This window comes from Cygnus olor, chromosome 8, assembly GCF_009769625.2.
Source record: "Cygnus olor isolate bCygOlo1 chromosome 8, bCygOlo1.pri.v2, whole genome shotgun sequence".
NCBI classification, from domain to species: domain Eukaryota; kingdom Metazoa; phylum Chordata; class Aves; order Anseriformes; family Anatidae; genus Cygnus; species Cygnus olor.
Window position 1 is genome coordinate 19410453 of NC_049176.1, and position 72089 is coordinate 19482541.

General features: G+C 36.5%; 1 long non-coding RNA gene across 7 annotated transcripts; it reads left to right on the forward strand.

Annotated features, from left to right (window-relative positions):
• The first annotated feature begins 20743 nt into the window (after positions 1-20743).
• On the forward strand, positions 20744-55732 carry LOC121074145. Of its 7 annotated transcripts, none has more exons than XR_005822163.1 (6): positions 20744-21944; positions 33304-33408; positions 51122-51264; positions 52175-52296; positions 53168-53379; positions 55159-55732. It is a non-coding gene; the product is annotated as an uncharacterized LOC121074145 (long non-coding RNA). The 7 variants fall into 7 exon arrangements; XR_005822162.1 differs by having other exon boundaries at positions 20744-21951; positions 52220-52296; positions 55159-55731; XR_005822160.1 differs by having other exon boundaries at positions 52220-52296; positions 53165-53379; positions 55159-55731.
• Positions 55733-72089: the final 16357 nt, after the last annotated feature.

Sequence of the window (72089 nt, forward strand, 5' to 3'; positions counted from 1 at the left end):
AGGTAGCTGATTTGTGGAAGGAAACATTTGCAAGTAGGGATGAGAAATTATACATAGTCCGGCAACCTATTATACTCACAACCTATTAGCACAGACTGAACCAAGAACTTCTGGCACGGCTTCTTTCGCTTAAACTGAGTTTATAAGAATAAACTTTAATACCCTAAACCATTTTTTTACATGTTATACAAGGTGATGTCAGCAGATACCAAGTGCTGTTTTGTGTTGGTGATGCATAAAAACTTATAAGTGCCTGGTACCTTTTGAAAATTATCCCAACCTCCATAGGTAGTGTGTTCTAGGAAGATCACCCTCCTAGAAACAGTGGGTTATATGTTACCAATGTTTCTGGAAGTATTTCAGATCTATTTGTGAGCTGGAGTTTTTTGAGTGTAATTCAACGCTTTTTTTTTTTTTTTGCAATGATAGAACTTGTAAAAAGCTCTCTGCTTCTAACAAATGAGTTAAACTCTTAATGAGCATTGCAGTAATGAATCCATAGAGAAGGACGTATCTTATTTATATTGTTACCAAATTAAGAGCATCATCAAAAAAGCAGTTAAATAAGGTATGTTAAAACTAGAATTATTATTATCAATCACTTCCATATGATGGCAAATATATAGAGCATAAAGAAACCCTCATAAGCCCTAGAGACAAACCTCACAAAGACAGGTGCTGATAATGAAAGGTATGCTAAGTTATTCTTCAAGGAAAATAAGATAGGAATTTCTGTGAGAAAATAAGTTTTATGGGGGGATTAGAAGGTGATAAAAGGTGGGTGTGGGGAGAACATGAATTGGTTCATTGTAGCTTCAAAAAGGGGTATTAAGAATGTAATAAAGAATGCAGTAACAAACAGGAATGAAGGAAGAATAAAAAAAAATGAGAAATGAAACTGAAGAGACAGTTTTATTGTATGATTTATAATGAAGTTTTGTGGGACCTCAAACAGGAAATGATCTTGAATTTGATGTTAAAAAAAATAAAAAGGAAATTGATAAAAAGATTCAAGGAGTGATTTGATATAATTGAAGAAAAATAGCTGGAGATAATTTTATCAGTGGTGTTTTAGACAGACACTCCCAGGAACAGGGAGATAGGAGAACAGAGAAAGCTGTTGGAGAAGGTTTTATTAAGTTATATCAGTCAAGATGAGAGAACACAGGATAAGAGAACCAAGTTTTTAGCAGCTGGCATTCTGAGATGAGAGTGAGGGTCACTGACACTGGGCAAGAAAAAATGCCAAAATTAGTTCAGATAGTTTATTGCAGTTTCCACAAGGTCTAAGCTTTTTTTTTTTTTTTTTCTTTTCACTATTTCATCTAGAAAGAGGGTTCATTTAATGCATTCATCAATGTATAGATAATGAAAATGGTGCGTTCCTTAGAATGGCTTTGTAGGAATGTACAAATGTGCAAAAGGAATGTGCATCAGATCACTCTTTCCCTTGAGAAAGGAGGATTTAGTGAATAGCACAGAGGCAAATCCCATGTAGGAGGCTTAATTTTCCAGGTTTACTTTCTTCCTCCCTTCCCGCTCCCCCCCCCCTCCCCCCTTTTTTTTTTTCCCTACATGAGATAGGAAAGAAAATAAATATATACTCACTTGAGTCAGGAACGTCAGGTTTTGAGCCAAGTTCCTTCTACCCTTCTTATTCATTTGAGCTACTTAGGCTCACAAGGAGGCTAGAATAATGGTCATGGATTCAATGAAGAGAGAACTTCATACCACATTATTTTATAATGCATATTTTCTTTCATAATCACAGTGAAATATAGGAAATAAAAGGGTTGAACTAGGTCTTATGAGTCATAACCACAGTGTGGAGCAGCCTACACATGTGCAGAGCTTGTAGTTTTAAAACTTATGATTTCACCTCTAAGGTTTTAGGTCACATCGATGATTTTCCTTTTTCTGTGTTGAAAACGTGCACTTGTGTAAAGCAGAGGCTTGTGAAAAGTGCCAGAATGACATTTCTGGAGGGCAAAAGTAGGTCAGTTCTGTACAGAAAGAAGAACAACTGGGGAAGCAATCTCAAAGCCTCCCCTGCCCTGCTGGTATGTTCCAGTTCGAAGAGGACCTAATGCCTTTAAGGACAACCTGCAGAGGTCACAAGGGAATTTTGCATAGCCATTCTGGCCTCCTGCTGAGGCTGTAGGGGTGGCAACATGGGGCTGGGGGGAACCGTGCACTGCAGATGCCTGTGCTGCAGCCTGCAAACGTTACCAGCTTGCTGCACTATTGTCAAAAGTCACAAAGCATCCTTACTTTTCTGAGAGCTGCAACATTTATTTCACTGGAAGCTGAAAAGAAAATGAGAGCAGGAAGAAAACAGCAAGGACATGCAAGAAACCAAAACATTTTTGTTAACTTTTTTTTTTCAGTAACTTTTTTTCATTAATGCCAAACACAATGACATTATGTTCACATCAAGCATGTGTTGTAAAATTGCACTTGTCAAGCATTTCATTTGGCAGAAATGCAGAGGAGGAGATGCTGAGCCAAGAAATGTTTCTCTTTTTCTCCCTCATAAAATGGAGAGATGAAGAACAAGTGGGAGTCTGTTCATTCTGTTATATTAGAGTGTAAGAGATGGTTTTTCCAGTACATACCTTCATTTTCAGATGGTTTTAAGTTAGCAATGGACATACAATAGGGGCTGAAATCAGGCCTTAAGAACAGACACCAAAGATATGATGATGGTGCAGCATCTAATAGCACATAGTTCTGTGTAGTGTCCTTGTGATGTCTTGACCAGTGTTAAACTGCAAGTCATGATCAAGGATGGTCTCTTCATTCTTCTCAGAGCACACAGACCAGAAAGTGGCATACTGATCCATGGTCAGAAACAAAAAGACACTACAGCAAAATGATTAGCTGAGAAGCTGTATGACAAATCACTTGCTGAGCGATGTAACAATTACATAGATCTCTCCTTTCCTCTATTACTATTTGCAAACACATGAGCAGTTATATTCCTCTGTTTGGTTGGGTGGTAGTTTCTCTGTAACAAATGGCATGTAACATGAACTCTTGTTAACCAGTGGCTGGAGAGAGCAAGAAGAGCAGTGTCCAAACCATCTGATGTTCCTGCAGTAGAAGGCACTTCAGCTGCCTCCATGGGACTCCAGAAGTATCCAGGCTTTCAGCTCGCCCTGACCCACTAGACCTCTACGTGTCATTAGGGGGCTGACACAATCTTAAGAACATCATGGCTGGACAACTCATCAAATCCTGACGATAGAAGTTTGGTTGAAATATCACTGACAATCTCAATTAAATGTAATTTCATTGGTGTCATGCCTGACAATACCGGCAAACTACAACTATGAGATAGCTATGTCCTCTTCAGAAAATGTGGGATAAAAATTTCATTGCAATTAGCTAGAACAGGATTTTTCATCAAGATGCATTTCACACATGATGAGTACCTCTGATACAAATTGCAGTATTATTTTCCTTTGGGACCAACTGTCCTTTCTACTGGTTTGTCTTACAGGCTTGACAATGCCTAAGTTTAGCCCCCTGAGTATTCCATTTAAACACATTCATAGTTTTCCAAATATTTTGCAAGGAAAATTATAGCACCTCAGTAATAAAATCGTAATAACAGTTTCTTGCTGGGTGAGAAGAATTTAAAACATATTTATCTGGAAAGAGTATGAGGAAAGCACTCATTACTGTTAAAAAGTAATAATTAAACTGCTTCCGTTCTATCTGGAAACACAGACTCATTATAAATAAAGATAAACAAGTGCAATATAAAAACCCCAAACATTTATTCTTTTTTAATGGACTTTTAAGTCAATTTCTCTAGTTGTTGATGAATGTAATAAAATTAAATTAAATTAAAAGAAATGTCAAGAAGAAAACAAATTTAAAATTAACAAAGCCCACCATAAATTTGCAATTACTTGTCCATTAAAGGTCTTGAAGAAAGTTCATTTCAGCGTGGATAGAATTGACACTATTGAAACTTTAGCAGGAACAATTATTATCATTGCAAATTACTTAAACTATTAAACTGAGAATAATTCAGAAATATCATTAGCAGTCAAATTACTTAAAAAAACTTGTTTTCTTTCTCCTTTGTTTAATTTAAACTTAATGTCTGCTTATTCTCACACAAGCAGAAAATGCTGATAAATAATTCCAGAGCATGCCTAAACATCTCCCTTCACAGCTAGCTTCTAATTTGATCTCAGGAGACCCTTCTTGGTAGCTGAATAAAATATTTTCATTTATTCTATGAGAGCCTACATCACCATACGTTTCTAATCTCATGTTGCCTGGTAATGCTGCTAGATGAGTTCCTCAGCAAATCATTAAACTTGTTCAATAACAACGTTACAAAGCACAAGAGATTTGCCCCTTAGTGAAACAAAGAAGTTTTTCAAACATGGGGAAAACAACAACAACAACAAAAAGCACAACACTTTAATAAGCTAACTTGAGTTTCTAGGGCAGTTTCAGAGAATATTTAACATTTTAAACTTCCTGATGTGCAGAGCACAAGAAGAAGGAAATTTCATTTCGATGTCAGAGTGGTTTGAAAAAGCCATACTTTCACATTACAACAGTGATATTCTGTTTCTGATAGGATCAAATGCTTTGTCTTCGCCAACTCACTGTGCCCATTAAATGTTTTCTGCATTTGAACAAAATAGGGTCTTTTGAAATTTAAGGATTTAACCTCCCAGTCTTATCTTACTAACAACTAACTATAACTCCTGATGATATGTTAATGTAAATGACTTGGCTATGGAATTCATGAATCATCAAGAAATGATTTGAAGAGAGGAAATTAAACACTTGATTCAATTAATCTTTCTTATTAGGCTAGAAAATCATGATTTGCACTCCTAATAAATATGATGTGAGATTGCATATGCATTAATCACATGAGATTAATACCCATTATTATTCTTTATATTAAATAACACTGGATTCAAGTGACCCAGACACCAGCTCCCTGATCAGGAGGGGATGGGGAGTACTGGGGAAGTAGTACATTCTCCCAGTGGAGAAAAGACTCTCATTGCTTGACAGATCATCCATCTTCTTTCTTGGCTTTATTGTATTTCTTCCATACTGATGGAATGGCTTTCTCTCTGGGAAAAGTTTGTTTGGTCAAGTGCTTAAAATCAAACCTAAGTTTGGTAGGAAATAAAAGTGCAGTGGAGTAAAGTGCAGCTAGGAGGCTGGATTAATTGAGGTATATTAAGTGTCTGACCACCTGAGCTTTTTTTTCCATGCCTTTTTTTTTTTAAATGTCTTTATTATTATTATTATTATTATTTACACTACATTTATAGAAAACATGTTATTTAAGGTTTTCATTATTGGTTGCAGATAGACAATATTCGGTCCATTTCCTCCATTTTTTCCTGAAGAAGGCAATTGTTTTATTTACAATTTATTTGATATCTATCCATCTATTCATGAATCCACCAATTCACCTATACATCCATTCCTTTGGCCACTTACTCATACATCACTTAAAATCATATATTTGATCAGTTCTTTTTCCATCTTTGAATAATGAAATAATGAATAATGAATTGTTATGCATGCAGCTAAATGATATGTACATATGCCAATGTACATATTTAAAAGCATATTTAGAGAATTGCAACAGAGTAGGTAGATAACTATATCTATACATTTATCAGTCATAATTCTTCTCCAGATTTAGAAAACATCTGGCATGTCCTGATAGTGTTAGGTGAGGCATAGTTATCAGAGATGCTACCTCTGTGGGTCACAACTAATAGAATTTACATTGTCCAGTTGTCAGGATAAGGCTGTAGAAATCCCTTGGGAAAGTCCTTGCCTTCCCCTGTAGCCATGAAAGAGCCCCAGGCCCTCATTTGCTTACCTTGTTAAAGTTGCACAGGGCTAACTTTGAGTAAGATTAGCAAAGGATATTCTTATCTGTTAAAACCCTCTGAATATTGCTATTTCTACCTTCATTATGATAAAGCATATCTGTAAGTGAAATATATAAAGCTTATGAGCCTTCAGAATTGCCTTGAAGTAAAAGTGGGTTAAAAACGACTGAAGATTTTACTATGATTTTTTTTATGAGATATTTTAAGAATTTGTTTTGGATAAAATAATTCCAGTCTAGCCCTAGCTGGTAGTTTCTTATGAAAAGGAACTGCCAAGACATTCCAATTTTTCGCTTTTGGTTGAGATATCATAGAATCATAGAATCATTAAGGTTGGAAAAGACCTCCAAGGTCATCTAGTTCAAACATGCCCATATCAGTACAAATAATATTTTTGAAATGTTAATAATTTTAAACTGATTAAAAATAATATGGAATCTTGCAAACATACCTTTTAATATTTATTGTCATTGAAACTACTGATTTTTAAAGAAATCATCAGACTATTTAAAATCTTGTTAAAATGATTTTGGGGGATGGTGAGAATTTTACTATGGTGTGAGTCTAATAAATTGAAAACAAAACAAAACAACAACAACAACAACAAACAACTGAACACTTTAATAGAAGGAAACAGAAAAAATTCAATAACTTGCAATTTGTGAAAAATACTTTTATGCAGTATTTTTGTGTATTCCATAATTATGAGCACAAACAAGAAGACACTCATCTATGAACAGCAGAATATCCTCTTTCTGTGAACAAGGTGGTGGACACTTTTTGGCCAAACCCCATTTTCCTTGATTATTCAATCTCAGTTCCTGTCTTGGAAATATTGGATATTTGATATTGGATATTTCTTGGAAATATCTCTGGGTAGGGAGATAGGGAGAAATCAACATTTTAGTATTCACATATAATGATCATTTTCACCATGACCATTTTTATTAATTTTTATTTTATTTTTTTCCTTTTCCAAAGGATAAATCTTTTTTTCCTTTTTTTTTTTTTTTTTTCCCAAAGGATGGCCAAATAGTTGTATTTGCTGGTACACATAAGTTATCTTTTGAAAAGGGAATACATGAAACATGTAGAGGAGAAATACAGAGTCTACACAGCTTTTTTAGAATACTTTATTTACCAAAAATCTGCCTGATAAAGATGTCTGTATAAGATATTGATTCGTGAAATTGTATTTTCGTTTGAACTATCTGTATGTTTGAACTTCTTGTGCTTTAACTGCCCTGCCCATAGTCTCTGCCAGATGAGTATATTCCTTAGGTCCCTTTATACTTTTTCTTTTTAGGGAAAGAAAGTAGCCGATGCTGCTGCACACAGGCAGTTACTGTCTGAGGAAGTACAGTGGAAGCTTTCCGCTTGTGTTTGTGGTTTCTGAGTTGGGAGTAGCATCTCTTTATGACTTCATGATAGCTATGACACATAAAAATGCCAATCACAGAAGAAGATACCATCGTGTAGCTACTACACAGTTGTTAAAAAAAGATAGCATATCCCTGCCCCTACAAGTAGATTATAGTTGAAGTGGAGAATAAGAAATGACCTTTGTATTACTCCTATTTTTGTCTTTTCTTTGCAATATTTTTATAGTATTTTGTAAAGTATATGTTTTCTCCAGGTAAGTGTTCAGGTCTCATCATAATTTCTCCATTGGACAAGAAAATTTTGAATATGATAGAGAGAAGGGATATGAAATGATGGAATAATAGCACATAATATCACTATATTTAGAATCTCTTGCTAATTATTGTATGTCTTGTATTTTGTTTGATATGTTATGTCAAAAGATCTGCATGAATGTTATTTCAGGGAATGTTTATTGAGCAACTAACATGCCTCTGTCTTTGCAAACTAATTAGCTTTGTTCTTTCTGGTTTGTTTTTTATGTAATGCGTAATAATCTGAAACTGTTTTACAGCAGTTCTGTCCTTTACAGAGCTATTACTTTGTGCTACTTAAAATAAAACTGGTTAGTTAAGCTTCAATTCACATGTACATGTCTCTTTCACTTTCTATTTTAATTTAAAGTGCATTCGGCAAGGTAAAAGTGATGAGGGCATCATAGATGGAGATTCCCTGTAGTCTAAACTGGCAGTTTTGCTGAGCTCTAGATACAAGTCACCTTAGAGCAATTTGGAGGGGGGTTTTGTTTTTATGTTGCCTGTAACGCTGATTGCCAAAGAGTAATTTGAGACAAGAGGGTGGGCACTTGGCAGCTTTTATCTTGGAGGTGACAATGCAGAAGCTGCTAATTACTGAAAGTTGTTTATACCAACTTGATGTAGAATTCTAGTCTTGCATGTGAAGAGTGCATAAATTTTCTTTGTGCCAAATTGGCCTCCATGTGAGGATTGGGTGGATCCAATTAATGTCAAACAGCCCTGTGTACTGCGTTTGTATAAACTAGAGTGTGATATGCTTGTATGTGGCATCCTTTCCAGATGATGTGCTCAACTATGAGTAGGGATGAGATAATGAACACAGAACACATTTCTTTCATCTGAACCAGGCAGAAGGTTGAATATGCTCTGAAGTAGATTACGAACTATAACCGTCACCTTCTTACTTCTTTATGTGCCATGAAATCTCAGCCAGCTACGGTCCACCAGTTCAGTTTGTGTCAGTCAGTTATCCATTGGATTTCTTAATATTCTTCACTTAAAAAATGAGATGCATGTGCCTCATTTCTGGAAATCAGACTTATTATTGAAAGTGTGACAAATAACTTGCTACTCAAAATCTCTGACAAGCACCCACTTTCTTGATGCTTGCCAGAGAGAAATTAGAGCTCCAACCGTTTTATTATTTGTCACAATCCTCACAGAAGAAAAGGTATTTCTGCCTTTTTGTTTGCTTGCTTTGCAATGGAGAAAAAGAGCTGGGTGAGAAGAATGTGATGCTGAGATCATCATTCAGTGTTAACCAAGACGAATATTACCAGTGGGATGTATGGCCTCAAATTCTAAGAAAAAGATGATGAAACAAGTACCCGGAATTTGAGACAGAAGCTGGACAGCAATGTAGATTAATGTGAATAAATTCAGTCACCTGTAGAGGCTGAGATTCAGGTGTAGATGGTTATTAATTGTTTAAGGAATGCCATGTATGCTGAGAGATATAAAAGTACACAAACAAGGTGCTTGCTCAGAGGTACCAAAGCCTAATTCACAGGAATTACTATAATAGGAAACCATGTAAAACAGAAGATAAGGTAATAAGAGCAACACTGGAAGACTTCACAAAAGAGGTTGGTCTTAAGGAGAGAAGGAATAATTACAGAGAAGAAATATTGAAGACAAAGACTATTTAGGGAGAGTTTTATCATTGTAATAGTAGGAGGTGAGCAACACGTAGATCAATGGGAATTCCTGCTGCATGGGTCATACCACACATGGCTCTAGACCCTAGGCTTGAGCAAACATCACGATTCTGTCTTTGTCTGGTATTCTGTTCTGTATGATTGGATTTGAATGCTTTCCTGAGAATACTCTCTTTCAGTTTTGATTGTCTTTTGCATTGGCTCAGAAGTGATGAACTACCCTTTTTAATTCCAGCATGTTTCACGTGATGTTGATTCTGAGAACATTTTTTTTTTTTTTAATGGGAGCTTTGTGCCATGTGCATTGTATTCAGCCACTCAGTGAACCATTACTCATATTTCTGAAAATAAATAAATAAAGCCAACCTTTTCTGTTCAAGTAGAACTGGGCCAGGCTTCGTGCCTCTATTTGTAAGACCAGCTACAGAACAAAGACTGAATGAAGCTGATGTTCCTAACTGCTGTTTCTGGTTCGCTATTCAGTAGGCAATACTGTGCCAATGCAACATAGAATTTCAAAACTTTACAGCTCGGCTTCCAAGTCATGCAGGACCTGTCAGCTCAGAATCTCTCAGGAGACATTAGAGCATATTGTACTACAAAGTTTAAAAAACAATTCACAGGAACATAGAAGAAGTTTGAAGTCAATTGATTTTCAAAGCTGGGTTACTATGGTAAAGTGGAAGATGCTCAGTACCTGGTCAGTACCCTAGTACAGGGTCAGGACTCTTTCCAGTGGAGCATATTTAAGCAAGAAATTATTGTTGAGTTTCTCAGTGATAGAATCAGAAAAAAACAAACAAACAAACAAACAAAAAAAAAACAAACCAAAAAACACTTCTTCAATATGTCATATACAGCAAGACCTAAACAGAAGGTAGAGTTATTTCTGAACTGCAGCTGCTTTCTCAACATTACAGTATCCTGCACTTTAGTGACTTACTAATGAAGGTTGGGGCAGGTATTTGTACTGTTTGTACTTGTTCATGCCTTTGTACTATACTTTGTTGCAGAGGACACATCCTACATCTGCCAAGAACAGTGATGGGAGTAATGCAAGCAAAATGTCTCCTGCAGATTATTATATTTCAAATAAACCAATAATTAAACAGGAGATATGATTTTTATAATTTTGCATTACTTTTGTTTTGGTTTTACCATTTATACACATATTACAAAATTCTAAAAGCTCTATTCAAATTCATAGGAAAATAATTAGCCAGGGAGACCAAGACAGTGTCTATTGATCATGATTTATCATAGAGTAAGCCCTTTGGTAGAGCTGAGGATAATCCATTACTGTTCTGAACAGTCCTAAGTGACCAAATTTTGAAAAATGAACAAGGGGAAACATGTAACTTTCATCCTGTATAAACCTTAAAACCATTATACGTGACGGTGTATAAAATGAAGGGACTTACCTTCACTGCTATGTTCACTGTTGGTTATTCTATCTTAAAAATGCATATCACAAGAAAAGAGCCAGAGAAGGACAGCTAAATGAAAAGGTTTCTTATAAGTAGAGATTACAACAATTATACCTATTTAGATGAGAAAGGAGATGGATGAGAGGAGACATCACGGAGTGATATAAAATAATGAGGTATCATAAAACTGTGCTAATATTACAAATTGACTTTTTGGCCTTTTTCTTCAATTTTGCTTTTAAAAAGCAACACTCAATGCTGTTAATGCAAAATGATAACCATTTTATCTCTACAGAAGGATCTAAATTTTAGCAGTGGGTGGATTCATCCATATATATGTATGTAGCAGGTCATACATACAAAATTTCTGGAGCTGTGTGAGAATTTATCATTTTCTTTACATACATAAAATAAAGGTCTGTCTGCAGTTTACAGGAGCAGGTGGCGTATGCAGTGCAACACCACCACAAGCCCCATAGAGTACATCTGCTGGCCACATTGATGCCTGGGAGTGACATGGGGAGTCCTGATCTGTGCTTAGCAAAAAGCTCTGCTTCTTCATCTAACTCACCACTGATGTTGGACTTCTGTTTTAGATAGTCAATATTCGTTATCACTGTTTGTGTATTTCACAGCTAATTTAGCCTTTTCTGATGAGAATGTAGAAATAAGCAGCAATACTATATATATATATATATATATATATATATTTCAGACCCAGACTGTGGAAGTTTTTCTGTCAGAGTCACAAGGAAACCTGGATGGTTAGTTTTACTCAGAAAATTGTGAATACACTGGCAATAAGAGCAAAATGCTTTTCAGATAAACCTATGACACCAGTAAAAAGTTATTTCACCAATAAATATGAATATTTTCTCTGAATGGAGATAGCTAGATTATAGATGAATATGAGAGATGACTTGCACAGAAAGCAATTGAATTGTGAAAGTTAGCGTGCTTACTCACTTGGTTCCATGCTTTTGTTTATTTTCTGTCCTTGAGGCTTTGGGAAGAAGCTATTGGGGTAGAATGAGTCTCAGCACTTGCACAGATTTGTGAACTTTGAGGCACTTAGCATCTCTGAATGTGGGCCAAAGTAATTGTTTAAAGATAATCAGCGTGTTCATTTTAGAACAAAATGCAGCATAGACATGAACAACAGTGCCAACAAGAATGAAAAAATCCCTCAAAACTATACTCATTTTGTGAAAGAAGTCATCTGCATATTCTTTTTTTTTGTTGTTGTTGTTTGTTTTAAATATGGTCAGAACATTTTTCAGAAATAATACATATTCTTCTTCATTAAGATCCATGAATGTTCACACTCTGGTAATCTATGTAGCTTTTCTTTACAAATGGAAAACCACCAAATATATTCAACAACTATTTCTCAGGAAGATTTCTATAATTTTGGGAAACCCTTTTCTTCTCTAACTTTGTTAGAAATAGTTTGGCTAGAACAGCCTCTATGTAGTAAACAAATTCAGATCAAATATATGTAGCTGAATTCAGTACCTTAATCCAACCCAAATGAATTAGAGCAAAATATTCCATGTGGTAATCTTACATCACAGATCTTTGTTTGGAGAGCATCCAGGCATGTTGCTAGTATTATCTTCAGTATGTTCTTGATAAGTGCTAATATTGATATCTATGCCTCTCGAAAGAGAGATACATAGATGTGAACAGGTTTTTCCAGTATGTCTGTCAGTTGAAGGAGAGTTAACAACCCTTTTTTTATCTGACCTTTTAAAGTAGCATAGTGGGCAATAACCATTAACTGATCAAATATGAGAAATGTCAGGTGTGGAATAAGCACTGACAAGGAAATATTTCATCTCTTTAAGCTCATGAACAATCACTGACAAACCTTGGCTCCTATTAAGGTGACTTTTTTTTCTCAAAATATTCAATAGAAGGTATGATGGGTTGCCTCATGCAGCATTACTCTACAAAGCTAAATTTGAAGCTAAAAAGAGATCCAACAGGCTCAAATATGGTATAATTCTGAGAAATTCATCATTGTTGCTTACCCAGATATTCTCATTTTCATTACACAGTGCCAGGTCTCATTTAGTAATACATTTAATAATTCTAACAACCCACTTATCTACTTTAACATGTACTGCATAATCACTCTCAGATCATCATGTGTCACTGTAGATTCGTTTCCCTTCTGTTAATCCAAATAATTCAAGCTAACAGTGATTTAAAAAAAAAAAAAAAAAAAAAGGTGCTTTGTACTTAAAGCTTTATACGCGCTACAGATCTTTGATTAGACAGACACTACATTTATTTCATAAGAGTTTGCCATTAAATAAAAGCATGGCATGGAGTGGAGACCAGAAGTCACTGTCTAGGCTGGGGGCTTGATTCCTCTTTCCTAGTGTTACTTTGTAGTGTTTTCAACTGGTAAAGTTGACTTATTTCAGTGCACTCACTCCTTCTGCTAGACTACAAAAAGTTCTGATCAGACACATCAGCCTGTTCTTTCCCCAGGGCAGTCCTGAGCAGAGCACACTCTGCACCAAAACCAATGCCTATGCCCAAAGTCTTCACAGTATGCTAGATTAAAATGAGTTCTACCACTCCTAGACACAGCTAATGCTTTGGTTATTTTATAAAATTAGAAAAAACAAACAAACAAAAAAAACCCTCTATACTAGTCTGGAATTCATGTCTGTGTGTAGCTTTTAGGATTTGACTGTGTTCTTTGTTTAAAGTCTGTCTTTAATATTTTAAAAGTTTATATTTTCTAGGAAAAGCGAATTAAAAATTAGGCCTTCTCCTTAGACCTTGGCTCCAGCTGCTCTGTTTAAAGCAGCTGGTAAACTTCCACAAATTGGCAAAGATTAACCCTGACAAACAAAGACTCTTGAGGGGAGTCATCATTCCTGCATGCGCAGTTCAGTATTAACAATTAACCTGCAAACAGAGGGAGGAATCATGTTAAATCTGTGGGTGGGTTGCTGGGACATGGGAGACCCAGACCTGAGCACTTGTGGGATCTTGCTGCCTGTGCACGTGCAGCAGCCTAGGGGCTACTGTAGATTGACCAGTGGTTATTTCAAATTTCAGTGGGCTCATATTCAAGGGAGCAACACCAGGCTGTAGACTTCTATGATCTTCTTGTTTTGGTGTGTAAAAGAAAGAGGAAGGTGAGCTGGGGGAATGTAAAGACAAGTAAAAGAGACATATATGTATTTTTTTGTTTTGTTTTGTTTTGTAACTGTTCTGCAAAAACTAAAGCTGACACCAAAGAATGGACCTTAAAAGAATAATGTCCCAGACTCCCTGTTATATTTGGTGAAGACAGCCCACCAACTTTCAGGCTCACTTTTCTTTACCTGCAAGTGCAAACTTGGCACAGATGTGGATCAGGAACACAGTGCACTTAAAACATGATAGTGTAAATCCAAATTGATTCTGCATCCTGCACGGAGGAGGGGGGGCCTTGCCAGAAGCAGTATAAACTAATGGTCTTTGGGGTACCAGTTTAGGCTCAGGTTTGGCACCAGAAAGACCAGAGAAGTGGGCAGTAAAAGTGAACGGTAACTTGAGGATATTTTAATAACAGCTGCTCTGTTTTCTTTCTTAGTGCAGTTTTATTTTATTTGCACTTTTGTAGTTTCATCTTGATGACATGGCTATTATTTTATAGCAGTTTCAAGCAGTTAATTAATGAACTGCACACATGTGACATGACACCACCTTGCCCAATTATCTCTGGCATCTATTTTTATGGTACAAAGCACTGCAGCCTTGTGAATTATTTTAGATTGTAAATTGGCTCTGGAAGCTGTTATTTTAATAGCCAAAACAATACAAGAGCAGTGCTTGATGGCTGACATGCAGCAATGACAAATTGCCATGCATGATCTCATGAAATTCACCAAAGGACTTGGAGACGTTTGATAACGCTTCTCTGTTCTTTAGATGTAAATATCTCTCTTGTTAAATCCACAACACCTTATGAAGTCCTTTAAAAACAGATTGCCATATTGCTGACAATCTGTAAATGACTGAGAAGTAGAGAATTAGGAAGAGAATATATAACACAATTTTGGACTGATTTTTCTCAGGATCATTTTACTGGAAACAGCAGACCAAAAGTTTTGTTCTGTCCCTACCGGAAATTAAACACAAATTGAAGACAAATATTTTAAGGCCAAGTTGTTTCTGGCGCTGTATTTTCATCACTGTAAAGACAAATGCACAATTCCTAGAGGTACCTTGGTCAGAGATCATGTCCCAGGTCCCCCCCTTCCACACTCCTCAAGTCAGAACTGGAAGTACAGGGGAAGAAGAGAAATCCCTGCATCTTCCTTTCTTGATTGCATCAGAAGTGAGCTATGATTGGCAGATGTGTTGAATCCTCTCTAAAAATGAGATATCTCAGTAGCTTTTTGTATAAATCATTGTGTCTTGGTGCCAGGCAGTAAGTCACAGATGACTATATTGTCCATCCAAGCTCGGATATAAAGCTGAAGCTCAATCCTTTTGTGTGCCTCAAATTTGATTTTGTTTTTTTGTTTTCACATACTTCTTCTTCCTTCAGGATTGCTCAGCCTACAGTCAAAAGTCTTCCTCAAAAAGCAAGCTGTAGCAGAAACCTTGGCCTGAAAAATCTTCCAAGGAATGTGATCATCTGGCCAAAGGAAACACACTTTCAACCCATTCCGTACTCATTTGACCAGAATGAATCCTCACTTTCAAACTGCATACAATATCACTGAAACATACCACCCTTTTCCAGTTATTTGTAGATGCCACATTGCAAATCCATTAGTTGCTTACTGTGACTATTCATAGAAAAGTGATTTTGCCTAACGATGAAAATATTTTCCAGCTATTAAATACATTTTAATTTTGTTACAAAAGTGGGAATTCTTTTCCTGCAACTTTATTCTACAAGAAGAGACATATGCTTTTAAAAATTAATATGAAATATGTGCAAAAATCACCAATTATATGTAAGAATTGAAATACCTTATAGCTGAAGAATGATTTCTTCTCTTTGCAAAAAATGTGAAGGAAATGTTCTCTGTCTCTCAGATGTCTCTTTCATGCACAGATATACACATATATTAGAATACATTCACATACAAAAGATTCTGGGATAGAAAAAAAATGGAAATAATATTTTCAGTTTAGAATGTGATCTTTTAAGAGGAATTTCTCATTGTAATATAATTTTATACTTGACTATGTTGATGCAGAATAAAAAGAAATATTATAGATGCAACCATCTATTCACTAAGGCTAGCAATGGGTAGAGAAAAATTTCCAGTGGTTTGGGACTCATTTTGGACAAGCAGCCAGGAGTTCAGGTGCATTACCTTGTCTTTACAATTTTTTTTCCATATCACAAGGGATTCTTTAATTCATATTCATTAGCCTTTCCAGACTTCTTTTCCAGGTCCGCAGCACTGCCTTTTTCCATTTCACCAGACTTTCATGATCTACTCTTATTGTTTTCTTTTTATTTTAGGCTTTTTTTTTTTTTTTAGTTCCCATTACTGTAGCGTCTGAGTAATTCATATTCTCTACTGTACTCATCCTTACAATACCCAAGTGCAACTACTTGAGAAGAAAGGGAAATACTATTATCCGCATTTTATAGCTCAATAATTGAAAAAAAAAAAGAAAAAAAAGATTCAGACATAGATCTGTAATGGTGCTTAGGTACCTAATTCCCTTTGAAATCAGTGAGTGTTAGATACCTAAATAGAACCATGACTCTGATGGAGGGACAGCTGGAACCAGATCTTCAGCTAATGAATTGCTCATTAAAACATTCTTTCTTATAACATTCATCCTTTAAATTGTGTAACTTTTGGATCCTTTTTATATTTGCCCATCAGCCATGAACAAATTATGTGATGGTGTTTCTTACCTGTCTATCTTGTATATATAAATGAAAGTCTTTTGAACTATATCTGTTTTCTTTTTTTCTTGTGTCCCTTCGAATTTGGGATGCATAAGGTGATAAACTAAAATAAAACAATGGGGAAAGTAGCTAAGGAAACTCCTTAGTCCCATCAAATACAGACTGCTACTTTTAATTATGCTTTGGAAGGAAGAGAACTTAAAAGTCTAGAAACAAGGGAGGAATGGCTCCTAAAACCACACATTAAAAAAAAAAAAAAAAAAAAAAAAAAAAAAAAAAAAAAGATGGGTCAGAAATTAGGTAGATATTTTCAAAAATGAATGGAAGAGAAATAACTATGAAAAACACCACAGTATACTTCACACTACTTCATATGGTTCCTTTCTCTAGACAATTACTTGATGATTTTATTAAGTTGTTAAATTAAGACTAGGTAAAGTTTTCTTGTAGCCAAAGGAGAAGTTAGACAAACTGGAAATAGGCATACTGACCAGAAAAAAAAAAAGTTTTTGAATAAGAGAATCTTCAAATTATTCTCTATTCCTAAACAAAGGGTTACACAGGCAATATTTCAGCACAAAGCTAATTATGGTACTCTTCAGAGAATCTTTGAGAAGATATAAACACATGCATGACTGGAATCGTTTAGGAAAGGAAAATCAAACTATTTTCATAGTTGTGTTTGTAATGCAACAGTTTTAAAATAGCAGAAGTAATACACAGTACAGATGCAACACATCTGCTCAGACATCTCTGCTTTTCAGCACATTAAAGTAATTCAGATGCTCTAAATTATGACCTACTGTTTTGCTTGGAGTCATTTGAACAGGCCCCCTGGTATCAAAAACTAAGAAATCTGTTTCAGCCTTTCAGATTTTGGTTTTAGCTCCATATCATACTTAACCTCACAACAGAGTTCATATATTTATATATATATATGTTATATATATATATATTATTTTCCCCTTTTAAGAGACTTAGAATACTTTGCTGTCATTTTCTTTACAATAATAGATAGCACCAGGGCATGCTAACATCAGAGATCACAGATGCTTGGTGGACAGTTTAAGAATGGAAAGCAGTAAGCCAAGAAAATAAACCTGGTTAGGACAGTGCTGTCTTCTTCTCTCACATAAAATTTCAAGTATCAAAGAATAATGTACAGAGGCTGGTTTAGATAAGCACTCAGACATTTCAATACTTCAGTGATGTCTATCCAACTAAGAGTTAAATGCAGCAATGATGAAAATTAATCTCCCTATACTTGCTTAAACAACCTTGCAAGACTTCAGACCAAGATAACTTCAGAGGAAAAGTTTCAGATAGGCATGAATTAAACAGGCAAAATTATGCTGTTAGTACTCTCAATAAAGATTCGGGGCAATTTCATTGTAGAAGGATCAACCCATTTTAGTTGCAAGCTGAAAATGAAGAATTAGTGATGGAGGGCTAGGAAAAATGACGCAAGCGAGTTGTTACTTATGGAAGAATTAGACAAAATTGCCAGCTAGCGCATGTGCTGTCAAAAAAGTCTTACTTTGAGCAAAGAAGGAAAAGCTAAGCATAGAGGACAGGAAAAAAAAAAAAAAAAAGAAAGAACCCTCTTTAAGTCTTTGGAAAATGTTAGAAGTCATTGATTCAAGATTATTCAAGTTCATACACAGAAGAGCTTAGATAAGATCAACCGGATAAAAACTGTGATATTTGTCATTTCTAATTCCAGTAATTAAGTGCTGTTCTACTTCTACTTGAGAAAGCCTCAGTGGGATTATAATAATGGCATAATGATGGAAACAAAGAGGAAGAAAGGATGAGAACTACTACAAAAAGAAAGGACATCAAAAAATTCATGACAGACAATGATTGTCCTTAACAGGTTAATGTCTCCTGACAGTTGCTGTGACAGGAGTGTCCAAGACATCTTGTTCTCTATGTACTTTCCAAAAAAAAAGAAAAAAAAAAAGAGATAATTGTGATACATCACAGTGATATCTCTCGTAGCTGTTACTGAAAGTATTCTTCATAATGATCATAATCTCTTTCTGAGATGGTTGATTTTTAAGACATTGGTCAAAATACCAGTTTACTGAGAATAAGCATATCAGCTTTGAAAAGCACTGGGAGAGAGAAAGAGAGAGAGGTAAAAAGATAAAAGTGAACAATTTCACAATTAACAGTTGTACCCAAGTCTGACTAACTTCAGTCGGAAACTGCTAAACCCCCAAATAAGTATCCCTGAGATTTATTTACTCAATTCATCAGTAGAAGGGTGTAATTCATGTCCTTGCTGTACGGCAAATTCTTTAAGATACACACATTGCTTCACCCCAACTGGTCTAGGTTCATCTCAGGAAGGAATGGGGAAGTTTCAAAATCTCAGAGACTTCAGCAAGCAGGAAAATCCTTTTTCCTTGCGAAGGCTGGTATAGAAAGGAATCAGGCTGGTTTTTTTGCCTCTGAGGACCTCTGGAATGGACACCCTCTTCCCACCCCCAACAGACCTTGAAAGTCATATTGCTTCCCACCATTGCATTGCTGGGAAACTATTATATGTAAATTTCCATCATTTATTCCTTTCACTCTATCCAAGTTATTTTGCCATCTCTACATTGTACAATTATTCAATGTCCCATAGAGGGTATAATGCACAGCCCTTATTAAGATACACATGTTCATGGAATAACCCAAAGCTCATTAAAAAGATAAACTTATATTAGAGTATTTGGTACTATTCTCAGAGCATTCACAAAATATGGAGCAAATATTGTACTTATAATTGCATTTTAATTGAGCTGTATCTAGTATAAAAAGATAGTTGCATATGGACTGTCAACTTGAATAATATTTTAAGGTACATCTTTTAATTTTACTGCTTTTATTGTTACTGTTACAGTTTGAGAAAATTTCCCCACAGCTGTTTTTATTTTGTGAAAATCATTCATCCCATGAGCATGACTTGAGCTGTGTGCAGTATACATAAATCCTTATGATCATTAAACACGTGTAGTTAAGGACTGTTGTGTATCCATACATGTTTCATTTTCTTGCTTTGTGTTTAATTTTTCAGTGACTCTCGTTATTTCTATATTTCAGCTATAGCACAAAAGAGAGATCTAGAATTAAGAAATTGGGGGTTTGCTTCCCCTGTTATTATTTAAAGGTGGTGGTGTTTGGTTTTTTTTTTGAAATATTTTTTTACCTAGATTTGCCAGTGATTTTGGCTCAGAACCTAGATGTGCTGCTTCTTCCCCAGCACTTTCCCCAGACATCTGTTCCCCAGTGATATAGTCCTGTCCCATTTCTACAGCCTGCGCATCACTCTCTCACACAAACTCCCTGACAGGTCTCTCATTCCTAAAGTGCAAGTTGCCTTTGCTTCTTCTACACAGTCTCTGGTACTATCACCTCTTTCTTCCCTTTGCAGAATCCCTAATATTTTTCTCTTTCCTCCTGCTGCTCCACTAACTAGTTTCTCCCAGCTCTCCTGGCTTTTGTTCCAGTTCCACTGCTCACATAAACACCTCGGGCTTCCTTCCTGCTCTGCTTCTTTCCTCCGAACAATCCCAGTTATTCATCACTCTTCCCAGGCTCTCACTTACTTGTCGCCCCTTTGTAGAATTCCTAACCATTATTTGACAATTCTCAGGCTGAAAATGATTTTGACATACAAAGAACCACATTTTCTAAGCAACAGCCAAATCAGAGAAGCTAAAGTTTACTGGGTTTCACATGAAACCCAGGTGAAACAGCAATTTTTTCCTGATTTCAGTGCAGAACTACAAAGCACTCCAAAAATTTTCCCCAAAGTGAGAGTAATAAATAGAATCAAACCTTTCTGTGAATGCAGTTTGAATTAATATCAACTTCAGGTAATTGTATGTTCTTTCAGATTTTGCAGAAAATATTTTACAGAGCTTTCCTTGATTATTTTCTTTTCACAAACATAGTCGTTCCAGCCTCAAGAACTCTCCTCCATTTGGCTTAGGCTTCACTAATTTAGCAATTAACATTTAACAACCAGACTGTTTTCCCAAGCCCAAGGGCACTAGTGCAAGAAAATATCTTCTGCTCTATAACCTCACTGCAATCTCAGAGCTCCTAAAACCTAACTTTTTTATTCTAATCATTTTTTGCTGATGCAGGAGCCAGTCGTAACTATACTGCAAGTAGCAAAAAACTACACAATACTCCCCCATCAGACAGCATTTATTGTAATGTAATTTGGTCTAAGACAATAGGGGAGATGCAAATTCTAGAGAGGCATATTAATCTGTAGGTCAAACAATAACAAAATATTGAAAAACTGTCTTAATGATTTTTTACATTGTGGTAGAAAAGCATATAATTCCATAGAGGGGTGCTGGTGATCTCATAAACCAGGAGAATAAAGCTGAGTGGTTTATTAATGCCACCGAGGCACTGAAATAGAATTTGTTTTATATCGTGTACGACTGTAGAGGTGTTTATTATTTATAACACATTCTTCTTTTTTAAAGGTCTCCATTCTAAGCCCTCTTCTGATGCTCCATATCTTGCTTTTCCCCACTGGTTTTAAACAGCAATTGTATTCCAGATGCAGCTTTAAATGGTGCTGTGTTAGCTGCTACCTTTCACTTTTTATGACAAAATTTAGTCTATTATACCAGCTGTATTTTTCATTGAAAAGTTAAAGTTAAAAACTGCTGACTTCTTTGGGGGTGTGCGGAAAGAGGTTGCTCTGTGCTTGCCATATGGTGCTCAGCACCTTGTAGGATCTGGCCCTAAAGGCCAGTAAATCGCCATTTCCTGACTGTGTGGATGATGCAGGTGGAGGCTGTAGATCGTTCCTGCCCAGCTCTCACGGTAAGGCTCCTTCCTCTCTGGTTTGAAGTGATCAGCACTGACACTGTGAGCACCAAGCCGGCTGTCACTGCTGTTCATGGCAGACAGAACTGCGTGGGGCCATGGTAAAGCACTCTGTGGAGTGTGGGGGGGTGTTCCCAGGCCTGTGTGGAGAAAGCCCGGTACTCTTTCGAGCATGGAGTTTGCTTGCCTCTTTGTGCTGAAAATCTAGTATTGACAAAGAAAGTAGTACCACAGGAGGGCCATGAACGCCGTGGTAGTGTAGTTGTCATTCACAGAAAAGCGGTAGCACGCCCATGAGGAACAATCCACTCCAGCTGGATGGCAACTTACTGCAGCCTGTAGCCCCTCGTGTGCCGCTGCCCCGCGGCTGGGTCATGCAGGAGCCTCTCTGTCAGGCCCTGTGACACACCCATCTCACCCTGTCCATGGCAGAACTGCTGATGACAAAACAATGGCCAACAAATGCCAGGGACACAGGGCAGTCCCTGTCTGCATAGGGCACCACTCAGCCTGACCCCAAGCACCCCACACTCTTGCAGCATGCCATCCAGGTCAGTTGTGAGTGACTGCTTCTTCTGTCATCCCTGCTAAATTAATTAGCTATTGCATAATAACCCACCATTATAGGAGATGAGATTAAGTGACCCTACAAGCACAGCACTACTAAACCCTGCTTCTGGGGTGATCATGAGACAGCTCCCTCTCTATCCACACTCAAACCACAAGAAGTCTGATAGATAAGCTGGCCTCTGGAAGCTTTGCTGTGCCTCAAAACCCGATTATATGGCCTGGACAAGCTGAGGAGGCTGCAGCCTCCCTGCAGGGCTGAGGATCAGCCATGGAAGTCAGCTGGGAACAAAAACCTGTAGCCACTGGCCTAGCAGTTGCAGTTTTAGGGAGGATGAATGCTCACAGGTTGGGGTCCTGGAACACGCTTGGGTGGGGAACAGGGAGTTCTTCTTTAACAGGATAATGTTTCAGTCTCTTAATATCCTGAATATGCAGAAAACCAGAGTGCTAATTTGTCTTGTGGTTGTGCTTGTGCTTGATGGGAACACCTCTTTGCAAGGCTGTCAGGTGGTGGCTTTGGTTGGGGCCAGTTGGCTTCAGATTTAGGGTGGGAGTGTGAGAATGAAGGGCTCCATCCAGAACCCTCCAGTAATGCCATGACATATTCAATTCCCCTGAGATGAGGAGTTTAATGTTAACATTTTTTAAATGTATTGTTAAGGGCTTACTAATAAAGTGTAAATATTTTTAAAAGTTATTTACAGCAGCAGCAAGTCTTCTCACAACAGTTTCAGTACTAGTTCTAAGCAATGTTTGATTTTAAAGTGCAATTTTTTGAAAAATACTTTCTCTACCAGTTTGTGCCGTAAGTACAGAACATTATGATAACAGAATCCTGTTTGGTTGAATGTATAACTATTACTGTGTTGGTAGTTCTATTTTCTCCCTGCTTTTCAGCATAATCAATTGGAGGGATTAGGTGCTGATGTGTGGTGAAAAATGACTGTAACAAAGCTATATGTATATATTGCAGTAATAATAGCAATCAGTGTGTCTTAATGAAAGCAAGAAGAACTTAAGACCTTCAGTGTGATCTGAAGCATCCATCACCAGTATTTCTGTGGTAATTACAAAGGAAGGACTGTGCTGATCATCAGCTATTCTCTTAGTATTCCTTTTTCTGTAGACCACATCATCGCTCGAATAAAAATTAGACTTTTTTGTTTTTTCTTGTAAATTTGATGTCTTTCTCTGTGTCTCAATGTACGTCTTAAAATGCACATTCAGTTGACATCTAGAGATACACACAATTAAAATACCAGATCACTCGCTCATTGCTTAGCTTAAAAAGCCGGTAGACCATAGTAAAGCTTCCCAAAAAAGACTACTCCAGCTGACTAATAGTATTTTTTTCCTGTGTCGCTGTTGCCCCTAGATGTGCTTGGGGAGAGCAGTAATAGCTATGCATACCTGCAATGTTTTCAGACAACCCTGTACAATGAGTCTTCTTTGAACTGTATTCCATCCCTGCAATGACTCCTCTTCTCCTGCTTTTTCCTGCTTTTTCCTACCTTTTCCAGACAGCTCATTTGTTATGCACTATGCTGCTGCTAGCTGGCCCTTTGCACTCTTGGAGTTAGGGCAGGATTTGTCCCAGTTTCTGTTAGCATGCCAGCAGTGTTAATGTTTAGTCTAAAAGTTTTAAATGGCGATGGTTTCCTTTTTTTTTTTTTTTTTTTCAAACTTTACACTGTTGTCTGCTTATAAGAAATGCTAGCAGGGGAAAAAAAAAAAATAGTATGTGACCTATTAAAATGAAAGATTGCCCATTCTTGTAATTACAAGTAACAGGAAGCCTGGTAGTACCTTGTTTGTTAAATGCCTCTGACCTCTTCCAAAAAAATTGTACAAAAAGTCACAGTTATTAGTACATCTAGAGCTAAGGTCCTGCTCTGTGCACATGTGTTAGTCATTTACTAGATTTTTCCCCCCCTTCTAGCTAGAACTGTGGTGAATTGATAGCTCGATATTCAAACACTCGTGGACAATCCCCTTTAGGCTCCCTTGGAAGAAGTTGCTAATAACTTAACTGCCTTCCTCCTCTGGCTCAGGTTCCCGGTTGCTGCAAGCTTGTAAGGGGGCCCATTTCAACCTAGTTTGATAAAAGGGACCCATGGAGGAGATCTCAAGATGCAGAGTCCTGGGGCAACAGCAGTTTTAGGTCTAGCTGTGGATAGGGGAAAGGAGACTGAGAACTCCCCCCGTTTTTTGGGGTGGATTCCCTTGTGAAAGCTTAATGTGAAAACGTTGGATTTCCAGGGCCTTTTTAGACCACAATGGAAGGGGCTAAGCCTGCACACCGCGTGGTCCCTAGGCCTTTGTCAGGGTCTGTCAGGTGTGAAGATTTAGCCCCTATTACAGGGAGTAAAGGGATCAGCTGCAAATAAAATATATGCTATGGATTAGACAAAAGCCCTGTTCCTTTGCTATACACACATCTATGCCAAAAGTTAAGTACCTTGGAGGACACCCCTCAGTGCTACTCTGTGACTATAGGGTTGCTGTTAAGTCCAGTTTTGGAGTCTTCGCTTGTAATTTACTTTGCTCACTCTGGAGAACTGACTCCGTTATCTTATGTGGACTTTCAAATGTGAAAGATTGCTGATATGAAAATGGAAATTCCCACTCTTTGCCTCCAATTTATAGAAGCAAATGTCATTATGACAGTTATGCATCAAAATATTAGCTAGTTGCAATCTGTTTGGGTTTTTTATTTTTCCTACCAAATAAAATAAATTCTGTTCATATGTATAGCACACCTTTTCACAAAAAGTTTTTACTTTCTGTTTCTAAACTTGTGTTAATAGAGACTTACATGTTAGGAACACTTACCTGCAAAATCACAATCAAGCTTTTGGAAACCTAAGGGAAAAGAATCAGGGGAAAGAAGGAAAAGAAACTGACTTCGAACTGAGAATGTAATTTGCTGTGGCTATAAAACTAAACTGAAATGAGGAAACAGAGATGAAGAACAGAAATCAATGAAGTTATTTAACATGTATGCATTGAACATAAATGAACAAATAAACTAGTGTTGTATACATCCTTTATTAATACTGTGACTGCTTTCTGATACATGCAGATAAGCACTTTTAAAGCTAGCTTAAAAAGTATGTGAAAATTGCTTAGTCCTAAATGAAGCAGAGGTTTTAATCCCTCAAGAGAGTTATTAGAAGGACTGTTTACTTATTCAAGTGACCTATAGCTATGTTAGTGAACTTCAATACTATGAAAAGTAATTCATGTACATATATATATATATATATGCACACATATATGTACAAGAACAGGAAATCAATTATCTTTATGTATGGTGAAACTTTTGATTTCTTATGCTGCTCTTTTAAGTAATAGCATTATCATATCTGGAAACTTCACTTCTATGTTTTCTTTTCCCCAAGAGCACTATATTTTTATTTCTTAAATAACCTGCACCCTTTCAAATGAGTGTTCATTGAAAATAAATCCTTAGATAACCTGAATTGTCAGACAACTGTGTAAAATTTCATTAAAGAGACAAATCTATTGAAAAGGATCACAGGTGGGACAGTTGCTAGAGAGGAGAAAAAAATGTGGAGGAACTGCTGGTAAAGTGAGGTCTCTGGAGTAAACTTTCCCTCACACATTTATAACCCGCAGTGCTACTGAATCACTGTTAATAGCTAACCCAAAGGTTCTATATGTGAAAATAGAGTAATAAATAATATGAAGATGATTGGCTGGCCGTGCTTGCCTCAATGGTTTGAAACACCACTTGAACTGAAAACTGGGGAGGAGGCTCAGACTGAATATTTGTGCTACCACTTTGGTTTGTCTCTGCGAAATTGTCATTCATATCACAAACAATCTTTTCTTTAAGTCAGTCACTGCATCCTCTTGGGTGCTTGTTGCTAATGGAGACAGAAATACTATTCTAGTCTGGATTTAATATATTTCACACAGATTCATTGAGCACTATTTTTTTTTTCAGTTGAAGTAGAATTTCAACATTTTTGTGACTTTTGACACATCATCACTCATAATGGGGTCTTACTTCCAAGAAATAATGAACATATTCTTGTGCCAGATTTGAGGATGTCTTGTTCACAAACACTATTTGTAGTTTTCATACGACAAAATCAAATGGCTTCTTGTAAGGGGGTGATTATGCATAGTCCTGCCATTTCTCCAGCTTGTAACAGTGCTTCTAATAACCTTCAAATCACTTAAGTATTCCTGTTCTGTCCCTGCCCAGTGACAATACATTTAAATATGCATCTAAATATTTTAGAATAAAGATGACAGCATGAAAGCAAAAATACATTGGTGACAATTTTTCAAACTTGGGCCTCCAAGTGGGCCTAAATGCATGGCCTGACTGCAAGAGATTACATAAACACTACCTTAAGCTAAATTTCACTTTGTGGTTTCAGCAGTAGGTGCTCTGTGTTCCTTATTTTGACTTCAAGGGTCAATACAGGCTTGAATGTGCATGTGTGAGTGCATATTTATACATACTCAGAGAAAGATCTCTGCCCAGTGAATATATTTACTCAGAAGTCTAAATTCATATAGTAGTGTTTTAAAATCAATCCAGAGCCACACTGGCATCTCAAGTCCCACATTTGTTGTGTCAAGCTGATTTTGTATGAAAAACATCAGGCACCAAAGTGCAGTTTCCTTTGAATGAGTCAGAGGACAGGTAGCAGGCAAAGTTCCCTGCAGATGGAAAAGGGGGAGCACATGGGAGGCTGAAAATATACCCTGAAGCACAGATGAGCCCAAGGAATTTCTGTTCATTGATGAACAGGGACACATCCTTAGTGGGTAAGTGGGAACATCAGAATTGGGGAATAGCTGAATTGGAGATTAAGTAGTGCCAAGCAGATTTAGAGCAGTGTGGGAACTACAGCTTGCCTCCACAGGCTGTCTACTGGGTCTGGAGGTTTACAAAGCTTGAAGAACCATATAGACAACCAGGTTTGCAATCTCCTCCACCTAGGTGAATGCTTACGAGTAACTCTGTGGTGGCACCAAACTACTGTTTATGTAAGATCTCATGAGTGAGAATGAGATTTGCACTTCTAGCCCCAGGAATTTTTGGAAATGTGTTTTGTTTTCCAGCAGGCTTCTGAACATCTGGAAATGCTGGCATTGTGCTTTCTCTGCATAAATCACGAATGACTGGGACTGACTTTTTTCCACCTAAACCGATCCTTTTAAGCATTATTGCACCACAGCAAAATCAAAAATAATTCTTTCCCTTTGCTGGAGGAGGAGGAACACTTTGTCTCTGGGGAGATCCATTTTTTCCTAACTTGTGCCCAGCAAATGAGAAGGAGAAAAAGAGAATTTCTAGGGCTAGTACAAACAGAGGCCAATTTTTGGATCTGTTCTGGTCAGGTAAAATTGCTTCTGCTGCTGCTGTTACCACTTCCAATCTTAATAACCATTCTGTGACCTTCCCTCCCTATCAATCTATCCTGAATAGTTATTCTATTTGCAGCTTTTTTCCAGCTCCCTTCCCCCTTGAAAGACAGCTGTGCCGTTTTTCAAGCACTGACACCACTTCCACTGCTTGGCTGAGCTTCCCAGAGGTGTCAGGGGCTGCTGAGCCCTTCCAGGGCAGCTCACTGGGCTGCTGTGCCTGGGACGTGTTCTCACATCTGAAGACCTGTGTTGTGCCTGGGTGTTATTGGCAATGCTAGCAAGGGCTGCCACTGCTCTGGGTCAAATTCTCTTTTGGAAAATCTCTATACATTGTTTACCTTAGCAGAATGTTAATCTTGTATTACCCTGAGAAAAAGGAAGATGTACAGGGTATCTGAGGAGACGGTCTCAGTTTGGAAATGAATGGCAAGTACTTCCAATTGCATGTTACATTAGTATAAGAAGATGATTCAATCTCTCACCTTTTCAAGCACTTGCTATTCTACACAGGAAATCTAACTGAATATTAAAATTACTTTCAGCCACTTAAAAATGGTGAAGGATCTGAACCAGATCCTTGGATCAGAAGACCCCTGAGCTCTGGAGCTGCTCCAACCTCAGACACCCAGATGCAAATGCTGCAGTCAGCCTTACCTCTCTCACTCACTGCTGTCAAACATGTTCAGAGTTGCTCTTCTAAATGTCTTAATCCTTCATTTTTTGCTGATTTGTAAATGATGCCAGACCTGCTTTTTGATAATATGCACCCGGTAGTTCCCTCTATTTGCACGTCTTAATGAATGTGGAAGGTTGCCTTCCTGCATCTCACAGGGACCTCAGTGTACTTCCATAGAAAACTTAACTTGGAGGGCAACTAAGAAAAATACCACAGGTATACTAAGATGACTAATTGTTATTTGGTTTATAGTTACATGCTGACAACGATTAAACTAATTACAAGGCATACTGTGCTAAATTGCTAGCTCTTTGTATACTTATAGAGTAGCTGGGAGAACCAGAGAGGTTCTGGTTTGAAGTCTGTGTGTTAAAAAGATTCTGTTAAGATCACCTGCAGAGTTGTCACATGTTTGTGCACACACAAATGGACATGGCTACATGTATGTGTCATCTGTTTTTAAAGAGATCTGCATAAAAATTTCCTTCAGTCAGAGAATATTGTTGTGTCCTGTTAAACAGTTGCTGTATAACAGTCAAGATTGTTTCAGTGTGAGGAAAAGTGGTTAATATACATTTTTCCAGAGCATGTCCTCTACAATCTCAAACTAAAGACTACGCTGAACCTGACAAATTCATTGGAAAAAGTAGGCATGTTTCTGCCTACCAAGAAATAACATCACCCATGCCACTCAGGTATATAGAAAGATAACTTTCATTACATCAAACAGTATAGCTTGCTTAGCACATATTTAATTTTCAGGTTGCTTCCTGTGGGCTAGACAGGAGAAAGGGTGTTGTTTTGGCAATGTCCTTTTAGATGCAATTTGATGCTAGAGGCAACTAGCCAGGAGCATTATTTGTATACTGGGGATACCAACAAGGGCCTTTATCTCCCTCCTCTTCAGAGCCTGGCAAAAGTCATCAATAAAATCACATGGAGTGGAGTTGCATGGAGAAAATACCAGTCATTCAGTGAAAGCAAAGAGATTTTTTCACCATGATGGGAGAGAAAATTTGCTCCAAAATGAGTCCTTAATTTTACCTATTACCTTTGTTTTTGCAACAAAAGAATTACTTTTATGTTTTTATATGTGCTGAATATCTTATTTTTCTTATTTTATGTGCTATAAAATGTTATATATGAGATTTTTTTTATGTCATGAGCCTTTTCTGATGTTCAATATTTTTGTTTACTATATTTAATGATTATTGGGATATATTTAATATATTCTTACTATCTCAAGTACATTAAAATCTGATCATTAATGCTAGCTACAAGTGAGGCTCCATCATTGCTCGAATAACACTTAGAGAATCCTTTTAAAAACTAGAATAGGAAAAATTGTGTTCATCCATGGATGTTTATAGAAGTAGAGAGCACGTCTTTGAGCTTTTGGGCTCATTCCATATTAAAGACACCAGTAATGTTGCAGGGAAGGGGATTACTCTCAAATTGAAGGCAATCAGCTGACTTGGGGAAAAATTTTAAAGAATGTACACATTTATGCTGAGATCTGAGCATACTCTGTATGCTGTACAAGGAGTAGAAGACCCAAACTCCTGCATTAGGCTCTGTGCTAAGGGCACAGGGACTAGTAAAAACACAGTTGTAGGAAGACAACCTAGTGTCCATAAGAATGAATACCGTGTAACGCTAGGAAATCAGGACTCTGTTCTCTACGTAAAATGAAAAAAATATATAATCAGATATCTACTGCAAGCTAAATTTGAATTCTAAGAATTTTCTCACAATTTTGAGATTATTTTTCTAGTCCCGTCTGGACTCAGGAAATTAAGAAGTGGCCATGAAATGATAGAAATGACAACACTTGAAAATTTAAATTTGGCTCACTTCAACAAATATGGTGGTTTGTATTTCATTTTAATCTCCTTCCCTTTCCCTTGTTCAGTCCATTTCAGACAGAGAAGAATGAAACTTTATTAAAGCTCACATTATTCTTCTCTCACCCCCTGTATTCAGCATAAGGTCTGGCAAGTTCTCCTCCATGTTAGGTTAATTCTAAGAACTGAGCCTATGAACATGTGCCAGCCTTCATCACCACACTGAATCTCTGTTCTTCCTCTCACTGAGTGCAGTGCATTCAGTCTGATTTCTGTTTGTCAGACAAGTGCAATGTATGGGTATGAAAATTACTCCTTTTCAGCTGAACTCCAGATTGTGGATTCCCACAGAGTACTTAACAGCGTGGGAGGCCAGAATCAACAAATGGTCAGACATTTACAAGCTGGTTCAAATCTTCAAACTAAAAAAAAAAAATAAAACAAAAAAACACCACCAACAAAAACCCAAACATCAACACCCCGATGTGTGCATACACACACACACACATTTTTTGCAAACGTCATGAAAATATAATTTAATTTGAACTTTCATTATTTTCCTATTAGCCAAGTTATAACATATCACGTCTTAAGGAAAATTTAGAAAATTGAACATAACCATTGTCAGTATACCGAAATAAAAACAAGAACAAACTGGAGGAATAATTGAGAAATAGAGATCATCCTTGTGAAAATGCAAAGCAAAAAGCTTGCAAAGATGATTAACATAATTCTTAAAAGGTGAATGTATCTAATTCCTCTTGAACCAATAAGCTACGGGTGTTTTGTGCATTTTGTACATTACAGTTACAGGAAGTCCATTGCAAGCGCTATGCCAGCTCCACAGAGAGTGCATGAAACAACAGTGCCCCATGTGCTGAGGTTCCATCAAGGGCAATTTGGCTGCAGGTCATGTTTTTCATCTTTTCAGCTCATCTCTGTGCTGTTGCTGAACACAATGAAAGAAAGAGGTTTAGTTGGAAGTGCAGTGTGGCAAATAGTAGCCATGTGCGTCTGAGAAAGGGGCACTCAAGGTCAGCTTTGTGCAGAGTGCATACAACTACTCCAGTTTGCAAAGTGATACAAACAAAATCAAAATTTCTCTTACTGACAAAGAATGGACATAGTTGTATATGAAACTTGCCATGCTCTTTCTTAACTAGTAGCATGGCCTCCAACTGACAAGTGCAGCCAGTTTGCCTTCTCTTGAGGGTTTCTCTTCTCCTTGGCTCTTTTCCAAAAGCATTGACCTTATGGAAAAACAAAGCAGATACCAGCTTATGGCAGAGACATATTAAAAAAATGTACTGGTAGCTGCATCAGAAAACTCTGATTGGGACACAACAACCAAGCTTCATCATCCAGTTGCATCTGCATCTGCGTATACATCTACAAGTAGGGGGAATGCAAATGGTGAGCACTTATCCATCATTGTTTTTCACCACTGACTTACTAATTGTGTTTTAATGACATTTTCTCAACAGTATCACCAAAAAGAGATCAGTTTTAGAATGGTAGATTCTGAACATCTGTGTTTTGCCAACAAAACCTGACCGTTAGGGAACCACAGTTTCTTTGTAGTTGCCGAGAAAATAATGACAGCTCAAGCCAAGAATCAATTAAACAGGGGAGATTGTTCTATCTATTTCTTTTATGGGAAGAGAACAGGTGTTTAATAATTTACATAAATTATGCAAAATCTAAAGCATTTACAGTAACCAAACACTTAGCAGGAGACATGAATGAAGAGGTAAGTTAGCTGATGATGTTTTATATTCCAGCCAGTGCCTCTTTAGCACTACTTCTGTAGTTATAGATCTGTGAGGGTTTCTGTTATATGTCTTGTTTTCATGGATCCATAATTCAATCCTAAAAAAAAAAATCTGATTTGCATTTGGCAGGCAAAGATCTTAAGCTGAGACAAGATTTTTATTTTTATTTTTTTATTAGGTTAGGGGAAAAAAGTCAGTTTAATTGTCTCTAAGTTATGAAAGTATAAAAATGGAATGTATTGGTTTCAGACACTATTTTATACTGCTACATCTCAAAACTGCTTTGTTTTTTTAAGGGGAAACTTTACAAGCCGTTAGTCTGAGTAGTATAGTGCATTTGGGAAATTTGGAAAAAGAAATGTAAAAATGCCTGATTTCTTACTTCTTTGTAAGGATGTTTGATCTCTTGATACACTCTATTTCTTGAGCCAAACTTTCTTCAAGATGCAGATCTTTGCTCTGCCACCACTCACGTAAGACAGCTCCCAGCTTCACAGTTTCATACATTTTACTGGATTCAGGTGAATGGCTCAAGTCTGTTATACAATATACATGAAATTCATTGTCTGTCTTTCCACAAACCTTCCAGATTCTTAAAGACCTTGGCAGGTACATAAGAGAATGGTTGAAGTTAATCTCAGCAGATTTCACTATATACATTATATATTAAGCAATAGATTCGCCCTAAAAGGAAAGTTTGGTGGGTGAACAGGAAATGCTGACTCCTTTATTCACTATCTTTCCTAAGATCTATTGAAGTTACAGGGTTTGGAGGTACTGTTCCTCTCCCCATGCTAAACTTGCTGGATTGATGGAAGATGTGATTTCCTCCTAGATTATGCCAAGTGATTTTCATGTGTTTTGGTTTATTCCTAACTAGTGGCATGCTTCCTCATAATTTCACATAATTTACATAATTTACATAATGCTGTGAAAAATAATTGTTCCTATCAATGTCAGAACACTTCCTCCCACACTAGATTCCTCGGACAGGAAGGATCTGTAGCCCCTGCAGTTTATTCTACAAAGCTCTGTTGTATCAAGGAAAAAAAGAACTGGGGTCTCAGGTCAGTCAGTACCCTTACCAGTTTCAGTTAGCCAAACCCTTTCTAATCACATGAGAATTCTCGCTTATGCAGATATAACATGTACATAGAATACATGTCCATATGTGGTTTTGCAAGCATATAACCACACATGGACTTCACACCACACATTTGTGCTGCCAAAATTTCCATATGAGTAAAAGATTTCATGAAACATTTTGCAAGTTTATTTTACAAGTTAAAGAAAAACTAATTTTATAGTTTATGGCAGCAATTTCAATCTTTCGTATTGGTTCCTAGGCCTTAATGTGAAATAAAACCAAGTGCTGATTACAATTACCAAGAATATCACTATAAAAACTCTCAAGAAATGATCAAGTTCTGTTCTTTTCTTCCTGTTCTATTGCTCCCTTTATACCTTTTGTATAAATATTCACACAACAAAGATGTAGAGATTAAATGAATCAGCTGTTTATGTACAAACCATTCTACTTGAAGGTCAGAGAGCAAACCAGGGCAATCTAACATGAGCATTGGTGTTGAATTGACTGGCATTTTTTTTTTTAAATCTATATTGTCAATTTTTTTTTCAGCAGTTTTGTTGAACTGTGCTCAACCCACTCTTGCCAAAGGCTCAACAAGCCAATAGGGAAGGCTGCCAGACCCATCAGATGACTGTCCAGTTCTGGCCATACTAGGTAGGATGAACGAAGGGCATTTATGTTGATCTAAACAAACCTATTAGAACTTGTGATAATACTCATTAAGGAGGAGTGTTTCTCCTAAAATATGAAAATTTTCTGGAGTATAATAGAGTGTATATGGAGCAAAGGGTCTAAGAAACACAGAGATTTTCTGCAGGTCCTAATGGCATTCTAATGGAGATTTCCTTGATTCCCTGGCAGCATATAGCTGACTTAGCAAATCCCTAATTGCAGGCCCTGAAGGCAAACTGTACTTTTCAGCTCTCTGTACTGGATATATATGTGCATACATAATTCAGTGATTCCCACAAGATTTTAAAAAAAGAGTAAGAATAAATGTCATCTGAATACCAAAGGCAATAAAGGAATAGCTCTTTGGGTCCAGTGGCATTCAGTTCTTCCCATGCTCCCAGCCCTCTATTTCATATATTTAAGCAGAGCTGAACGTTAATTTTTACTGCATCCTGAAGTGTATTGTTGTGAAAATGTTGTGTTATTGCATAGGACTCAGTAGGCAACTGGGAAAATTATTTTGTTCATCTATAAAACTCCTGAGGCAAGGATATTTTCACTGTCTCGAACACCATCATTATTCTTCTCTTATCCACTTTTCTGTAGTTTTCCCATTTAGCCATGTTTTTCTATGTTCTGTTCTATAAGCTCTCTCCTAGTTTTCCTCCTATTTCCCCGTTTTCATGTTTGCTCCTCTTCTTTGTTCATCTACTTTTCATAGTTGTGCCTCACAAAATCCCTGACAGTCTTTGGTCTCAACAGTCATATCTTCATGGATTCCAGTAAAATATTGCCCAGTCTCTGTTGCAGAATAAGGACAATAATTTTTCAAGGTCCTTATGTTCCTGCAGTGATTTCAGTGGGGATTAAAGTTTAAATGCAGACATGTTATGTCCCAGTGTATATTTAGGGATTAAAATTTTTAAGTAAATATTTGCCAAATATTGCAAATGAGGAATACGGAAGAATGAAAGGAAGTTTTTTCTCTGCAATGAAGGTATGCATATTTGTTTAGTTTGTCCTAAACACAGGTTTGTAAAAGCTTTTTTCAACAACATGCCATTGTAAAGTCCAGATACATCACTTCCAATCCAGGAAAAAAAAATCTTTTAAAAGGAATTATGTAGATTTGTATTTTTAGAGACTTATTTTTCATTTCCCCTTGCTGGGAAGGCCAGGTGCATTGGTTACAATGAGCCCACCAAGGCAGGGCTCAGAGGGAGCTGTAAAAAATGACATGCTAATCTGTACTTCTTTGGGCATAAACTTGTCATGGTTTTAAAGCCTGTTATTTTGGGACATTCCAGACCTGAAAGTGAGTGCTGGAAATTAACTTTTTTTTCAGAGGTATAAGGTGTCATTTGAAAAACAGTGGCTCATGAAACTATGGACTTTGAGGTCATGTGGAAAAATTTGTGCCTGACTAGGACACTCATGGTTAAAGACAGAGATATATCCAAGGCAATATATCCGGGAGAAAAATATTAATATTACTCTTGGGTAGCAAAGGAAGATATAGTTTCATAAAAAGATGAATTTTAGAGAAGTAGCAGCTGTCCAAAAGTATCTCCAAGACTGGAGAATTAGGTCTCATGAAGATGAGACCTAGCAGAGACTCATCTGATAACTGTGGGACACCTTCCTAATATTAATGGCTTTAAAACTGAAAAGGAAGAAAGAGAGGTAGTTCAATAGTTAGAACTCATCAGTCCTGGCATGGACAAAGGCCTGCAACATAATCCAGGAACATGTCTTCACCTTTTTGCCTCTCTGAGTCCTTCTTTCTTATCTTCCCTGCTGATCTAATTTTCCAGAGTATTTTGTTTCTTCATGTGTATCTTCTTGTTTTTATACATGTTTTTATTCTTGTATAAAAATACACTGGCAGAGTGGAAAGGGTACAGGGACCTGCATTTGTAAGTCTACTCTGTCCTACCTTTGGGCTTTTCGCTTAGTCTGTAAAAATATAGGAATGACTTTTCCAGGACAATTTGATATCATATTTGTCTATTCAGTAGAAAAGTTGGTCAAAAAGCAGTGTCTGGAGACTATTTAACATACTGTATAGTCTAAGGAATAAAAAAAGAAAATAGAGTATTAGCATGCATTTTCTCTTCTGTGCATGTAGCTACAATTGCTTAATATGACTGAAAACACTTTTTACCACAGCTCGAATAATGGTAATATAGACATGCAGTCTTTAGTGATCAGGATTGCTAAGCCTACAGACATTCATATGATTACCCATGTTATGTGTACTGGGTGTTAAGAAGTATAATGGGTTTATTTTGGCTCAGGAGTTAACTGTACTTCAGTTAGTTGTTAATGGTTTAGCTTTTTAATGCCTTTCTTACTGAGGGTACCTACCTTAAATAAACAGTAAACCTCTTGAACAGTTTCATCTGCTGATGTGCTGTGTATCTGCCAGTGGATAACAAGCAACTATCAAGCACTTACCTGAAAAAATGCGTAAAAAATGTCCTGCTGTTCTGAGCTCCTACAAAGCCACTTTGGCAAGTCTCCTCTGTGGTTCATTTCTACAGGGGTGTATACACCATTTCCCTAGGTTTAGATAATTTTCAAGCCTTTTCATGACAGGCAAAAAATAAGGTATAAAGATTAAATGTGTCCTCAAAGGGACTGTTTTTGGGTAAACAACTAAAGTTATGACATCTCAAGATCTTTGTTAGGTCTTACAGCTATCTAGGCTTTATGATACTATACTGAGAAGTCAATTGTATTTTATTGCTTCACTTTATGAAACATAGTTTCTATGATGCACGTAAAACAGGAGTATAGGATCTGATATAAGGACTATGTCTTTGAGAATACAGCAGTGGCCAAGAGTGGAAACAGAATAAAATAAGAGTCAAAATCTGTCATAGACCAATTTGCCATATAGATCACATCTGGATCTCTAATAACTATTTTATATTTCATAAAGTTTATTGATTAATTTGAACAATTCTATATAGCTTTCACATTTGTGTTACTATTTAGTTACTCTGTCTGTTTGGTGTTTCACTGAGCTGGTGCACTATATTACCTCCCAAACATTTACCTCAAATCTGTTTCCATGCTCCTGAGGTACTGCTGGATTTCTTTGTTCCTTTTTGTTTGTTTGTTTGTTTTTTCTTGCAATACAATGTTCATGTCTGTGTGAACTTATGAATACATTGCGTAAATAGGAATTTTCATCCCCTCAAAAATCACTACATTGTATATGCATTCATAATATTTAATTATGATAAATATTTGTGGAGGAAACTGGTTTTCAACAAAACTAAAGAGACTTATACAAGTCAAATTTATGCTTTTCCTCAGAAATAGTGATGTGTCTTTCTAAATGCTCATCTTCATTACTATGGAAACCCCCCTTTCTAACAGTGTTTACAGCATGTGAGAAAAGCATGCATTCATTTTAGTACAGCCACATTCTCTACATAGTCCATACTGCTACTGTAAGACAGTCCAATCAAAACCTGTGAGACTTTGGAAGCTCAAGGTTGCAATTTCTCAGCAGATATATAAGCAAGTGGAGGCGGCATGTGGGAACAAACAAGATTAGTCATCCAATCTACTCCTCCACACAGAGTATTAGTAAATAGAGTTGTGTGAATAATTGATTTTTTTCACTTTGCTGGCCGAACTGTACATTTAAAACAAAACATTTTCCCAGATTTCCATTTGAAATGAAAAACAGAGAAAATGGTTTGAATGCAATATCATGTTCAATTTGCATTTTTACGACAAAAAAAACCTTTAAATACCTTTTGAAACAAAACATAAATGTCTAACTAATTACTATTTTTAGATAAAATATGAACTGAATTTAACATAAAATTCTTAAATTGTTTGTGCTAAGATAAATCTCCATTATTCTATGAATAAAACCATTGATCAAATACTCCCTGCTCTAACATAAAATCTGAAATCTTCTAATTGCTTTTTTCCTTTGGATACACACAGTGAAAAAGTGTTAATGAAGATGTTCGATATGGTGGAAACATAAACTTCATCATATTAACGTGCTATATTTTACTTTTACAATTCACTGCTGTTGCTAGGCAGATGTAATTTGCCAGTAAGAAGCAGCTATTATGATTCTAGTATTGACAACTTGTTGTTCTTTGACTTTGTGCACATAGTTCTTCACACCTATAGGATCACACCTTTCTTTGTGAAATTTACTGGTTAAAATCTAGAAGTATGGTTAAAAGCTAAAAGATGTACATAAAATGAGTAGCCACTCTTCAAGCAAGTCTCATCAGACCAATTTCCCTATGAACTTTATGTAATTGTACATTCAACATTGTATCTTTATTTTTTTCCCTAAAGAAATGTTTTCTCTGAAATTTTATTTCAACTGGGAAGCTGGTGAGAAGAAGTGTTTGTGACTGCCCACTGCAGTACAGAAATAGAATATAGATGGAAAAATATATGCATCAGCTGATGTACAATAATACTTTGAAAACATTGTTTCTTACAACCAGGTGTCAAAACCATTTTAGAATCACTTTATATATCCTACCTTACATTTCAGATTGATTGTCAATGTTGCTAATATTTTTGTTGTTTTTGTTATTATTCTATGAGGCCCTAAAGGCAACAGATAATCATGTTGAGTTAGATTCTGTACAAATGGAAGACTGCCTCAAGAGCTGAGTCTGAAGAATCTCACAGTGAGTTAGAACAGGATAAGGTTTAAGAAACTAAATTGGATACAGGATTTAAAGTGCCACAGTAGATGCATGTATATATATATATATTTTTTTTTTTTCTGAAGTCTAATATATTTCTTTGGTAAAGAACTTTAAGTTTAGTTATAGCTAACAGAAATTTATATAGATAGCATTATAGGTGATACAGTCCTTCTTTCACTCTTTTTAGTTTAGGAGCAGTAAAGAAATCCACTAAGATCTGTTTGCCATAAAAACTGAAATCCAACCAATATTTTAATGTAGATATGCTTTTTTGAAATTTCTTTTATTTTTATAAGACCTATTGCTTTATTGCAAGTATATCTCCGGAGTGTGGTCCTTTTATTTTCTGTAGATATTTTTGTAAGTATACAGCACCTTATTTAAACTTAGTTACTGAAAAAAAAAAAAAAAAAAAGTATTTTCAAAGGGCTTTCCATTCTTAAGGTATTTTTGTAAAATGATAAAGAAATCCACGCTTTCATCCAAATTAGGAAATATATTTGTGCACAATAATTATTCTTGGAATGTGATTTTGGTTTGTATTTTTCAACAACACTTATACTACTGAAGAATTATGTCGTCCATGAACGTACATCACTACTTGAACAAATACAGAGAACTGTGGTGCCACGATCCCATGTCCCCTGAAGCCAGCTGGTCCATGGATTTGGTGCTCAGGGTAACCCATCCCACAGCTGTGGCATTTCTCCACAGCCTACCCCTGGCATTTGATCCCATGCACAGCAGGTGACAGGCTCTAGACCAGGACAACAATAACATAATGCATATTCCTTCAAAATCTGCAAGACTTTAAAAAGCATTCATGTTTCAAGTACAAAGAAAAAGGGGACATTAAAAGCCTATGGAAATTAGAAAAAATGAAATATGAAATGAAATATGAAATGAAATATGAAAAAAGCCTATATGGAAATTGTGTGTCTATATGTCTTACTTTAAGCTGGTTGCAAAAATGAAGGAGGAAAGTTAGCATGGCAGAAAGAGGTTGATTTTAGCCTTTACAGAACAGAATGTACACAGATTTATGACAGACTGTAAGTGTAGATTTTATGCAGAAATAGTACAGTTAAAGCAACCTTAACACTGAAGAATAAACCATAGTAAAATCAGAAAATAAATAGTTCATTTCGGAAAGAAAATCTACCTTGTCATTGTGCTTACAAGTGGTCTTGTGCTAACAGTACAATATGGATGGCTAACTTGCTAAGAGGTCATCTTTCCTATGTAAGTTCTTGTAACTGGTTAAAACATGGAGAAACATAGTCACCAAGGGAGTTTAAGGAGACCAGATCCAGGAAGCATTGAGAACTTGTCCTTTAGGATGCTGGGTGCTATGATTTCATCACTTTGGCCTTCTTCATTAATGAGTACTTACATGATTAAATCACTAACCTACAGAAAACAAGTTAAAAATTGAGTTAAATTCAGCATGGTGATTTGAAAGCTTGGGCTATCTGACATAGGGCAGGAAATATTTCTTAGAATTACTAAAGCTGACTGCTTGAAATAAATCTTAGGTGTATTTTGTAATATTTTCCAACAGCATTATTTAAAATAGAATATGTAAGGCGAGAAGCTGGATTTCTGTCTTTTATCCGTCTTTTTACAGACTTTGTAAGAAACAAATAAACAAAGAAACAATTAGCTGTTTTCTCATTATAGCGTTATGCTACCATTATAAAAGTTATGGTCGACAAGGCACTTCCATTATTGGTTTCTATTTTCAGCTGCCACTAACTATCTGAAACAATTATTCTTTTAGCTTAAATTTCTCATGCTTGTTCTTAATCCCAGAGGTGGATTGTTTTGTAAAGTTTATAAAATTACTTTTGGCTGTTTTTCTGAAATATCTAAGCATGAAAAATTGGTATGTTTCACCAGTTATTGTATTTGTTATTTATATCGTGAGTTCTTCTGGACAGGGATTTGGTTTTATGTTTAGTGTATTTTATTGCAATAAAATCCAGACTGCAGTTATGGTACTATATAAATAAAACCTAGCTTAATTTTTCAAAAGCTTTCTTTAATGATTCAGTAAGTCAAGCATATTTCTGTTTTAAACTTCAGGGGATATGGATTTTGAAAACTGTTAGATGGTTTATTTACAAAATTCTATGTTATATGCAATTAAGAGTAATGGCCTGGGTTCTCAGCTGAAAAGTGCTTCATGAAACTCAGTGTGGAAGAATAGTTTCTTTACACTTAGGCACTTGTCATATTTATTCTCCCTGGATGAAGACTGTTGTCATGTATTCAGCTACCTGCCACTGCAGGTGGTAACGGTGGATTCCTAGTGTGAATGAACCTCTTTGCTAGCTGTGCTGTTGGAGCTCCAGCTGCTATGAGCTGGCCTAAAATATATTTGAACTTCCCTGGATTTATAGCAGCTGAAAATCTGGTCTTGTGCGTGTCTATCAGTCCTCACTCAGAAATCTCATACATTCCCTTCTATTCCTTTCCGTTCAGCGCTGGGCCAGTTTTTGCAGTCAGAACTCTCCGTGTTCCAAAACTTGTCTTCCTGAAGCAGTTCACTTCTCCAGCCATAGTTTTACCTGTACATTATTGCTCAATTCTTTATTCCTGTACAGATAAACTTTCTATCAATCATCTTCAACACCATGGCTTTTCCATCATTCTTAACTTTTTATTTTGTTTCTTTTTGACTTTGAGAAGTGGAACTTGAGATTTTCCAAGCTACTTCCTTCCCCATCCTTATTTCATTGTCTTTCCTAATGAACTTGTTTTACTAACATCTTCATTAATGCTCCTTCTTTTTCTCTCAGTTCTTACATTTTAAGTCTCTGTTAATACTAAGAGATTGTTAGGGAGTAATCTAATTCTTGTGATGACTTGAAACATTTTCTGCTTAATGTAAGTACAGCCAGAAGAAACAAATATTCTTCTGCCAAGGCTATCTGCTTCTATTTCAAGATGAGATCTATTTCTTTTCTAGAGATCTATCATTAGTCTCCTAAAAATTACATGCTTTTTCCCTCAAAATGGAAAGTTAAAATCTGCATGTGGAAAAGTAGACTATGTTTCTCCATTGAGTACATCTATATATTGAAGGCCTTTACTTTTTATTTGCTCTAATTCTCTTTTTCTATGGATCCACAATCACTTGATATACATCTATGTATGATCCTGTACTAACTTTTTTAATCACTAGCCAGTTTCAAGCACTTTAAAAAAAAAAGAAATGTGAATAAAAAAGTAAAATCGTTACAACTTCTATGAAAACAAATAGACTAAGAGGAGTTAAAGTCACTGTAGTGTTTCTGTGAGTGGAAAGGTTGCAGCATGGTCCCACAGTGAAAGATACACATAGAAATATGTTAAAGTCTACTTTGCAGGAAAAGCTTCAATGTGACCACTCTTTTTTGACATCATTGTCAATCTGCCTTTAAAAGATTCAGATATTAGTAAACATTGAGTCCCATTCCCATAGATCTTTTATGAGTTTATAAAATGTATTTGAAACTTTTAATGATAAGCGTGGTGCCTTCTTGCAAGTTTTGCAGTAACTGAGGTAGTATGGGTACAACTGGAGTTGGATAATACTATGTATGTATAGGGACAGACGTGGATTCCAAGCTAGGACTAAAGTCAAAAACTACCAGCTCCAGATGACATCAGGAAGAAGCAGGAGTATGGAAGTCACTAAGTTCATCACACGGGACAGTTATACTGCATGTGACTTGAATGCTTTGAATGCAACAAAATGTTAAAAAGAGCTCATCATTAGGTGTGGATGTGCATGTAAGTTTTCCTGGGAGAGTATTCTCCATAATATGAGATTGCTTGGCATCCAATTACTTTAATGCCTATGATGTTCAGTTTTCATGCAAAACACCTGCTAATAACGCAGTAAAAGTATCACTCTCAAGGACGCTGTTGTACTGAGTGTGTAGAATATATGTATATTTATGAGGTGTAGACCCCTTTTCATGTGATAGTGTTCCACAAGGGCTATATTCATCTTTATTCACTCTGCAGACTAATTCAGTAGCATTTTTACAACATTATGGCTTCTTTAGATGAACCAGCAGTAGACCTTTTTAAGACAGATTTTTAAAGGCACACACATTTGAGGTTACAACAACCATTATAAAATCTTTTTTTTTTTTTTTAAATAATTAATTCCTTTCTAAATGCATTTAATGCAATACTGTTATGTTGTCAGGCCGCATTGCTGGTGAATACCATGTTTGCTAATATCCTGTGTTACAGTAGCATAGATCAAACTTCTCAGGGTTTGCCAATGTAAGGAAAAGTACAGCAGGGCCAGTGTGGAACAGTTATTCATCCAAGGCTATTCTTCTTTACTTTTTTGTGTGGATTTTAGAAGCAGACTTCCCTAATCCACCAAAAGGCACCTTTGCTGTGGAATAATAAGGTCCAAGTAAGGAGTTATTGCTATTACATTCTAAGTTTATACTGAGATCATTTGGTATTAACTTCTCCACTATCTTTATGTATGCAAGCCCTGTATAAGAACGTGATAGTGGTAACATAAGTCTCTTTTTTTATAAATAACTGTGAAACTGTGATTTGGAAGTATGAATTTAAATTAAAAATATTTGGAAGTATGTGATTATTCACCATTGATATTATAAGAAAGTGAATATTACTTCAGATAAGCAAAGAAAGGAAAAAGAACACACTTCCTTTTAAAGTGCTCTGTCAGAAAGTGTCAAAAAGCATCAGTGTTTGTGTAGTAGGATTTTTGAAATAAATTTCCAGATGGAGTATTAGATTTAGGTTCTTGTTTCTGCTTTATGACTTTTTTTTCTTTCATTCCCCTTCACCTAAATTGCTGCCCTTCCTTCCACCAATCATTTGCTGTGACCAGGATTTTAATAGCAGGAGAACTATGACTGCACTGTTTTCTGATTACCTGAAACTGAGATCATAGTTAGTAGTACCTAATAAATTCCCTGTTGTTGCTAGTCTTGTGTGGCCACGTGGCTGCTTAGAACATCTTAATCAAAATACATAAAGGATAAAAAAGCACAGACCTTTTCAGCAAGGTTCACTAGAAGGAAGGCCTTTAGCTACTTGCTGTTTTCCAAGTCAGCAGAGCTAAGAGCTGTTTGGTTTTCCTGTTCTTGAAGAAGATGCCCAGAACAGGGGGGGAGCATGTTGGAGGCAATGGGAATCAAAACAGTTGTCTGAAGCAGAGCTAGGGATTTGGATGATAAAGGATGAATGAAGTTGGAGAAAGCAAAGGGTAGAAGAACAAAATGGGACGTTAACACTTAACTAAACTAAACCACAACTTATATGGGATTTTCTGTTATATGGACTTTCAGAATGGAAGGACTTTTTTCAAAGACATATAAGCAGTGTTTTAGTGATGTATAAAATCATTAAAAACCTAATTAAATGTTTATGGTATAATTTCATGTGGGCATACTGTGATGTTTGGCATCTGGGCTGTTCAGATGTTTGGCAGACAGGTATAAAGACATGCCTACACAAAACTTCTTCTAAACATGTTAGCAGTAGATTATGAACAGAATGTTGCACACAGATATGTGAGTGGGTCTTCAAATACTAACCAAAAAGTTCTCACTGGACATGCTGAGACAGGAATTACTACAACTTTTTTCCTCATTGCTAGTGTTCTAATTGTTTTCAGACATTTTCACATTACTACATTATGTTCTCATTGTGTTTTCATATTTTGAATGTATATTTCCATATGCTGTGTATGTTTTGGTGAGTATGATGAACATTAAACTTCTTTTATGAACATGCTTTCATGAGGTAGAGACCATTAACAACTAATATTGTAACTCAATCCTAATACCACCTAAAATGTAACAAGGCAAAAAGCCATTTCTCTGGTGTGTACTCTCTCAAGTTAGTCTACATCTGTGCATGTTTTTATGTATATGGAAGTAAGATGGGACTCCTTGTTTCTGTTTAGTCTGGATTAAACAAACTTCCTGCATCATATTTTGTAAATACTATCAAGATCATTACATCATTCATGGGTAAACAACTGGATAGGTGTGTATCTACACTGCATTTTGCATGTGCTGCAATCATTAGGGAAATATTTTAGTACAAAATAGAACAGATTAAGAAAGATTTTTCATTAAAATCTCAAGAGTGGGAATTTAGACATAATTATATTGTGTCTGATCAGTGACACATAGCCATATCATTTTACTACAGACTAAATTTTGAAGTAAAGAAAAATCAGAGCTATTGTTAATTTATGATGGGAATGTGAAGTCAGCAGATCTGTGCACACTGATAAGCAGAATAGCTACTTTTCATCCATAAATAAAGAGAGAAAAGCATTGTTATACTCCAAAATCAACAAAACTATTACTTTGGATAAAACCTTTACTCCAATCTGTGTAAGAAACACAACTGAATTAATTTTCAGTCCTCTTTAGAAGTGACAAGCAATACATACATTCTTCATTTTTAAAACAATCTTCTTGCAAATAACTGAATATGTTAGTCTTGATCTGTGACATTCAGTCTTTTGTTAAAAGTGTTTGAGGTAGGTAAAGGAACTACAACGGCAAAATGAAAAATCTGTCATACTTTGAGACTATGTTTTCTAGCTAAAAAATGTACTAGAGAGATTACCTTACTATAGCCTTTAAAAAAAATAAAATAAAATCTTAGAACTGATTTCCTAAAACACACAGCAGAAGAGAGTGATCTAGTCCATCTCCTCCCAGTAACCTTGTCCAAAAATCTTGACTTTACAGTCCAAACTTGGCAAGAGGTGGACAGGACCACATACAATGGAAAACTACCCAAAAGCATCATGACATTTATTGCACTTAAGAGAATACATAACCTCTGTCTGAACCCCATTGAAAGGGAACAAATATTCTCTGCGATAATATGAATCAAGTTTCCCAAACATAATGGTATAAAGAGAGGCAACTGAAGCCAACAAAACATCCCATGAAAAAGTTCATCTAATACTTCAGTTCAATCCCCTTCTTCCGTTTATACTATAATTTTACAACAAGAAGAGTAGATGCCAATAGATGTAGGAGTGAACAAAGTCATTCATTAAACGTATTGAAATCACTTGGGTTGAAAAGGACCGTAAAGATCTTCAAGTTCCAACCCTCTTGTTGTGGGCCGGGATGCCATCCACTAGATCAGGATCTCTTGTGTTCACATAAGAATGGGATATTTTGTCCAGTAAAAGAAGTTAAACATAGCTAGGAGAATTGTAGTGTAAAGATAGTTATTGCACCTCTGTCTACAGAACTGTCTGAAGGTTTAAAAAGTTATACTTTGTTATAAAACTTTTTAAAGGTGCCTAAAGCTTTTTATGTTATGTAAAAATTATATATGCATCTAGCTCAAAGTTTTCCTTACCATCAACAAAGCATAACATTGAGTGTTAGTTGTTAGCCTATCTACTACATTACCCTCATTGCAATAGCTTATGGTCAAATTCTGTAGTCACTCAGAGTTAAGAGCCGTGGCCTTTAAGCCCCAAGTCTCATTCTACCAAAGCATCCTTCTCTTGGCAGTTCCCCTGTGGCTGTGCTGTTAATTCCGTCCACAGTAATCTTCTGCACATGGCTTGTAGGATGAGAACCTACATTCATCTCATGGCTTTGGCAAGAAAAGAGATCTGTTCACTCTTATCTGCCTTTAATGTGTAAGAAATAATTTGAGCTTCTGCAGTCATTATTTCCAGCTTTTCTCTCCTGATTCAAATGATTATGGACCGCTACTTCTGTTCAGTGAATGTAGTCATGACTCTTCCCATTCATCTGTTAGGTTAACATGTAGTGAAAAGCACTACTTGACATAGGCAGGTGTTTCATATAGAGAAACATTATTCTGCTCCATATATGTCTCATATATATATATATATGTATTTATAAATTGGAAACAGAGCCAGCAGATCCCCTGATTACATAAATTTTGTGGGGATGGACTATATTGTTGAAAGCCTTCAAACAGTGCTTTCAGATGATCAGCCTTGTATTCAAACTGTTTCACATCCTGAGAAAGATAGACTGAATAATTACAAACTCCCCAAATGTTGCAGCATCTCAAAGAATTTGATTGCAAAATTGTAGATCAATGAAAACTAAAACACAGCCTATATATATAAATTCCTACATTATGAGTTTTTTTAATGGAAAGAGTAACTGACCTTCAATTCTGACATTCCAAATCTGTTCTGCTAAGAAACGTGTAATATTCATCCTTTACCAGTACTGTTTCACAAGATAGATTGAAAATGTGTCATTTGCTAACACCACCTGTATAAACTTGAGCTTTCATTGTCCTACAGCCTTAGGAAGCATTTCCTTATCTTTATCTTACTTTTGTGAATTAAATCAGCAAAATAATAGTTTTACATCAGCAAAATAGTTTGACATTTTCTAACACACTAACATATATCAGCACTCCAAAATACCTTCTTTATTTAAGGGAAATTTAGGAGTAAAAGTAGCATAACGATTAGATAAGTCTTTGTCTGAAAGATCACAGTGTCAAAAAGGACTGATCATTCTCAGTTATCAACCATGGTTGCAGGGCCACAGCAATTCCGGACTATAAATACAGTATTAGCTCATCCAAATGATATACTTTCACATTATCCTGTATCGCAGACTCTTTCTGGTCTATATTCTGTAACAGCTCCAGCGATATTAACACTTGCCTTGGAACTAGGTTTCATAGCTTATGGATAGCTACAGCATTTAAGGTTTACTATGCAGGATGTATTTTTACTGTTCTGAGCAACTCTATGTCTTGCTCCTATATCTCTGTGTTTTATTTTTACGTTGGCATCAGCAAATACCTTGTATTTTGAGTAAGTTACTGAAATCAAAATATCAGAAATACTATGAAAGAATATTAAAAGCCTCTGTGATTTACAAGCCTGCATTCAAAAGGAGGTAGGGCATTTTTGTACTATGTCAAAGAGATAGGATTACCCTTACAGGCAATAATTCTTCTACCCGCTTATAAAAAAATTTACTTTTTTTTTTTTTTTTTTTAATGCAAGCTTCTCAGGAGAATCAGAAGCAAAATATCTGCGCTAAAATCCTGGACATGCTATAGTTGATTTCAGCCCAGGTCTGGAAATTAAGCCCAATTCTCTCATCTGAAAATGCAGGAAATTTTGGATGTGTAACTGGCTTAAAATGCTTGCTGCCCCATTGAAAAAAAAATGTGGTATTCTGAATGAACAAAAGTAATAAATACAAATACAAATGTTAATGGTAATTCAATTACTAATGAGACCCAATGCTCCTATCATATGACAGTTCTGGGACCATTCGAGTGGTCTTCAGCTTAGCCTTGGTGTTAGAGCTTCAAGTTATTAAAAACTCATTATCATAACAGAGCGAGGTCCTTTGATGACAAAGAATCAAGACTGAATGATTAGAGATTTGTATTATGTTAGTTAGTGATTAATGAGAAGTCAGTGTCTGAACTTATAACTAAGACAAGTCCTTAATTAAACAACAGGTTAGCTAACAAACATCAGAGGAAAGAAACTGTGTGAAAGAGTGAAGCAATGCTTGTACTAAGGCTGATTAACACATATCCAGCTGATTGGCAAAATGTTTGTCAGAAGGCTTCAGTGGTATGTAATTCCAGCCAAAGCCTTAAAGGGACAGATATCCTTACAAGGATGATTGGAGGAATGTTAGCTTTTGTCTGTAGGAACTCATTCTATACTATTCAGATATTTTCTGAATATACCGTTTTCTTAATATAAATTAAAACAGTATATATTAAAGAACTGTAAACTCAGCATTTTAAAAATTAATTTATTCATTTGTTGATTTTTCATTTTCTTTTGCTCTGTCCAGCTTTGCCTATGCCAGTTTAAGAAAATCAGTTTTCCCTTATTTTTCAGCAACAGCAAAGTCATTAGCAAGGCTTCTAATATGAACTTGTTTTCTGTTGCAGTCATTATTGGTGATGATGTATGAAACATTTCCAATGAACCTAAAATGCCAAGAGCAGCAAACAGCTCAGCTGGAATTTTTTTGAGCTTGACTACTGTAATTCTCTCTCAACTGCTGGTCTCCCCATGGGCAAATACAACACCTACAAGTTGTGCAAAATTCTGCCTTTTTTTTTTTTTTTTCTCACAAAGAGTCACACTAGAAATTATCACTTGTATGTTTAATCTGTTCTGTTTTTTTTCAAAGTCCAAAATTTGCAAACAGATTTTTACTAGCATATGCCTGAAGTTTGTTCCCCAAAAGAGATAGCTGACCCTGTATTTGGAATATTCCATTTTATCCTCAAACAGGTTGTTCTCATGTATAGTTTTTGTTGTTGTTGTTTTCGTTGTTTTTCCATTTGAATCCTTCAGGTTTTCTCTTTTCAGCTGATGAAAGGTATAAAACAGATTGCAAACTATTACAAGATAATGCCAAATCTTTGGGTTTAAACTTGCTTCCCAATTTTAGGAATATGCAACTGTAGATTAAACAATCCTTGTAACTACAGTTGTGGACGTTTTTCAGCTCTTTCTAATTACTGTCCTTCTAGGAGATTCTTCCTACTCCAGGCAAACACCACCTAATTGCTGTTTATTGAGCTCATGACACAAACTAAGATCTTTACATCTAAATTAATTGCAAATATTGTATGCCTGTTTCATTTTAAGCATGTGCTTAAGCTAAATGAATTTTTATTGAATTGTAGCAAAGGCTGGTTGTATGCTATATCTGAAGAAGTTTTAAATTAGTTATCTCAGGAGCTGCCAGCATGGTACTTCAGCTGAGTTTAGCAAAGGCTGATGATGGAAGGGTATTTTCAGCTCTTGGAGAACTGGGGACAACAGGCTGCGGCTTAGTCTGAGTTCTGGACTGATGGTAATTGACCACAGTGTACCCAATTGATTTAAAGCCAGCTCTGGCATGCCTGCATGAATTCTGCCTAGAGAAAGTATGGTAGTTGAGACCAGCCCTTGCTTTAATAGGAGTTGTGTCGAGTCAGATCATTTAAGCATGAGCTTTGGGTGCTGTACTAACTTGGGAAAGAAAGCAGGGTAACTTTCTTGTTAAGTCCTTGGCTGGGGACTGAAATTCCTGTTTAACTAAAGAAATTCTGTGTAACTTCAAGAAAATCACTGGGGTTCTTATTACAGAGTTTCCCCTTGTTCATTACTGTCACATTCACTTACTCTTCTGTATAGGGAAGTTATACCAATCTAACCGTGCCAGTGCAGCTCTCCACGTGGTCATTCTGAAAGTGATTATATGGGACACACGTGTTTTTGTTCTGAATAAGAGTGACCAGATGGAGGGCTCCACCAGGAAAGCTAAAACAGATTAATTCAGATTATTTTACCTCCCCGTGCTGTTATTATATTACTTGCAGGTAACCAACCTTACCCTACTCTAAGGATATTAGATGTGGAATAAATTGCACCATTATTCTGCTCTTCATCTATCTTGCTTCATGTTTGCTTCATGTTTGCACATGATAAACCCGCTTATAAAGCCAGAGACAGATGGGTAACTGGTTTTGGTTGTCTTGATCAGTCATATGGAAATGTTATTGAGAATATCATCCAAGTACAAAACTAGATTGGTGAATGATTTAAGAAAACAAAACAAAACAAAACAAACAAACAAACAAGACAACCAACACATATTTAGTGTTAGATAAAAAACTTTACAAGTTGATCTATTATTTGGATATTTATGACTGTGTCCATCGATTCAAGACATCATCTGACAGACTCCTATAAGAACACTTTTTCTATTGGATTGTATAATTTAAATCTGCAGCCTTTTTCTCCTTTTAATTCAGAGGGCTATTATGAAAGTGCTCATATTACTCCCAGAAGGTAAAAATCTCTTAAAATTTACAAACCTAAAATAAATTTCAAGCATACATTTTCTGAACTCATTACACTGTTCTCTGGTAACTGAGCTCTTAGCACATTTCTTTTTCAAACCATACAAATGGGATTCCATTTATAAATATTTTGTTTGAGAATGTAAATCTAGAAGATTAAAAAAACACCAAAGGAAGTGTACAGACCAGTATTGTCCCAGCTGAACTATAAAAATCACTCCTTCAAATGTTTGGCTCTGGAAATATGCATGTTTCTGCAAATCTCCCTTTCCCCCTGTGCAGTTCTTTTCTGGTTTCCTCTACTCTGCTAGCTTATTTAAAATCTATAAGCCATATACTCAATTTATATAATGATATGCAACAAGTAAAAATTTTCCCCATAAGATATATAATCAATAAAAAAGCACTTGAAAAATATTACTGGGGAAAAAATTAATATGCTGTCTGCTTTCTGTTTACTATTGGCACTGTATGCCCTTTTCATTTTCACTGTGTGTCCATTTCATCATTTATGGCACATAAATATTTTTTTTTCACTTTGAAAAAAAAAATATTGGGAGGGAGCTCATTTTGAAGTAATTGGTTAAAATGTAGTAATGAAAACAGGGAAATGGTTTTGATTTTCATTATGTTTAGGGTCATTCCTAGGTCATATTTGACACAGATTCAATGTTCATATAAATTTAATAAAATCTGTAAAGGAAATTCAAGTAACAGCTGTGAAAAGAATGTGATCAATAGGAGCCAAAGTAAGTGTCACTTTGAAATTTGCCAGTTGCTGATGAATAGTTAAATGAAATAACTATAATGTCACTACCAACTTTTAAGAGAAGAAAGCCCTTTGGAAATCAGTCACTTAAAGTGAAAGAAACTTTGCATGATAGCAAAACTGCACTAGTTATTCTGTTAATTTTATATCAGACTTCTTACTTGGGGTTTGAATCATACTATGAGTTATTTCATCATTCTCCTGATCTTTTGATAAGAGAATAATGATAAAGTTATGTTAAATAACTCTTCTACCAGAGTGACTGATTCCCCCCAAGTTTTTAAAATATGCTCCCTAACCTATGGACTCAGATGAGGTATTCATCTTAAAAAAATAAATCCCTTAAGCATGTTTTCTCCATTTCCAGGTGTCTCTGTGTTGCGGTGTGGTAGTGCCCAGGAACTTGAAACTGGAACTCTGCTATAGCTGAGTCCACAGCCTGAATGGCTGTAAGAAGCACGGTACAAAATGGTCCACCACTATTGCAGGAACATTCATATCAGCATGAAGGTATTTAGTATCAATCTGACCTATAAGAGAAGAAAGATAACTATTGACATAATCTTTCACACAATGCAACTGCATTTAAAATCTGTTTAACACTGGTATAAGTCTACTCTTTAAAAATGTTTTATTGGCATATTTATAACACTAAGATGAAGTCTCCTTGTCAGTTTTAAAGCTGTTCGGCTGTGGTTTAAATGCAGTAAACTATTGTAAGAGTCATTTGAATCTCAGAGAAGTTAAAAGAAATTTCAATGACTTCAGTGTATTTTGATTGAGGAGTTAAATCTCTTGTCCTGTGGTCCCTACATAAATACTCTGCAGATACGTTGCTTAAAGACATGTTAAGTTGGTTTTAGATGTATAGAAAAACAGAAGCAAAAGGTGATGTTTGGTTGTGGAGATGTTGTTGCTGTAATAAAAATAGTGTGTATAGTAGTAAAAACTATTTAAATTTAATTTCCCTGTGTTTCATTCTCTATTACTCTTGTACTTACCAGTTATTACCACAAGCTGCTAGATACTACTTGGAAGTTTGTTACTTGTGATTGACACTTTTCAAGATACAAAAAGACATTCGGCTCCAGATGAGCTATCTTAAATTCCAATAATGCAAATGTACATGTGCGCAAACTATAGTGACCCCAGCATGCTTTTCTCAAAGAATCAATAACATTACCAGAAGTACCCTCAGGGCCCCAACATGTGTTTATAATATGCATACTTCTAGCTAAAATCAGCATCTGAATTACTGGAATATACTGCATTATATACTCAGATAATGTAAATCAGCATAACTCCACTAAAGTCAACCTAGGGAAGCTGATTTACACCAGCAGAAGACCCAGCTTCCTGTAGGTATCACTCTGCTTTCTATTTATTAACCCATTGGTACATCATATTTTGTCTTCCTTAGCTTCAGAAACTTTTTTTTTTTTTTTTCCCCATGGGCTGAATGGAGTTGTAACCCTGAAAAGGAAAATCAGAATACTTATATGGCAATTGTTTGACTTGTCATTAACAGGAGGAGTTAAAGAGGTAAGTAAAGCTCAGTCAACAATAGTAGGTAGGGGCTGGAGAACAAAACTCCTGATGCACTTCAGGAAACTGCTTTGGACTATGTCTAATCTGATCCTGTAAACCAAATGAACACCTGGGTCACATTCGCTGCAGTCGTGGAATGTCCCTTTCACTTGAATTTGACATGAAAAAGATCCAGTTCCTGCACCCTGAGGCCATGCTGCAATCTGAACCAAAGCAAAGTGGCTGGGGCTGAGGGAGATGTTTGCTTCCTAAGCTCCCTCATGAGCCAAACTAAAATAGCAATGTAGATTTCCTCTAAAATCCCAGTCATTGTTTTGCTCATCTTCCATTATTCTTCCTTTTACTTTGTTTTACTATCAGGATTAAAAACAAAACAAATCAAAACAAAACAAAGCAAACCAAAACAAAACAATTGTACTATATTTAGAATGACAGCTGACTCTATCAGGGGTTTGACCCTTTCCTCTTAGAACAGCAATATTTACCCTGGACTAAGTGGAAGCTGATGTGGCTTTTAAAAGTACCTAGGCTACACAGACGGACTATTTGCTGCAGAGCTCATATCAGCATGTTTGTGGCTTGATGGAATCTGTTCTTGTTACCTTATACAGATACTAGCTGCCTTTGTGGTATCAATTTAAAATGTGTTAACTGTAATCTACTTCAAATATGATGAAATTATGGATGGATGGACTGGAATGGATGAAATCATTCAACAAAAGTGCACTCAACCTGACAGAAAAAGCATTTAATAATTGGACATAATATATAGTCATGTCCTTATAGCACTCTCTAATTTGTGTTTCACGTCTTTGTAAAAAATGTCTGATCCTTAGTTTAAAATGTTTCTTCTTCTGTGAAGTAGGTACTGCACACAGTATGTTCTTCAAAGACTACTTCCACCTTTTTGAAGAGGATCTTGGCAGCGGAATACATTCATATGATTAAATGGTACCGACAGAGATGGTTAGGAACTCTTTACGTATCTGGAGTACTTTTAAAGATGCTGGTCTGGAGAGGAATGATGACATGTATGTTTCTGGGAAAACACATCTGGGCATTTACCTTGCTGCATCTGTGAGTTTGAGAGTTCACAACAAGAGCCAATAGTACTGGTGGTACCAGCAGCAACTTTATTAGCAATATCTTAGTGTGATGACAGATAACTCAGGCTCTCTAAGATACCCTGTCCCACCTGGGCTGTGTCTGTACAGCTCAGAGTAGCTGTAAGTGTGATATTTTATCCCTGTCCATGTCTTGCCTCAGTGTCTTATCTAAATGTTTTCATTGCTGAAAGCATGGAGACATGTCCTTGGGCTTGCAAGACCTATCACCATGTCTGAGCCTGTGGCTGAAAGTATCTTACTCCTGAAAACTGACCACAGCATAACCATAACCCGTGTCTTTTTAATTGTAGAACAGAAAGAGCAAAGCAACCATCTTTTTATGTCATTTTACATTTTCAACTCATCATGTGTCATCAAGAGTTTTGCTTTTTAAATCTCAATATACTTGTCAACCACTTTTTTGATGTTCCCTGGAGACTGACAGGGTAATACCACTTGTAGCTTCTGTTGTGCTGTACTCTTCTGAAGTTATGCTATTGCAGAACTTCTTAAAAGTCTCAAAAGTATGAAATATATGAGTTAAGTGACTGCACAATAGTTAATTTTAAGATAAAATACACTCTGTTTTTCACTGCCTATAGAAGTGCACTCAAATTTATTAGGAAAAAAACATCAAAGTAGAGGTGGACTGAATTAGTTTTTACATATCAATAGATATCACCTAATAGTATTTTTATTCCAAACTATTTTCCTATTGAATTCAATGTCAATAGGATCAGGATTTGGCTGAATTTCCCTCTTTAATCTATTCATTGCAAATCATACAGATGACAATGGAATTTGCATGTCCGTGCACAGTAGCCCATGTTATAGTAGAAGACAGAATGATTGTTGGTTATTGGTTAGGTGCATTATCTGTGCAAGATCATGCCAAGCCCCAAGTGAAAGTATAACTGAGAACATTGTGAACAGGATTTTTAAATGGCTAGCTCACAATGGCACTTCATCTTCCAAGTTTAATTATATGGTCACTTGAGATGGCATAGGCAAATATCAAATGCAGTTAAATTAAAAATTTAGCATTTTATACAGACATAAACATGCATTTTATAAAGGAGATCAATCTTTGTCCTCTTTGATCTTCTGAAAATTATCCTGGAAAGTTCTGAATAGTTACTATGAAGCAGCACTTCTCATGGCCCCTGACATTGCAAAGCATTTGAGTGTTTTGCTGAACTGAAGCTTTCAGAAGATATTTTAAACTGCGGGGATTGTGGTCAGAGAGTGATGAAAATAAGAAAGATTTTTCATTTTGTAACCTGGATACAAAAATTGCAGCATAAGAACTTACACCTTTATATAGGTTTTTGAAGCTCTTAAAAGGTATGAACCAAAGACCCATGAAATCAGTGAACAAATGTCTATGTGGCCTTGCCTGAGAGATGACAGGCTGCATAAGGTTTGTAAATCTAATCATAACTTAAGTAACTACTTGGAGCTTATATTTCAGGCAGCACATTTTAGATCTAATCATTTGTAAATAGTAAATGTTTTAGGTCCTATCAGGATTAAATTTATTACCAGTCCCATTGTCTGCAGCACAGACTGTTGAGGGAATTGGTAGAGCTATCTTATTAATAGCACTACATATTGAGTACTCTTCCAAAGTCTCCTTTTATCACACTTTAAAAATCATTCCCTAATTTAACAAAGATACTACAAGAGCTCTTTTATTTTGCTCAATTATGTAGAAGCACACTAACTTTTCTTTTTCTCCTTTTTTTTTAAGGGGGTTAATCATCAGGGATGAAACAGATTACCAGCTTTTGAACCAATTTAAGTAGAACCTCCAGAAACAAAGCCAGGACAAATAATTATTGGCAGTTCACAGAAGGCATTCTGTGCCCACAGCTCTGCAGGATACCGTTAAAGTCAGTTCACTTGTCTTAATGGGAAACACCTGTGGTCTGGAACACAAGACAAAAAATCAAACTAACCATGCCTGAGACATTCAAAATAAATTCTGAAAATAAAACTTCTCCTTCTGTCCCTCCCCTTTTCCTTCTTTCATCTGCACCCTCCAGAAAACCTCACCAGACTATCACTGGTGTCCTTTCTTTTAAAACAGATGTGAAAGCCTGTCTTCAAAACTACATTCAATCGCAGACACTGAAAGTTTTCAAGCAATTTCAGTTGCAATATTAATCAGAAGACATCTTACTACAAACAAAAACATGCTTAATAAAGGCTCAGTTGGAGCCCTTCTAACTAGCTATTAAAAGTGAATGCAAACCAACTGAAAATGATTACCATAAGTAATGCTTTAAAACATTAAAACAAAATCATCTCTAAAATTCAAAGAATTTTTGCTTTTCTGTTGCTTTCTCAAAATATACTGGGGATGATGCACTTCTGTAGGTATTTTAACAGGTTACTGAAGCTCTAGTAGAACAAGAAATATGCTCTGGATGTTCACACATAACTCAAATTCTTACAACATTTTTCAATTCACTTGGAAAGTCCAACTACATAACAATCATATTTAAGTGTAATTATAAAGTCTTGTTGCTGGTTTGAAATGCAATTCAAAGTTTGAAGTGGGCTGCAGCCTTTCTAGCATTGCAGGAAACTTGCAGAACTGCTAATTGCATAGAAAATCATAGTCTGAATTAGAGAATCTGTGGTAAATAACATACCTTCTTTTTTTTTCCTGTATTTTAGATATTAATGTGTACGTGCACAGTTTGGGTATTTTTTCCTCTGTTTGTTATTTCTTATTTTATAATTTAAACAGAAATGCCAGGAAGAAGAAATCAGAGAGAGAAAAAAAAATTGTTTTTAAACATTTGCAGTTGCAGAGAAGAGGCCATGACACAGCAAGATGTTGAAAGAAGGCAATTCCTGAACCCAAAATTTTTAGAGGTCTAAAAATACACTAGACTGTGAGAACTAACACCTACATTTGTGACATTCAAGTTTAAAAATGTCACGGCACATAAAAATACATCTCTTCTCCATTAAAGACTGGTGGTTGTTGTATTAGTGTCAGAGTCAAGCTACTGTGGTAACTTGAATATTTTGAATATGCATTCACAGTATAGAAATAATATGCAAAATGTTTTTCATCTAACTTTTCATGCATCCAGGAAACATATTTATTCCCCCCCCCCCTTTTTTTTTTTTTAAATACCAAAAGTAAACGGTTCGGACTTCAGAAACGCTTTTAATCAATTTGTCCATATCCAAGGTGACCATGTCATCGTATGCTGACGATAGTAATGGGGAAAAAAAAAAAAAAAAAAAAGCATTTCTGGAAAATAGTCAACATAGCAGTGGAATGAACAGGAAAAGTAATTCCTAAATACATAAAGATACCCAATTTCTGAAGAATATAGTAATCCCTGAGGGTATTCTGTGCAGCCTGAATGCTTTGTAGTCAAAGGGGTTTCCTTTCTGGCATTATTCATTGTACCTTGATGTTGAAAAGACTTTTCCTTTGATTATAAGGGCACAAAGGGAGATCTGTTCCATGTTGCCCTTTGATACAGCTTCAAGCTTCATTAGGTCAGAAAACAGTCTGCAGAGTACCTTGCTGAGTAGTTTCTTGTCTGATACATTCCATTCCCATCCAGTCAGCTGATACCATGAGGTTCTAGGTTACACAAGAATGTTATGTACCCAGCCTCCCAGCAACTTGTTCATAGTGTCATGAAGCTGCTTTGGCTTGCTTTGTCTCCCAGGAGCCAGTATGCCAGCTGAACTGCTTGGAAGAGGTAACAGTATTGGCCGCAACTAATATGCAAAAAAAAACAAACCAAACCAAACCAACCAAACAAACAAAAAAACACACACACACAGAAAAACCACAAATAGAGAAATGGAGCTTAATGTGAATGCAAACCATCCTCTGTGCTACATGGCTCTCCCGCACCCCTTCCCTCTTCATTCCATCTCACCTGGGTCCCTTCCTACTCCCAGCTGTCTAGCCTGAGATTTTAATGCCAACATGGAGAAGAGAGGCAAGGCATCTTTCATCAGGAGCTAGATAGCCTTGCCTATGGGAATGTCTCAAAATTGAGTGATCAAATGCAGCCAGTATGGGCTTATGAAAGGCAGGTCCTGCCTGACTAACCTGATTTCCTTTTAAGACAAGATGACCTGCTTGGTAAATGAGGAAAAGGCCATGGATGTTGTTTGCCTGGATTTTAATAAAACATTTGACACTGTTTCCCACAGTATTCTCCTGGAGAAACTGGCTGCTTATGGCTTGGACAGACGTACAGTTCACTGGGTGAAAAATTGGCTGGATGGCCAAGCTGCACGAGTCATAGCAATCCAATTGGCAGCCGTTCACCAGTGGCATTCTCCAGGGCTCTGTATGGGGACCACTTTTGTTTAACATTTTTAGCAATGATCTGGCTGAGGGGATCAAGTACGCCCTCAGTGAGTCTGTGGACAACAAGTTAGGCAGGATTGTTGATTTTCTTGAGGGTAGGGAAGGCTTTGCAGAGGGATGTGGATATGCTAGATCAATGGGCTTCATCCACTTGTATGGCATTCAACAAGGGTAAGTGTTGGATCCCACAACTGGGTCATAACAGCCCTACACAGCAGCATAAGTTTGAGGAATGTTGGCTGGAAGCTGCCTGGCAGAAAATGGCTTGGGCATCCTGAACATGAGCCAGCAGTGTGCCCACATGGCCAAGAAGGCCAATGTCATACTGGTTTGTATCAGAAATAGTGTGGCCAGCAGGACTAAGGAAGTGATTATCCCTCTCTACTTGGCACTGGTGAGGCTGCACCTTGAATACTGTGTTCAGTTTTGGGCCCCTTACTACAAGAAGGATATTGAGTTGCTTGAGCACATGCAGAGAAGAACAACTAAGCTAGTGAAGGGGCTAGAAAACAAGACTTACAAGGAGCAGCTGAGGGAACTGGGGCTGTTCAGTCTGGAGAAAAGGGAAGTCTCATCACTGTCTATGAGTACCTGAAAGGACTCTGCAGAGAGGAGGATATCAGTCTCTTTTCTCAGGTGACAAGTGATAGGATGCAAAGCAAGAGTTGCAAGTTCAAGAAATCTCTCCAACCCAGTAGTAATATTTTGAGCATCGCTGTGGTGCATTTTATGTTGTTTCAGGCAAAAACTGATGCTGTGGAGGCTTTTGTGCAGGGCTATGGCATTTGAGTTGGGTCACCTAACTTTTTGCCTCAGTACTACTAATAGTCTAGCCTAGCTCTCCATTAGGTGCTCCACATGGTTCAAGAGAAAACAAATGTCTTGGACTGCTCCAAGACCACAAGACACTAACACCTGATCTCTGGAAACTGCCTAGGGAGTCAGATATTTGATTTCACCTTGCTTCTATAAAGGTGTTTTGTACTGGAAATTAGTAAAATATTTTTGGTCTTTGTTAAGCTAAATGCTTATGTTACTTGCCACCTGAAATTAATACTTTATTTTAAAAAAATGCTTCCCCTCTCACATCAGCACATACTCAAATTGTTGGAGGATTCTCCTGCTTGTTTGCGCCCTCCATTGATAGTGCTTTTGAGACAACTTTCACATGGGTGGAGCCCAGAAGCTCTTCAAATCCTCTTTAAGCTTAGAGGAGGAGGCACAGTCCTGTTCTGCACAGACATTTAGGTGGCTGGGTCGGAAGGACAACCACTTTCCTTGTGCCCCTTATGGGCTGCCAGTAAATGATTCAAAGACTCTGGGAAAAATTAAGAAAAAAGACCATAGCTCACAAGAGAGATCTCATGGTAAATTTGGTCCACTTTTGCTACAAACACAGAGGATTATGACACAAAATCAGGTAATTCCCTTTTCAGCCTGATGTAGTGAGATCATTGCATGATGCTGCAGCCAAGTGAGGACATTGCTAGAAATATTTTATTAGGCACTGGCAAAGGATAGTGTGGTATCCTGATGAAATATGCAGTGTGGCTGTACCTGAATCAACTGGGGACAATTTTAGGGCCCTTATTTTCAATGTTTCCAGGCATTTAGACATGAATTTTCATTTCCAGGTTTATCTCTTAACGCAATCTCACAGATAGAGAAACCTGCTATAGATAGGCAACAAGTACAAAATTTGTTCATTTGAGAACCAGAGTGAGCTCTGCATTTATTTATTTATTTATTTGGTCAGGTCGTTTCTGTGTTACATTCCCTTTATTTTCTACAACTTCTCTCTTTCCTTACCAGAGTGTTGTGGTTTAGCCCGGCTGGCAGCTGAACACCACACAGCCGTTCGCTCACCCTCCCCCCTCCCTCTCTGGGATGGGGGAGAGAAACGGGAAAGTGAAGCCTGTGAGTTGAGATAAAGACAGTTTATTAAGACAGGAAAATAATAACAATAACAATAACAATAACAATAATAATAATAGTATTATTAATAATAATGTGTACGAAATAAGTGATGCACAATGCAATTGCTCACCACCCGTTGACCGATGCCCAGCCTATCTCCGAGCAGCCGGCCCCCCCCCACCCCAGCTAGCCACCCCTATATATTGTTCAGCATGACATCAGATGGTATGGAATACCCCTTTGGCCAGTTTGGGTCAGCTGTCCTGGGTCTGTCCCCTCCCAGCTCCTGCTGCATCCCTAGCCTGCTCGCTAGCAGGACAGGGCGAGAAGCTGAAAAGTCCTTGGCTTGGTGTAAGCACTGCTCTACAACAATTAAAACATCAGCATGTTATCAGCGCTCTTCTCATCCTAATCCAAAACATAGCACCCTACCAGCTACTAGGAGGAAAATTAACTCTGTCCTAGCTGAAACCAGGACACAGAGATACAATAGTGCAGAGTCAAGGTGCGTATAATGCTGAGAATGCTGGAATGCTGCAGTAGGTGTTTCAGAAACCACCCATTAACACTTGCCTAAGACAAGCTGTTGCTGTATTGTAAGACCCTTCATCTCCTATTGATGCTTATAGTTTACCTTTGTAAATGGGCAGCATCTTGTAAAAGTACTCTCAGATCTGTAACATGTATTATGCCAGGGTCACCTTACCCTGAAACTCCATTGTTTTGTTTAAAGAGGAGGGAAAGGGGGAAGAGAAAGAAAGGAACAGTGTTATCAGCAAGAGGAGGCGGGTCGCAGCCTGTCAAATCAGTCCACTTCTAAGCAATTAGAATTGAAAGAGTTAGGAAAGGCGTAGCTGTGACACAAATCAGCATTATCACACTAAATTCAGCAGAGTTGCACAGACAAAACAGCAGTGTGGAGGAGAGGACAAGTATACAAGTATTACCTGAATGTAAAGACTTTTTATATAAAGTCTTCTGTGAAAATGCTGGAGAAAATGCTTAAGAGCAGCTAATCCACATGAAAGGCTAATTTCCATAATGTTTAGAGTTAAATATCAATGTATGCTATATGATCAGTGATATAACTCCAATTGATTTCAAGACAGTTGAAATTCATCCTGTTCCAAGAAGTCTCACTGAACTATGGTCCACTTTTATATCAGTAATACAGACGTGGCCTTGGCCCTGATTCCCCACCCCATATGGTTCATGTTCACAACTTCTACAGAAGGCAATACAGAACTGTAATTTGAGTAAATCAACAGCCACATTTAGCACCTCTGTGCATTTTAATCAGCTGAAACTGCCACCTACCTTGTGCATTTGGACAGAAAAGACTTCTTAGCCAGAAAAAGGTAGCAGATCATGCCAGAAAGTATTATAATTTATAAAATTATATAACTGAATTCTGAATAATTAAAGTAACTGAATTCTCTGATTCATAGGATTCAAGATTTTTGCATTGCAAAATGCAATAAAAAGTAAAAACAAAGGACACATAAAAATATTTTGTTTTAATAAATTCAAAATCTATCATTCAGGCTTTGACATTTTGCATTTTGATACAACATATAGAAATTGGAAAAAAATAATCTCTCAAAAGTCCCAATTTGAAAATTCCAGCCATATTAGAGGATATGTATCCACTTCTTGTTCAAAATTATCCTCTGTTAAATTCAACATATTCCTGCAATAGATGTTTTATTTGAAAATAACTAATCCACTGAAAGAAAAGTGTAGCTTGACATATCATGTAAGTCAATAATCAAAGCTAAAGAAAACAAGAAAGCAAATATTGTAAGCATCGGTAAAATCAGAATGACTTGAGTTTCACATACAAAGGGGTAAAATAAAATGCTTTTTGCTTTGATTTTCCCCTTGATATTCCTGCCAGGGTAGTATACTGTGGTATTAGACATCTAGGTTAAACTCTAGAGCTTACTGGATTTGATCAAGGCTTTTTCTGTCATTTTAATCTTTTAAAAACACCACCAAACAGATATGGCAAAAGATTACAGACCTAGTTTATCCGTTATAGTCTATCCTCTTTCGTTAAGATATCCTTATGCTTTAAAAGTTGAGCAGATACATCCCAGAACTTAAAAAAAAAAAAAAAAAAAAAAAAGAAGATTAATCTTATGGTATTTCTAATTGTGATTTGTGATGTCCAACTAAATAAATTATAAATCATAGAATTATACTTAGCACATCTAATCCAATCACAAGGCACACTTTAATTTTCAATAGAGATGTTAAACTCTTGCTCCTTTTAGAAGCAGCATGTGCCAGCTTCAGGCAGAGATTTGAACACTGGCACTGATCCAGGAACAAAGAGGAACTTGAAACGGAGCTGCCACTGAAATACACGCACAGCTTCTTCAGACGAGATGTCAGCAGCACTTGTTCTTATGTCTGATAATGAAGTTTTATTTTTCTCAAGTGATGAATTACAGGACACATACACATAAGGAATGTAACTCTTCCATGAGAGGCAGGTACTTGAAGCTGCCAGTGGAAAGAAAGCATTTAACTCAAGGCGTAGCAGTACTATTGGTAAACCACAACTTCTTACACTGCTACTATAATTTAAATTAAGTAGAAGTCTAGCTTATAAACTCACACTATGACCCATACTTTATGGTCCTCTTATATCTCTTGGGTCCTGATCACAATGAAACTTTCTCAGTCTAAAGCAATTTAATGCAAACATTCCTGGGGCAGGCTGTAAAGTGTGATTTTTGAAGTCAGTCTTTTATGGGTATTTTGGATTAATATTGTATACCCCGTTAAAAAAAAAGGATGACGAATGTAGACATTACGACATATGTGTGGGGTTTAGCTGAGTCTGTATTTGCACATGAATATTAACCCTGGTAATTGAGAAAACCTGTCTCTCCACACATCTTGTTCATTTCCACAAAAAAGCATGTGCATAGATTTAAGAGAATTAGTGCCTTGCCTTACTTAGTTACAAATTTTCTGGCTATGGGGCTCTCCATGCTAACTTCTCTTTGAGGGCAATGGACTCAACAGATGCCATGCTACACCTACTAGATGGGGATAATTCTGCTTGCTACTAAGCACTAACAATAACACATGGAGATGTAAGTTGTGAATCAAGTTCAGCAGACTGCATGGTTTCCAATTCTTAAGCATTTTGCAGAAAAACTAAAAAGCACCATCAAAGATGTTCACAAGTGGTATCATTGCAAATGTTTACAAAACATGAAAGGAATGGTAAAATATGTGCTTTAAAATGTACATGTTGAGATCTTGAGAGAAAGGTATAAAAACACATGGCATTGAGAAGTAGACTTGGTTTCCTGCGTGTTGCACCAAAAAATTACCTTTTTAAACAGTAATGGTGAATTCATCGTTAACAGCATTTTTACAAGTCATTGGCACGTGAATGAATTACTGTAAAATGAGCCAAGCTAAGTTTATGTCCTGGCTTTCTGCTAGGTAACTTGTGTTTGTGATCCTGTTTATACAGTTTTGAGAGTATAAACTAGAATAAGTAGCACTTTACAAACAAACATATTCCTGCCCACTGTGCTTTCTTGGGGCAGGCCAGAACATGAACGTTGCCACACGCTAGTGTGTCTCTGGAAAAGTGAAGGGCAGCTGCACTGTGTGACAGCTTCAGATGCACTAATGCACTAGAAAAAGTTTCTATTTCAAAATCTTAGTAAGAACCAAGTCAATGAACAGCAGAAATAAATGAAGCTTATGAGGAAACATAGTATTAGTCAATGGCCAGGCACCAGGGTCTCTATAGCTTCTTGTTACAGACAAATTCTTATTTTGATTTTCTGTATTGCTTCCTCAATACAGTAATAATCTTATCACTCCATTTACTCTTCACAGCTGACCTGCAATTCTTGGTTGGTTTTCTGCTGCATTTTAACCTGTTCATACGTGGATGAGACATTTACTGGAACTCAGAATGTGCCATTTAAAGAAGCATAACTACAGGGCTGGTGTGCTCTGTCAAGTCAGGCATAATCACCTAAAGACTCCATTCTTTCATTTGAGAGTCACACCAAGCCAGGTAATATTTAAGCAGGTATGGCCCTGGTAGGGTTTTGGCTACCTGGCAATTGAAGCTTGAGCATACTTGCCTTATCTTACTTAACATAACCTTCTCTGATTTTAGGAATGAAATTGTTGTGCTCTGTTGTTGGTGTTTTGCTGGCCATCACCTAGAAGTGTTGGAAATGTTTTTGTCACACATGACCACAGATCAGCTTGCGATTATGATTTTCTTTCCCCTAGCAGAGGTGAAGTACACAAATTAGGTTCAGACTGCTGGTTGACACCTGTCTGGTTTATGCAATGAAGGTGAGAATTCTTATTGGTGTATTTTTTTCTGAAAAGGATTAGGAAAGATTTAGAATTTCTCAAATTTGATAAAGACAAGAGGCAAGCATATTTTCTTCTACACTTTATGTCCTTTGAAAGGGAGGTAGTAACAGAGATGGAACTGGATTTGAAAGAGGGACTACTGGCAGGCTCAGGCAACAGAATGAGGTGATCAGAAAAGGTATCTGTCCACTGTAGGATTCTCAAGTGTTCTGTGTTTATGACCCAGTTATACCACTTTTTTTTTTTTTTTTTCCCAGCTATTGTTGCTTTTCTATGTTTGTAACAAAATTGCAGTGAAGTAGAGACACTAAGGAAGAATAATCTGTTCTGGCCAAATTCAGACACTCTTCAGAGTGCTGTTATACCACAAAGTGCTGATCTCATGAGCTGGAGCAGGCATGTTGCATTAGGCAGTACATCCACCCTAAATAGCTCAGTAAATTTATGCTTGACATATCTCTTTATACTGAAGATAAACATCATATGCTGAATCATTCATTTAGGCATAAAAGTTTAAATGTGTACATTGGTTATGAGAATGTACACTCTAGCTGGATAAAAACCATAAAGGATAGAAACAGTCATGTTTCAGGTCATAATATACTTGTTAACTGATGAGATTAATGAAAAAGATCCATTTTATGTAGATAATTCCATAATTGTTCACTATATAGCTTTACCTTTGTAAAATCATTGGGGAGTGTCCACAATAAAAATACAAATTGCTAGTTGATATAGTTATGGCAGTTGTTGTATTCCTGTTTGACTAAGTCTTACTTATATGCACAACAATTTAAAATACATAGGATCTTAACAGTAGATTTGTAAAGCTGTTGGTAAAATTCTTCATCCTCCTACAGTCAACAACTAAAAACCAATTGACTTAAATGGGAAAAGAGTAATTCCTTTCCTCTAACAGAGGGTCAGACCCTTCACAGACTTGAATGCCTTTTGTACAGTAGATCATGGGAGTTAAGGCTATAAGTACTCTGCAGAATAGGACCCTAACTGTGAATATAACATGGCTTCCTCCAATTCTACCATAAGATTATTTATTTTAATCCCCCAAACCTTTAACAAAGTGTTGATGTCATATATTATGAATAAAATAAAATCTATGTATAGGCAACCTTACAACTTAATAGCTCAGTGGGATGTAAAACCCCATTCACCACAGTTTGCTTGAATGAATCAACCTGTTTCCTGAGTGAAGTTATAATAGCACTAAATGTTTTTAATAATGTCTGAAGAGAGCTAGTTCCAAACTGTGTTTAGATTTAAATATAATATTTTGAGTCTGAAAGAAATGGGTAACTATAAATGTGTCTCATTTGTCAAATACATAAAATTGACAAGTTATTTGGTACCATAGGAGGAAAGATTCCAACAACTTGCAAAAAGTGATAAGAATTAAAATAGTCTACAAAATTTTAATAAAGACTATTTTTATGTATAAACTCTGTGATTTGATTTGTTAATTTTCCATTTTACAGATCATCTAATAATCAGGGTTAAGCAAAATTGTAAAGACATTTGAAAAACATTTGCAATTTTATTTGACAAATTCATCCCTGAAAAGTTTGCTTTCAATGAAATTCATGCAGTGGGGCCTCTGCAGTAAATGTAAGCAGACATTTTTCTCCATTTGTTTGCATCTCTATTGTACTTCAAGGAGAGACATAATTTCATTTGTTGTATTTTTGCTTTTATATGTTAACATAGCTTACACTCATTTCAGGTATTTCAGTGCTGTGTCCATTCAGCACTTGCTATTCAGCCAAAGGCTTTAAAGGACACCCAAGGTCTCAAAAACACCTCTGTGGTGCAGATTCCATTCACAATAGATAGTTTTAGGCTGAGACAGGGTTTGCTATACCCAAGGGCCTGTGGTTCAGATACGCTCCTGTTTGCTCAGCTAATGAGGTCGGAACACTTTTATCAGTAATGAAATGATTCTCTCTTGTGTAACTTGCCTCTCTAAAACAATACATCATGAATGATACAGTCAAAAGGAATATAACTATACAACTTAATAACACTGAAACCTTCAGTGTAGGATTCATGAAATTAAGTGGAATATACAGAAACCTTATTAGCACGAGTAAGATGTAGGTCATGCTACAGGGTTGTTCTAGGGAAAGATTAATGAGTAGTTCGATTCTGGTACCTAGGTGTATAAAGATCACTACAGAGCTTTTGTCTGCCTCAACCCTGGAATCTGCCTTGTCTTTGAATGATTAGTTGGCAATCATTTTTTGTTCTGATGCAAATTCAATGGGCTAAACCCACAGTGATACCAAAGCTGAGCTGGGTTCATCCGAGAAGAGTGTAAGGAGGAGACAAAAGTCTCTTTAATTTACTATTGCTTTCTGGTTGTCCATTCTGTATTAGCCCAGGAACTCCCTTAAGTTGTGTGGGTTTGTGATGGCTCCCTAGAACCAAAATTCCTGGAATGTGAAGCTCCGTGACTTTCCCTTGCCCTTGTCCAGCTAGGCCACTTATCTTGGCAGGTATGAGAAACAGTCCTACTCATGGGAATGTCCTACTCACCTGAAACAGCTTCATGTTTATCCTATGATAGGCACTGATATACTGTTTAGGCCAGTGCTCCTGGTCCTGAGCTCCCGTACTTTTTAGTTCAATAAAAACATTCAGCTTCAATGGAAATATTTTTCTTTCACCTCTGACTTTTCATCTCAGGACTGGATTGTGTCACTGAAAGGGAACTGAGAACTGGAGGGATGGTGGTGCTGAGGAAAGAAGCTGGGAAAGGCAGAGGTGTCACTACCTCACTAGAAGTGTCACATTGGGCAAGGACTACAAAGGCCTACAATAGTCAGAACATACTGCTATATTGAACTTTGGTTAAAAAGTTAAGACTACAGTTTAACTATGATTTTATCTAACTATAATTTTAATATAGTTCACATGCACATTCTTTATGTCCATCATTTACATGTAAACTGACAGACATTTTCAGGTGAATTCAGATTCTAGAGATGCATATAAAGATATAAGAATGCAGATACTACCAGATACTCTACAATAAAGTCACACATTACATGGAAGTTCAAACCACTCACAACATGCACAACACTTGAATACATAACTATGGGATATGAAATGGTGACAGGTAGGCGGTGGCGGCAAGAATGTTGAACCTGCATAACTCACAAAGCAGGAACAACCTGGAAGTGAGCTTTTGCTTTCAGTGGCATCTCTGTCAGAAGCTGGCATTCATAGCCACTGAGCTTTCATTGACTTATAAGTGCAGCTATCAAGTGTACTTTCTGTCATTTTTATCTGAGCTATAATGTGACTGCTGGACACATCACTTTTATTGTGCTTGGCTACCTTGGACTCATCTCAGTACACTGATACTTAATCTGTACAGGAAAGCCCCAAACTGGGCACAGAATGCTGGTAGCAATCTCACAAACTCTGAATAGGGTTGAAGAGTATAGCATATCAGCTGCTCCCCCAGTTTGTCATCGTCTGCAGACTTGCTGAGAATGCAACCCATTCCATTGCTCAGCTCATTAGCAAAGCCATTAGGCAGTATTTGCCCTAGAAATGATCACTGAAGGTTGCTACTAGTAGCTGGCTGCCAGTTGAACTTTGTTTACACCCAGCAGTTCAGCTGATTTTCCACCTACTTTATAATTCACTTACACAGTATGTATCTCACTAATTTAGCTGCAAGGATACTATGGGAGACCATGTTGAAGGCTTTGCTAAGGTCAAGGTACACAGTCTCTACTGCTCTTATCCACTGAATCAGGTTAGGAGCAATTTAACCTTCATAAACCCACTCTGACTGCTTCCAATTGCAAGTTTGTCCTTCACCTGTCTCCAGGAGGACTCTGCTCCATAACCTTCCCAGGAACTGAGGTTAAGTTGACTGACCTTGAAGATAGGTATAATGTTTGCTTTTTTCCAGTTATCAGGAGATTTGCCCAGTCACCATGATCTTTCAAAGATGATTAAATGTTGTTGTAATGACATGAGCATGCACTCTGAGCCCAGCTGTTATGACTACTACTACTATATTACTAGCTGATTTTGAAGAGTTTTGAGGAATGGGAATCATACCAATGAATGGAGGAAATATGGCAAATTTAATGTCCATTCATTAAAACTGAGAACTTCCCTTTCTAATGCTTGAATGACTCGGGAGCATCTACCTGTCACAATAAATGAATAAGCTTGGGTATCAAAAGTTGCATGGCTGTATTAGCCCAGACCTTTGCCCAGTCAAGGATACTTTTCTTGGAAAACTAACACTAATGTGGATCTATTACTAAGTCCACTCAGTTGAAGATGGTTCAGACATCTCTCTCTGCCACTTCATTATGACATGTAGCCATACAGTAAGGGCTGATCCAGAAACAAGAAGATTACAATCTCCCCTCATGGAATATTTCATGTTTAGTTGACATTTCCTAATAGAGCTGGGTAAAGAAAGCCCAGAAAACTATTTATAGATAGAAGCTAGTTCTTTGTCTTTTTAATTTCTCCACTGGGCATTTTACAAGCTTTTGTGCTTTGAAATTGACTTAATATGTTATGAAAAATTTTCAGCCTCTTGAAAGCTCCAGGGACCGAAACTTCTTACTTAAACAGCAGTGACACTCTGAGGACTGAAAAGACTAGTGTATGCTATACCCTATCAAATATAGGCCAGAAAAACACTATGCATTACGGCAAAAATTGCTTTAAGCCATGCAAAGCTATCTAAACTTTTATGACATAGACCTGCAATCCAGAAGGTATTTGGACTGTGCCATGGGGCTTTGTGATCAGGTAGCTAAAGCTTCCTGGCAGTGGAATCTTAACTTCAAAGTACTCCAGACAAGAGTTGAAAGATGTACTGTTGCAGATTAGAGAGTAATTGGGTTGATATCATTTCAGGTAGATATCACCATGGCTCTTTCTTGTGTGCTGCTGGCACAGAAATTGATGTCACCCACATTAGCTTGCTAGGCTAGACAATATCAAGATGGCTTTTTTCATTTTTTCAGTTTTACTCCCAGTCTTCAACCACCTTCCACTTGGACACTATTTCTCTTTGTATGCAACCATTTACTTTTGTTCTACCATTTAAGTAAACCAATTCCAAAAGACCCCTCTCACAATGGATGAGTAGTGAACCGCTTTACCATGCAGACACATATATTCCCTCTTTGCAGTACTCTAACTAGCCATCAGACTCATAGTTTATTCATCTGGAAGCGAAATTACTAGCTCATAAAAAAAACGTAGTGCTTTGTTATAGGTTAAATATAATTATCTTTGAAGACTTTGCAAGTTTCAGTTAGCAAAATTAGCTTTTATCTCATTTTGTGTTAACAATAAATTTTAAACCATTAGTGACATTATGGGGACAAGTTTGATGTTCAGAACTATCTTCAAACATATTCCTAAGTATACCAAAAAAAGTAAAAAGTAAAATGAAATTGTTTTTTATTAAATGCTACAAATTTACCTTCCTTCCTATCCAATTTCCCTAATGTGACAATACCCTCCCAGTGAATAATTTGTTCATACAAATTTCTCTTTGCTGACTTCAAGTATATTAAATAAGACATAGTGTCTCTAAGTACCTTGTATGAAGGCAACTTTACTCAAATTCTTTGAATTCTAAAGATGTCAATGTATCTGTGTAAATAGCATTAACATTTAATTAAATTTCAATTTTCAGATGAAAGTCACCTTTTTGGTGAAATATTTTATCCACAATTCTTGTTGAAATAAAAACAAATCTACACAAAACAAATATTTATAAGAACACATATCTAGGTATAGATGATCAGCAGTTCTAGCCTTGCCTGTGAAATTATGATGATTGACTGTACTTACAGTTTTGCAAATTTTACTTACAGTTTTGCAAATTTATCATTCACAGATTTAAAAATATTTATGTTATTAGAGATGTATGTAGGCTTACTAAGATTTATAAAACCATTTATATAAGTCCAGCCTAATGCAGTGGACCTTATTAGAAAATACTGTTTATGGACTATATACGTTTGACTTTTTGTTCTTATATGCTTAAACTCAAGCTGTGTATAATTTCATTTTCCATTACAAATGATGAACAGCAAAATTTTGATATGTATAAAAATTGGACTTGGAAAATAAATCCTGTTTGAAACTTTGCATACATTTCATCCAAAATTTCCTCTTTGTGAAAACTTGAAAGTGATTTTCGAAATAAAACCATGAAGAATTCCTCATGTCTTTTCATATTACTGTAGCCAGTATTTCTGACTAGAACTTGTTCAAATAGGATCCACTTCTACCAACAAAATCACTGGAAGTCTTTATATATGAAAAATCAGCAAAACTAGTTAGATTTTGTTTACTATAGAAAAAGTTGAAGGAAATAAAGTATGTGATTACTACATTTTCTTAAGTCCTGATGACTGATCTATTCACTGATTTCATAGGGCAGATCTTCCAAAAAAAAGTAGTCATTCTGAACTTTCATCTTACATGCATTCTGAAATAGTTAATAATTAAACAAACTAAATAAAGGAGCACATATATTTCACATTTACCAGATCATATGCAGATTGATATAAGAACATAAGAATGTCCATATGGAGTCAAACCACACCTCTGTCAAGGCTAGGATTCTCTCTTCAGCACTTGCCAGTACCAGATGCCTAATGAAAGTACATGAGAGCAGGACAAGTAGATAGGGATATTATATGCTAGGAAATTCAACGGAATACTTTCCAGCCATCTGTAGCTCAGGTAGTTCCTGAACTACAGAAATAGCGTCTGCATCTAATTGTCCTAAGCAGATTTTCCTGTCACAAATTTGTCTGAAGCCATGCAAACTTTTCCATCTGCAGTATGTTACAGCAAGTGTCACAGCTTAATTGCATCTTTGCAGAAGCACCTCTTGTTTGTTCTGGGCCTGCCACCTGCTAATTTTATGTATTGTACCTCACTTTTTTTTTTTTTTTTTTTTTTTTTTTTTTTTTATGGCAGAGTGAGCAATCATTTACTAATTCACCTGCTTCACACCACTACTCATGATTTCACTGATCTTTCTATAGCCTTTCAGGCAAGAGGTCCTAGTGTATTTAATCATGGTTCTTCCCTGGACAGAAGCTGCTCCACACCTTTGATCATCCTTCTCACCTTTCTCCGTATCAAGTTCCCCTATATAATGTCTGGAGATGGAGAAATAAGACAAGGGAACTGTGCATGCTTAAGACGTGGCTGCTGTTTTATGTTTTCTTCTCTATTCCTTTCTAATAATCCCTTATATATCACCTGATTTTTGACTACCTTTTAAAATAATCTGATCTTTTTGACTTTTCCATTGTAATGCAGATTCTCATTCCTGAGAATAATTCTCATTTCAAAAATAGCCATTGTATAAGCAACATTAGGGATTTTTCCCCCTATGCATCAAATTACATTTGACCACTTTAGTTTTATTTGATTGTTTTTAAAACCCTGACCCTTCATTATATAAGATCCTTCTGAACTTTTTCAGAGTTGACTCTTCCTTTTTCTATCTTGAATATGTATAATGTCATCATCAAAGTTCTTACCTCAATATTTAACTCTTTTAGAGATCATTTATGAACATACTGAACAGCACAAACTTCCACTCGTAATTACCCCTTTCAGTCCCCATAAAAATTTAAATTTTAATCAGTTTTTTATCTACGTGAATATCTGCCTTTGGTAGTTTAGTTTCCTTAATAGCCTTTGGTGAGATGCTGGGTCAAATACCTTTGAGATACACTCTGCCTTGTTCAGTTTCCAGTTAACATATCTTCTAAATCACAGTAATGTGAGTGTAATATAGAACTGGAGTGTTCGAATTTTCATAAGTGACTCAAGACACTATGAAACTTGATCCAGGTTATAAAGTACGAGTGAGAAAAACTTCAAATTAGATACTTGCTCTTCTATTTTGTGAGGAAATAAAAGCAAGAAGTTTATGTTAGTCAAACACAAGACCTCTCATAGTGAATTATTTTTAGCTTAATGCTTGACAACAGGATATGTGTTAT